Below are 71,417 nucleotides of genomic sequence, written 5' to 3'. Positions count from 1 at the left end.
AGTTTTCCAGGCGATTCGGGCTCCTTCTCAGCCATCCTGCTGACCTATAAAATACAACAAGAGAAAAATCGCTTGATATACAATCTAAATGGCACACTGAGCAAACTGTTGGGAAATGGTAGTTTTCGGATTTCTCCCTCTTTCCAGCGAACAGGCGGTCCATACGTGCAATGACGCAGTTTGGAAAACCACTTCAAAAACTAAACGTTGAATATTAGCTGGTCGACAGAAAGATCAGATGAGTTGCTCCTGGTGTATCCTAACTGCGGGTTTCCACGCAGCTTTAAAATATATCTACAATATTAACATCTACTGTTTGAGCGGACTAGCAGCACTCCACCCCCACCGCACGGCGAGCAGGCAGCCGCTCCGGGGCTCCGCTTCCCAGGGAAACACAGCCAAGAGATGGGGCGGCCAGCTGCTCTGCCCCGGCCATGAAAAACACCCAGATCCCGCGATGGAAACGCGTACGGTCAAATTTTGATAACCTATTCCATCTTTTCCGATTAACCCAGCTGCTTTTTTAAATTTTTTTTATTCCTAACCCGTAAACCAGAAATGTAGGCTATGGGCCGAGTCGCCCCTGTAAACCAATACACCATAAATACTGGAGGCGCATCAAATATAAATTTCAAAGGGGTTAAAAATAAATAAGGTCGCAAAAGCCTGCATCATTCATCAGCGGGGTTAGCGGTGTTTTGTTGCCCACAGATGCGAATTTAGCCCGGGCTACTTCGCAATTGGACATGGGTGCTGCCCAAGGAAAGAAATCAAAACCCAACCCGTAAACACTTCAGGCCACTGTTTAAAAACTAAAACCCTAATTTGATACACACATTATCGTCGGTTTACCACCCGGACCCAAGTTTTGAGCTGGTATTAAAATATATCACTGTGTTTTACACCATAAAATCGACGGATATTCAGTTTTAATCAGTCTCGACTCAAGCAAAGCGTTTTTAATCTGTTAAAGGTCGATTTTAATCATTCTGGAAAAACAGATTATGAAACACAATCTGCTCGGATGTATGTGTGCGTGATATTCAAACACATAAAAATAGAATAAAAGTTACTTTAAGGGGAACAACAACAAGCAACAGCGACTTTATCCGCAGGCAACAAGGAGACGCGTTGATGTCTTGTGGAACACAAACATTTTATTTACACACTAACCCAAAAATAAACAGCCTTTAAACGACTGTAAGCTGTGTGAATTTAAGTTTAAAAACAGGACGAAAGTCGAGTTAACCTTCAAAAAGGGCTGCAAGCAAACACATTACGGCAATGACTCGTGATATCCAGGCGGGCGGGATCTGAAGAATGGCTCGTTCAGAAATCACAATAAACCTTTTTTTCCCCCCTCCCGGTTCAGAAAAAATCCACCAGCAGACCCAAATGTAGCCTCTAAGCCCCCAGAAACCCGCCGGGGAGGTTGGTTATATTGTATCCTTTTTGTCCGCTGTGATCCATGCGGGCACGGCAGCGGAGAAGCGCTGCATTTCAGCCACGTTTCAAACTTTTCACGGTTCCATTAACGACACACAAAACTTTCTCGGCGGAAACGTCTCCAAAAGTGGCCTTTTCACACCGACAGCAAGCAACTAAAAAATCCAAAATGTCGCACGCAGTAACCTCCGCGCCCTTTTCACACACATTTACAGAACATATTTATCTTTTTAAAAACACCGAGAACTGACACTTAAGCTGGAGAGAGAAGAAACAACTAAAACAAGAAAAAAAAAAAAACATGCCGACCGCTTACTTGAATGTGGAAAATATGAAGTGGGGGGGGGAAGGAGCTAAAAATGCAAACGTTTCTCAAAATCCGTCCAGGTTGCTGGGAGAACTGGAGTAGTCCATTACAGGCTCGTCCGAAGGTAAACTGGGGGATAACTGGGGGGAGAGAGAGACAGCCCCTGACGCGTCCGTAAACTCCTCAGCAATGAAACACAGCATTGTTTTGCAAGCCCCGCCCATCTCTCTCGCTACCACCCAACCCCAGCCACCCTTTACGTTTCACACAGCCACTCCAACCTGATTGGCTGCGCGACGTGTCAATCAAAGTCCCAGTGTATAAAAAAAAAAAAAAAACACTGGCCGCTCGCCAGCACTATAAAACCAATTATGGAGCAAGGAGGTTGAGCCGTTTCAAGGTCCCCTCTCCCTTCAAGACAGAGTGATCAAAACAAGCAGTGGGTTTCTGTTTTTAGTAGGGACGGTGGTGGTGGGGGCCAGTTTCAAGGCGACCTCCCCCCAACCAGCCCACCACCACCACCCATTTCCACGCTGGTTATAATAGACGCTCAAAGATTGGGAAGCTGAAAGTGGAGGGGCGTTGTTTAAGATATTGCACTCGTTTTTTTATTTATTTTATTTATTTAGTTACCTTTTTCTCACTAGGAAGCGGCAGATTATTACTTAACTCGGTAAATTACCTTTCTATTACACCCAAATACCTCTGCCAAAGGGAAAGAAATGTGCCTGAATGCAAACTGAAAATCAAAACATGAGATGGCAATCAATTAATTCTAATTGAATTATTCAATTTCATTTGAGCGACCATAATTTGGGCGTTGCTTTCCCCATGGACAAACCAAACCATAATAGGCTCATCATTCTTGATATATGGTTACAGGAAAATGAAAAATGAGCCAAAAAATATAGATTGGCATGAAGTTTAGGTCTGACAACCGACCGAGGTGTCCATGCACTCACCACAGTCTCCAGTGCAGGCTGAGAAGAAGGCTACACAATAATAATATTTTTTTTTATAAAATAAAGTTTGTTAGCACTTCATGTGCATCATGTGTACAAAGTGAAGATATATATAGCGAGAGAGAGAGAGAGAGAGAGAGAGATAATATAGTCTATAGTTATGTATGTAAAAGTATTTTGTTAATGCCACACCGTTAAATGTAATTGTATGTATATATATTATTGTTAGGCCCTCCGATCTGGGGCAGCAATATATGGCGGCTGTGCAGGCAGGTTGGTCAGTGGCATCCTGGACCTTTATCATATCAGCCAGGGAAAGCGAGACTTATCATTGTTGTCGCCTTCATAACAGTTTAGATTGCCCACACCAGTCCTCACCGAGGAATAATGGCCGGCTTTCAGTATGCAAATGCACCAAAACAAGGACTGTATAGGTGAAGCAACGCTGGATGTCTCCCTGTGTTTAATCTGCGTCGAGTCTTAGCGCGGACACACACACACACACACACACACACATTTGCATTAGAAGAGGAGAAAAAGTGGCGTGCTCGTTTAGTGCCATTATGCTAAAATTTAGAAAGTGGGGGTGGTCGACCTTTACCCCTCTCACATGACCTCGTGCACAGTACTGTCTGACTCTCGCGGATTTTTATGATCCGTACATTTCCTTTGAGGTAACCCGCTCCGCGTTACATAGTTGCAAAAAATGTTGATTAAAAAAATCTGAGGCGGTTTCAAGCTGCCCCATGTCACCCCCTCTCCCACTTCTCCGGTCCCTCCTCCTCGCGGTGCGCCGGTTTCAAGGCGACCCTCCGGTAGGGGAAAGTAAAGCGCTACAGCGGAGACAAACCCGCTGCAGGAGAGGAGACAGTCGGTCCGTCCTCCGCTGCAGCTCCGGACGCATGCTGCGGAGACATGGGTCCGCTTGTGTGGCTGTCCGGTGAGGCCACGGTACCCTCGGTTTGTCACACCTCGGTGTTTTTTTTTAACCCATTGTATTTATTTCGTATTTTTTACGACGACCTCAGCACCGCCGAGCGGAGCAAAAACGAAGAGGCCGCTCCGCGACAGCCCTCACCCCGCTGACCTGTCTGTTCGCAGCGCCTGTCATCCCGGACGGGACCCGGGGAGGGAATTACCAGGCGGAGATCAGAGTGATGTCCCGTCCCGGGCCCGTCCGAGGGGACCAAGCCGGCCTTTGTTCTCCAAATCGCTCCGACTGGGAATTCAGACAATGCCTTTAGATTAGGCCCCCATTGTTGCCGTCTTTTCACCCTGCGTGCAGGAGGCAGGTTTCATCTTCTCGTTGTTGTTTTTCTTGTCAAATGCCGCGGCGTTCGCGGGGGGTTATCGCCCCTTTTGAGGTGGGTTTGTCCGCTGTATGGGCAGTGGAGCGTCGTGGTGGCATTCATAAATTTTTATGACACAGATTATTTTGACAGATATTGTGATTCACGATTATATGGGAATGATCATTTTTGCATCACTAATTGGATTTTCACCCCCCCAAGAAATCTATTAAAATCATGATCATGTGACATTTTTTTTCTTTACCAAACAAACACGTTTTCTTAAATCCGGAGATACAGTACTTCATTATAATCCTGTTTTGTCACATATTTTATATTGATTATTGCACTTGGCCATATTGAGATTTCGATAATAACGATAAATTATTAAACAATATATAGGACTATGTCCCATCCACAAATGCAGAATTTTACGCACGGGTTAAATTCAACTGTAACTTCATTCACTAGTTCACCACAGACTAAAGTCATTTACTGTGTGACCATCCTAAATTATTATAACCTGAGTTAGTGTTTATTAATATATATTATATATCTGTGCATTTTTGTGCAACTAAATCCATCCAACCAAAATAACCCAATGAAGACACATCCAGAATCCTTTATTAAGGATACTTACACACTAAACCCGGAGAACAACCACCAGCCAACACTCAGAACATTATGTGGTTTATGTTCAAGCTCTCACCTTCATCATTTGATGGTAATAACACAGACTATTATTTCTAGGTTAGGCTTATCCCCGTGATGCCTTACTGCAGGAGCAGATGGGACCATTTGGTAGATTATGTTTTTTTAATAGCCTATATACACCAACTGGGTTCTTTGAGGATGGTCCAACTTAAAAGCTCCGAGCCCGTCCTCTATGTGGGGCTGCAGTGGAAAAGTACTGAAAACCATGATTTATAGCCTAAAGCGCTGCTGAGTCAATATAATACCACAGCACAATTTTTCATTCCGCTAACATCGTTTTTTATTCTGCGGAACAAAGATTACAGAAGGAGAACATCTGTTACCCCCCACTCTTAGACTAGTTGTGTTTTTCTTTCTTCCCCTCGTTGTTTGCCTCTTATCGTTTGCCTTGGACACCATATCTCACATCAACCTTTAGCCGCTCGATTTTCCAAATATCACTGTTGGGGGGGGGGTAATTTTGTCCTATCAGTTGAAGGATCAGGTAAATGATTTGATTTGGCGCCCAGACTATCTGATCCCCCCCACCCCGGCGGTGTGGCTGCATTAACCCACAGGGGACGGAGCACAGAGGCAGCATTGATTAATTCAGCTGGGGGTTCACTCCTCTCTGGAAAAAAAAATACATAAATAAATAAACACAGAAAGATGTCCTCCTGTATAAGCACCCACCCTTTCAACAACATCACTCCACTTTACTGGGGGGTGCTAATAAAACCCGAATAATGTAATGAAATGAATGAAAAACATATTTATAATATTGCATGAATGGAACAGTCCGGATATTTAATGCGGCCCCTCCCGATCCCAGTCCGCTCCCTCACTCTCACAGAGTGCCTGCGTGGCCAAAGGGCTAAATCATTCATCATACCTTGTCTCACGCTCTGCACGGCTACTGTATCCTTACTGCTGCTACTGCACTGCAGCAAGACACTTCCTCAACGTGACTGCGAGGAAGGCTAATTGCACTGTCATGTTTCCCGGTGGAATGAAACAAACATGCATACACAGACAAACACACACAATAAACAGTGTGTGACTGACATCACCACACACAACCACCCCCTCCACTTGAAGCGCGCACACACATATAGCACATACAGCTCTCATGGGGAACCTGCCAATCAGCACAGTGCCTTGCAGGGTTTTATGGTGGACGAGGAGAGGAGGAGGAGGAGGAGGGTGAAGAGCTTTCTGCTCGAGGACAAACAGTCGGCCTCGTGCACCCTGACGGTCATAAATATTCCTATATAGTTTTCATGATTTTGTAATTGGATGTTGCTGTTCACTTTTCAGCATCACTGCTTAGTTTCAATAAAACGAGCTGCATTGGGATGATTGCATGCTGAAGTGCAAATATAGTTACGTGCATGCAAATACGCAGTTGCCGTATACTACATATATAATTCAGCAGGACTGAGCCACCGATTCACATGTGCTATATTCATGGAAACTGGTGTGTGTGTGTGTGTGTGTGTGTGTGTGTGTGTGTGTCCGTGTCAAACAAATCATTAAAACACAGCCTGCAGTTTGAATTTGATTTAAATCAAGTAAACACACTTATTTCTGGAAATCGCTACCAAGAGAAGGACACGCATGGAAGTCAAAGCAAAGTGATTCCCATCTGCCACTGCTTCAAAACAAGATGGGGGATGTGTGTGTGTGTGTGGTGGGAAGGGAGGGGGGGTGTCAAACGTGCATGCAGGGTGCTCGAGCAAGCCCTGCAATGCACACGGTGTGTATTTTTGGTGCCTGTTCCAGAGTCATGTGGTAAGAGCTCTGTGAAGTCGTTGAGGGTTTTTTTTCTTGAGAAAAGCCACCAAACCTCGCCACAACCGTAAAGAAACATCGATGCAACAGAAACGTCTCCTGCTGCGTAAATGTATAGTGGTGATGTGTCAGAGCCACTGAAACCTCAAGAAAAATTAAAAAGAAATAGAACATGCCTGCGGGGGGTCTCTGCGCCTCTTTACACCCCCTGACACTGCCTTTCTCTCAGCAACCTCTTATTCCAATTCAGAGATGTGGAAGGTGGATACATTTGATTGAGATATGTAAAAACAACAAAACAAAGAGGAAAACAACGCGGTGCCCAGAATAAAAATGAGACAAATGGCCAGTTTCTGAAGCCTGCTGTCAGTCAGAAACAACACTTTACATCTGCTGTCAGTCAATCAAATACAATAACATTCTCAGGGATATGTGTGCACAGGGGGCGCATTACCTTCAGCGAACATATCACCCTGGGTAGAATGCAAATCACTCTGAGGCATACAAAAAAGAGGAGCTACTGTATTTGAATATGTTCAATTATTCTCTGCTGGCCTCCTTCTGTCAGCAGTGGTAGTCTTCTACTTGCCTTTCACCCAGTTTACATGCCAAACAGACTCCTGTGGCGCAGCGGCCCCACCTGTTGGAGGAAGAGGGGGACTGCGCGCAGGGCGGCGCAGTGACCTGGCCAATGGAGCTGCTGTAAAGCCGCACAGCTGTGGTAAATGGAGGAACACAGTAAGCCTCATTTTCTGACAAATTGGTCCCCCACTGTGTCGTCTCTGTAGTGCCTCATTCATAAACTCCTGCAGTGCTCACACCTGCACAGGCAACACACACCCGCACGCTGCACAAAAAACCTTGATAAGTACAGAAAAATGGCTACTCTCTCTCTCTCTCTCTCTCTCTCTCTCTCTCTCTCTCTCTCTCTCTCACACACACACACACACACACACACACACACACACACACACATACAGTACACTACACACACACAAGCATGCCAAGCACTTCTTCCCTGCCAGTGAGTGTTTTGCTGGCGTAGCAATAAAAGGATATCAGAGGGAAGCAGTCTCAGCAGAATCACAGGCAGGGGGGCCGCAGTGAGATGGAATAAATTTCCAATACCAAACACACTTGATCTTCAGTGTGTATGTGCATGCAGCAGTGCAGGCAACAGCCTGACTTAATGCATACATATATAAATTCATATCAATGCAAACCATGTGCACAGGCTTCCATGTTCTCTCAAACAGCCCTCCCAGGCTCGTCATATATCATCAGGTGCCTCCAAGCCCAGAATACTGCATGAAACTGGGACAGCCTGAGTAAGAAGAAGAAGAAGAAGAAGAAGAAGAAGATATACTTTATTATTCCCCCAGGGGAAGTTGTTCTTTTCACTCTTTTTATACACACACACACACACACACAGGCTGAAATGCACACTTCATGCACTTGTGGACATGCAAACGGAGAAAGATGGTGGAGTGATGGGTCTGCAACGTTACCAGCGCCCCATGAGCAGGCTTGGGGTTAGGTTGCCTTGCTCAAGGGCACCTCGGCAGTGCACAAGAGGTGAAACTGGCACCTCTTTCAGCTCCATATTTTGTGGTCTGTGGGACCCTCCGGTTCCCAAGCCAAGTCCCTACACACTGAGCTACTGCCGCCCCAAATAATGGATGCAGCATGGCTTGTGCTGGATCTGTGGTGTCATACACAGAAACAGGATATGATACATAGAACATGAGGGTGGGGCAGCACCATCCACCGTCTATCTTTTCCACCTTCATCTGTAAAATGCAAAATGTGGAGATCGGTTTGTAGATGTGGGCAGGAAATGTGCCTGTATCAACAGAAGATCTTTTCCTCTCACGTTCTAGGAAAGCTGGTATAAGACATATACCAGCTCAGTTATTTTGATGGTACGCTCTGTCTTTTATCCACTGTCTATTTACTGCTGAACTGAACTCAAAATCCTGTCTGGGAAGCTCCCATATCCATATTCACTGTCCATTACAACAGCCCATTAAATCAAAATCTAATCAAAACTAACTTTATTGTCAAAAATGGACATGTACACACATTACACACAACCCAGCATAAAAAGCTTGGATCCAGCTCTTTGCATAAGCTTTAATATGAGTGAAAGGGTTGATATGCAGACAAAGTGATGGCATTAGGAACTTACAGCACAGTCACACCCTACTTTTGGATCAAAATAAAACTGGACCTCCACTGCCATCTGCTGTCTAAACTGTGTTACCGCTGGAAATTCACAATCAATTGTTTTTGGGGGAGAATAATAATGCAACTGGAGAGCCATGGCTGTTGAACTGTGAATGTGCAAAAATAAATTCTAATTTGCAAACAAAGAAAGATATTTCCCTCATAACACAGTTATAGCTACAGTTACTCATCCTTATCATTAGAGCATGTCTAGCTGTTAAGCAATCTGTGATCTCATGATGAGGCCACAAAGAGAGCATGATCACAAATGATGTCATGATGAGATGCCTGAGGATGGACAAAAAAGTGTTTGTGTGACAATAAGTAACTGATTTGAGCTCTTTCCTCATCATGTGTAACTGATTGACCTCACTAGGATCAGGCCTCTGAGCCTGCCCTGACCTTTTGGTTTATAATTTTACACCCAGTCAGCTGAGCCAGGTAGCACTGCAGCACATGGGGTCAGCATAAACCCTGAAGCACAACACAGCAGATACAGATAAATGAACACACAAAGGAGTCCTGTTATAGCAGTAGACAGGCAACAGAACTCTTTTAAAGCATTTATTTCTGCTGCCTGATGCAATATATAGGCACATCTGTATACTAATTAATTAAAATTACCATATACGATATTGATAAAACCCACTACTTTTATATTTCTTATACAAATAATAAGATTGAAGCTTTATTCAGTCTCTGTAGCACTGCTAGCGATGAGGAGAGTGTGTATGGATGACAAGGTTGCTCTAATGGGATTCATCCAACTGCTTTAAAAGGCCACATAACACACACACCCTGTTTAATAACATTATCAAATACTAATCATGGTGTGAATGAGGCGTCATCTCATCAAACAGGGATAGGTTGCTGAAGAGAAACTGATCCTGGCCAGCTCCAGTATCATATGATTCAAACACAATCTATGTTTTTGTATTTCTGAAAGGCCTGCAGCATTTTCTCTGGGTTCATACTGCTATATGAAAATACAGCTGGCTCTGTGTTACACTGATCAGAGTTCAGTGTAACACAGAGCCTGGTGAACTTCTGTTAATAAATACAGTATGTTTGGGGACATCCCAGGATTGCAAACATGTCTTAAAGTAATGACTTGTCCTATCAACTGAACAGTTTCCTAATAAAAATCCAGCATTCCTTAACTGTAACAGGACTTCTGAAGCCCTGAACAGGTGAGACAGGTGCTGCAGGTATAAACAAGGTCAACGGTATGGTAATTTGATGTTTGTGAAATACACCCAAAACACCCTTTGCCTGAATTGGTGTCTACATGTAGAAATGCACATAGGATCACTCATTTCATGTGTTCTTATTGTAATGTCTGCTATGGTGCAACAGTGAGACAATTTAAGTAACCCTAACTGTTTTTGTGGTTTCTTTATACAAATCATGATAGTATATCTCAGATATTGATGTTTACATTGTGTCTAAAAGTATGAGTTTAGCACTCTGCAGCCACTAGTGGAGCTCAGTTTACATCTAATATGGACTAAAATCTCACCATTGAAGCATTTAAGTTTAAAAGTTACAATATTTACTGGAAAGATTGAAATTTTTAGATTATAAATGCTCAAAGAATTGAGACCTCAGTTGTAGATGGCTTAATTTAGAGTGCTACCATTAGCAAAAATGTAGCTTTAATGCGTAAATGAGCGTCAAATGCTTTTAAATCTTTACTCTTGACAGCTAGACATTTCCTTCTGCACTAGTCATGTTACTGAAAACCTCTTTCCCTACATGAAAATATATTCTAAGCATTTTAGTACTGAAGAGCTTAATTATAATTCATCTTTTACATAACAAATTCACCTTAAACTCATCTTATAAAGAGGACAAGAGTCAAACATCATGTCGGAACACATGTGCACTTTATTGGGATTTTTAGTCAGTGTACAGGTTGGCCCCACCGGTCTGGCACCCCATGTTACCCCTTCACGTCGAGACCCCTTGCCCCACCACCCCAGGAATGAAACCTCCAACAGGGGGAAGAAGAGGTCACGATTGGGTTTTGCATAACAAAAACAAAAAAATTAACAGGACCAAGATATTTTTAAGGCTGAAAGTACAAAAAACCCAGACATAATTTACATACAAGCGATACTACAACCATGTTTAAGTATGCGCCAACCACTGGGCAGCCTTCACAGAGGCGAATACGTGTCTGAACAATGCAGTTAACATTTGGAATCATGTGTCTGAACAATGCAGTTAACAAACATTTGGAATGACTCAAAGAAAACAAAATGTACATTTTTTAAGTCCCCAGATGCAACTGCAGAACCCTGGGGTGCTTTTTTAATAACCTAGCCAAAAACATTACTGTCTCCTTCATCGTTCCAGTTTTTTAAAATCCTGAGTCAAGCGCCAAAAATAACTGAAGCCATGCCAATGAGTTGGTCATCTAGGCTCTGCGCCTGAGTGTGTATGAGAAATGTGTGGTGTGGTCGTTTTGCACAGAGCTGAAGTTGTTGGGCGTTTGGTTGGGGAGGGGGAGGAGGAACAGTCTGTTTAGAAGCATTTGCGGTGGACGATGGAGGGGCCGGACTCATCATACTCCTGCTTGCTGATCCACATCTGCTGGAAGGTGGACAGAGAGGCCAGGATGGAGCCTCCGATCCAGACAGAGTATTTACGCTCAGGTGGGGCAATGATCTGCAAGGAGACAAGACAAACCATCCGCATTAGGATACCAAAGCATTTTGTTCCAATACACAGTCAACTAAACATGACAAAATGCCACTCTACTGGCTCTCTAGCACATCAGCTCACCTTGATCTTCATGGTGGATGGGGCCAGGGCTGTGATCTCCTTCTGCATCCTGTCGGCGATGCCGGGGTACATGGTGGTACCTCCAGACAGCACAGTGTTGGCATACAGGTCCTTACGGATGTCAACGTCGCACTTCATGATGCTGTTGTAGGTGGTCTCGTGGATTCCGCAGGACTCCATACCTGAGAGCAAATAGAAAACACTTGTTAGGAAATTGAAGTCCAAGGTAACCCAAGGTTTGTTATGTTTTAGCATATATCACGCAAGTTGCGCTTAAGTTGGGAAACATACCGAGGAAGGAAGGCTGGAAGAGGGCCTCTGGGCAACGGAACCTCTCATTGCCGATGGTGATGACCTGTCCGTCAGGCAGCTCGTAGCTCTTCTCCAGGGAGGAGGAGGAGGCAGCAGTGCCCATCTCCTGCTCGAAGTCCAGGGCGACATAGCACAGCTTCTCCTTGATGTCACGCACGATTTCCCTCTCGGCTGTGGTGGTGAAGGAGTAGCCACGCTCTGTCAGGATCTTCATGAGGTAGTCTGTGAGGTCGCGGCCAGCCAAGTCCAGACGCAGGATGGCGTGGGGCAGGGCGTAGCCTTCATAGATGGGCACTGTGTGGGTCACACCATCACCGGAGTCCATGACAATACCAGTGGTACGACCAGAGGCATACAGGGACAGCACGGCCTGGATGGCAACGTACATGGCGGGGGTGTTGAAGGTCTCGAACATGATCTGCAAGGAGAGGAGAAAACATTTTAGTTTATTGCAGCAAAGTGTGTTTAACTATTGTGGCCACTGCACTCGCTACATGCATTAGAGTGAGGCTATGATTGAAGTTAGTAGAACACAGGTGCAGAAAGTCAACATCCCTTCACACTTGTGCATGTCAGATGTCTATTAGGTGCTGATCTACTGACTCAGCTAAAGAGACACAAGTGCAGATAAGGCACACAGTCAAGAGAGACCTGTTGATGATAGATCATCTTATAGGAGAGAAGTCCTGGAGGAGAGGGGGAGGAATGAGCAAGTGAGAATGGAATGGAGAAGGAGACTAAGGAGGAAATAAGACACGTAGTTTTGAACAATCAATACTTAATAGTGTATGGCTAAACTGCATATGCTAAACTCTGCATGTGCAAAAGTAGGGTGTGTACCTGGGTCATCTTCTCCCTGTTGGCTTTGGGGTTCAGGGGGGCCTCTGTGAGCAGGACTGGGTGCTCCTCAGGGGCAACTCTCAGCTCGTTGTAGAAGGTGTGATGCCAGATCTTCTCCATGTCATCCCAGTTGGTCACAATACCGTGCTCGATGGGGTACTTCAGGGTCAGGATACCTCTCTTGCTCTGGGCTTCATCACCAACGTAGCTGTCCTTCTGGCCCATACCCACCATCACACCCTGAACAAGAGACAAGACTGTTTTAATAATAGATTCTACACAAGTTAGACACAAACTTCCACTTTAATTTCAGTGGCTGTATAAAAGTTTAGTTAACATTAAATTTAAGTTGACTGCATAGCATTTGTAGCATAGCAAACTAGCCACTTCCAACTAGCATTAAAATAAAATTCAGAAGGAATTACAACACTTACAATTCATTTAAAAATCATATAATCAGCAAGTGTTTATTGAAAGGTGGGCATGTTTTCATCCTGTTGGAGAGAGACACTCACCTGATGCCTGGGGCGACCGACGATGGAGGGGAAGACAGCACGAGGGGCGTCGTCTCCGGCGAATCCGGCTTTGCACATACCGGATCCGTTGTCAACAACCAGTGCGGCGATTTCATCTTCCATGGCTGAACTGTGAAGACAAAAAAACCCCACAACGTTTAATACTTGAGCCTCACACCGAGCTCTCCGAACAACGCCCACTCTGCACTTTGAGCTCTCACTTCCTGTTAACCAACTAACGGCAGTTGAGGAGCTCGACCGCGAGGTGGCGCTCGCGCACCACATTCCGACCAGCGCCAGACAAAAGGAAGTGGCGCTGCGTTCTGTTATTACCATATAAGGACATGGTTCGGTTTTCAGCAGCTTTGCGGCTACCGGCGCCATGGCGCGCGGCCAGAGCGGCAGAGCACGTCAAGAAAAAAAAAAACTCCGAACATTCGACATTCTCTGAACCGGCGCCGCGCGACCACTCCCTCCGGTTCACGACCGTTAACTTCCTCCGCCGTTGGCTCAGAATCTTACCGGTTTTAACACCGAGCAGAACGCGTCAACAGCACTGCGTCATAATCGACTTCAACCGTTTCATTCATTGGCCGTTGCCCCACCAACGGCTACAAGTATCACTGAATTACACGTTACTAACAAACTCTTCTCATCCGCCTTTAAACATTGTAATTTAAATTTTAAAAGAGGGACATAGTTGCATAATGAGCTCATGTTGACTCATGAATGGTCACAAGTCCTTGACTGATGCTCCATTTCCTGAAAGCCACGCCTTTTCTAAGAGTAGATGATTTGTCATTCGCCATTTCCTCATTTCCTCGTGTGCGAGCAGTTGAGACATTACTTCACAGCGAGACGTTATTATTATTATTATTATTATTATTATTATTATTATTATTATTATTATTATTATTATATTAGGTAATTAATGCTTTCTGCAAAGGCCTCATATTCTTTGGCCCTTTCCTGTTTAGAGAAAAAAAAATCTAATAAATCTAAATGTATTCCTTTGATAAAGAGAGATTTAAAACACGCCCAGGAAGTGTACACAAGTGTCCATGAACAAAAGGGGAAATAAATAATTAAATCTTGATTAAAACTGCAACTGTTGCAAGTTTGAAGGGCGGTGTTAGCATAATGTTGCTAGGCTAATATGCTAAAGTAGGTCACACCCCGCCGCATCGGGCGCACAAAGGGAGCAGCCGGGATCCAGACGACCTCAACTCAGGAAAAAAAGAGAAGCCCCTTTCAAACTACCCTACTAGGAAAAAAGATACAAGCCAACCCCGGAAATCTGCAAATATTAAACTACAGTGACAACCCCAGTTTAAAAGGGGACCATTAACTTAGAAGGGATCATTAACTGTAAGCCGGCTCCATCCAAAAGCACCTGTGAGCCGCCAGTGTAACAGTCTCTAACCACCACTACTGCATACTGTAACAATCAGCACAATACAAAGGCTGCTTTACATCAATCAATAAGTCATTAAGTTAAATTAGTAGTACAGGGATGTATGTCAGGACAAAGAACCTCGTGGTCTCTGCCATCTTTTTGCATTCAGAAATCACAAATGTCATCCACAATTGCATTTAAAAAAAACAAATCAAACTCAAGTGTTTACAGGTTAAATATTACTCTAAAATTAGAAACTTGCAAATGTTTTCCGTCTCCTTACCTTTGGGTGGGGGGGCTTTTCGCTTTAAGGGAACCGGTTTCAGGCAAATGATATCCCGCACAAGCTGCGTGTGACGGCGCTCAGAGTGAATCCGTTAGCTGTGGGCGCATGCCTTTTATACTGCGTCAGCTGCCCGGCTCTAGCCATAAAAGGTAAACTTTCGGAATGGCGCCCTCTGATTGGTCCAGCGTCATGCACTGGGGCACGTCGCGTGCACACTGTGGTGCACTGGGCGCTCGCGATTTGAGAGAGCGAGAGAGAGGGAGGGAGAGAGAAAGAGAGAGAGAGGCAGGCGATAATAGCAAAGGATTGGAGAAAATAAAAGGGAAGGGATTGATGTTGTGAGGCCTAGTAAGCTTAATCTCTTGATATACTGTTTTATATTCCAGTTAAATGATGTATAAACTTTAATAAGTGTGAAAATGTCTTCCTTTGCACCTGCTCCGAGCAGTTAGGATCACTTATATTATAACTGAGAGAGCTTTCCACCCAGGACTCCTCCCTGTGAAGGCTGCTAAGGCCCAAAGACTGTTTTCCAAAGGCTGTCCTCGCTCCCAGTTGTTCTCTTTTTTGATTAACTTGTTTTATATTTCAGACTTTAGAGACATCAGAGGTAATGCTGTTGTTGTTGTCCACTTTTTAAAAGCCTGGCTGTAAGCTCAGTGGGGCTCTGAGCCACTGCATCACCAGGTCAAACACATGACATACATAACACACACAGGGTGGTGGAGCTGCCCTGCCACAGGCTGGGGAATAACCACCAGGGGCAGATAGGGAAATATCCATGGAGAGGCAAGATGGTGGACTTTAAGGGGTGGCAGAAATATATACATGCTGATTTAATTGCAATCACATATGAATATTAGACCACTTGTGTAGGCCACCTCTTCCCTGTACTACTTGCTGATCATGATCATTTATTGATCAAGTATTTGTGCTCTATGGCTACATGTTCTAGGTCTAAATATCCCGTCACTGGCTGCTTGCTATCTCTCTCTCTCTGCCTGAGATACAATAGTTTGACAGGGGTGTGTCATTTCAGGAGAGGATGGATTTGTTAGCATTTTCAGATTTGAATTCAGCTTGCAGTGTGCCAGCTGTAGTGAATAAAGAAAAGAGTACACCCTTCAGACAACATAGCCATACCTTGTGGAAATTACAAAACAAATCACCAAAATGCACAGTGAGTGAAAGTATTAGCCCCGAGGTTTTCAGTTGCTGTTTCAGCCACCGTTTCAATCATATAGGAAACACCAACAGGCTATTGTACATGTCATTTTCACCCACTATGAAGCAGGAAGTGCCAAGACTCATACTCTCTGTCAGATAGATCAACCAAACCTCTTTGGTTTACCTTTTTATTTTACTGCTTTTTATTCTCCTTTATCAAATAAAACAGGCCCACATACCACTCATATTTCCACTTCCTTGTCCGCTGCATTGCTGTAATGATGGACTTTTAAACATTTTAGGGGCTTTCACCCTCTGCCTCATTCATATCCTGACTAATGAGGCCCATGTGACGCCATCTCAGGCTTAAAGTTTAAGGATAGCCATGGGTCTGCAGTGGAGTAACATTTACAATCCTGATACACTCCCATATTAAAGCTCCATACACCAACTTTTATTCATAGTTTGCTCCTACAGCATGAGTGCATACGTTAGTAGAGTGGCTGGGTGGCCTCAGTTCCATTTAAAGCTGTAACTGTGACCACTGACACATACAGCAGCTTCTTCTCTTCCTCCTTTACCACTTCCCCCTTCGTCTCAGTTGCATCAACTCCTGTTAGCCTGTTTTTGTCTTACTTCTCTTACTTACCTTTCATTCATGCTGTTGACTTTAAATGGACATCGTAGTCATCCTCACGTGGTTCATATGACCCCTTTAAATTTGGTACAACTCAGTGTCCATGCAGTGTGACACAAGCACACTTTTAATACGCAGAAAGATGGCCATGGCTTGTGTAAGTTCAGTCTAACCCTGCAGATCCTGAAGGGTTATTCAGCACATTTAATTCTGTGGTGATAAACATTTAACACAAAGGGAAGAGCTATCCATGTTGAGTCAGAGTTTTAACTCTTGTGAAAGACTCTTTGTGTAGTCTTACGCTGTTACAAGATTTTACAGGTGGAAGTAAGAGTGTGTAAGGGGATCAAAGGTCTACTTGGTCCACTTATTGATTTACAGGCCTTAAACCTCAAATCTCAGATCTTTTTTTCCCTGTCTGACCTATGTCAGCCTCGAACTCACCTGTTCAATTATTGTCATGATAACATTTCTGTGGTGAAGGGATGTAAAAAAAAAAAAAGGTGGGCCGAGGTGACGAGGATTGTTTCTTCATGTTGACGCTGTAAACAGGGATTGGCCGCAGAGTATTTAATCTGGCCAAAAGGGAGTGCCTTTCAAGTTCACAGTGTCGCTATATGTCTTCACATACAGTACATGAGCATGTGGGTCGATATGAACCAGCCTACTTTTATTCCTGTGAAAAACATTTAATGGCATGACATATTTACTCCTTTATTTATTTTTGAATAGAGTGAAACTTGACTTAAAGTGTATCTTTTTATCACTGTGTTAAATCAGTTGCCAGTCAACTTAGGTAAGCAGGACTTTGAATCTGCATTTACTTATGTGTGTGTGTGCATTGCTTACTGGTGGTAAGTGAGAGGTGTCTGGTTAAGTGGTGTGTTGTCAACACTCTTCAGTGGGAATCTCTACTATCCAAGTGCTTGGAATACTGTCCCAGGGAGACTCCTCTCATGTGTCATAACAGTGTGTGTGTGTGTGTGTGTGTTTACACCTCAGCTGCCAGTAAAATGCATGCTCTCTGAACCTGGACCTTGCTGCCAAGTTGCTTAGTGCAATAAAGCCACCTAATGAAATTTTCTAAGGATTTTTCATCCAGACAGTAGTTTATACACAGACACTTGAGGTGTTTTGAGGTGTTGTGTATAATGACTATTACTATGAGTTGTGGTAATCTAAATAGAACACTTGTCAAACTAAGTGACACTTTAACGGGAGCAACAAGTGGAAGCTCGGGGTTTAAACCTGTCATTAAGAGTCAGAGAGAGTGAGAGAACTCCTGAAAATCACTGTAATTTAGTTGTAAATGTCCTGTGCCCTTTGGCAAAAACACTTTGTATGTTCCTACATAAAGGATATTCAGCAGCTTGACCAAGCGGCCGCTAGTGGACGTGCTCAACGTGGGGCCAGCGGCGGTTGGCACAAAGGTTTTCAGCCAGGTTATTTGTTTAGTTGTCATCTTTTCAATGCTTGTTGTGACCTCTCGCTCATCTTTTTTGCTGTTTTTCTGGGATCAACCTGGAGCATCATAACTCATACATGTCAGTGTTTGGTAGTACTGACGTAGATTGAACACAGTTGCAATCAACGGTGCTCTGATGGGGAAAATCACCTGAATTTGGCTTTCAGGCCTCACATCCTTGTCTTTGTGAACCGCCCAGTGACCTTTGCATTTGAAGGCCACACTTCACAAACAGCTTTTGTCTGTAAAGCGCTGTTTGTGGGCTACTTTTCCAACAACAAAACCACAAGTTTTTCCAGGATGTAATAGTTTTTTTATTTTATTTAAATCATTCATCTTATTTTTTACCCAGGAAGTATGTTCTGTCTCCACCTATACCACTCTCAAGTCTGTAAATTTGTTGCTGTAGCCAGCAGCTGCTTTTAGCTTAGCTTAGCTTAGCACAAAGACTAGCCTGGCTCTGTGAGAAGGTAACAAACGTTGCCAACCAGCAGCCCTAAAGGTCACAGATTATATGTTATATCTTGTTTGAAAACAAAGTGTAAAAATGACAGTTTGCCATCATACCTAGTGAGCTGTAGAGGTGCTGTTTGGCCGATTAAGTTACTTTCAGACAGAGCCAAGCTAGCTGTTTCCCCCGGTTTCCAGTCTTTATGCTAAGCTAAGCTAACCAGCTGCTAGCTGTAGCTTCATATTTGGCCGTGTTTATATGTGTGTGTGTGTGTGCGTGTGTGTGATACACAGGTCAAAGAACTGACAACAGCTAATCATAACCAAAAGCTATCTTTGATGACAGTGTGAGTATGTGTATGAGTAATTCAGAGCGTAGTGGGAAGTTTTACATGGATATATGATCTGACCGCCTGCATACATATGTGTCGGACAGTGTGTGTTTTCTGAGAATCAAACAGACTGTTTACTGATTGAACTATATTAAACAAATTCCCATTTTAGACAGACACAGTCTAATTAAGTATTCATACATGTGTGTCCTTGAACTTGCATATGTGCCTGTGAATGTGCCAGTGAATTGAAGCTGTTTTGACACCATCCTGTGACGTCATGCTCAGGGTTTTCTTGTCAAATAAGGTAACCAGCCATCCAGCCAGCACTACCACAGAACAAACGTCTGTTCTGCAGCGTTGCCACTCCCTGTTACCAAACCCATCCCACCAGTGCTTCCTGTTCCTGTAATGAGTAAAAAGATGCCGCAAGTTTCTCTTTGCTCTCAACCTAAGAAGGCCATCATTGACTAATTCACTCCCACTACCTCCTTTCTCATCTCTCTACATTTATGTTGTCTCCCTGTCTTCCTCTCTCTGTTGCTCTTATCATAAGGAGAATTTGATATTTTGTACCCATGGCACCGGATAGTTGAGGCTATAAACAAGGGAATTCTGGTGTGTATGTGGGTGTGTGTTTGAGGGGGAGGGGAGAGGAACCATGAAAGGCCTTTTGCTAATGGGTAAAGCCGGCCATAGGGGGTGGACATGAATACTATATCTATTATCCACACACACACACACACACACACACACACACACACACAGAGAGAGAGAGAGACAGAGCTAAACATCTGCTGCTGAGTCTAACTGCAACTAGACTGCAAGGCTGCAACTCAATACAAAAAACATTAGTTGCAATTAGCCTTGAGTGAGTTTGAAAGCTAAGGCCTGGAAATGTGGACATCAAAAGAGTAGTGGATAACAACGATGATGAAAACCATCAAATGGGATCTGGGTTGAGTAAAGATGTAGAAGAGGAAGATGATGGGAAATATATTAGTGTCATGTTGGAAATGCATCTCGTGTGTGACCCACAGGAGTTTCATTAATTGCTTCACTTCATGGTTGGACACGTCTAGTATGTACAAATGTCCCAGTAAAGCTGAATGCAGCAATGTTGGAAATATCTCCTATAGACTAACAGCTAGGGCATTTGAAGGAATAGTTTGACATTTTGGAAAATACACTAATTACATTTCTTGGGGAGAGTTAGAAGAGAAGATTGATACCACTCTCATATCTGTTCTTTAAATATAGGGCTACAGCCATCAGCTGGTTTTAGCTTAGCATCTTTTATTACAGATGTCTAAAAGTGAAAACAGCCAAACTTTGCGATCATTGCCAGTGTTGCAATGCAAAGAAGATAGAAACTATGTTATAGTCATTATGTTTATGAAACTTTCTATTAATATGTTTGCAGACAAATTCTGTGTTGAAGCACACATAGTAAACATTGAGGTCAGTGTGTTGCTCAAGGACACTTCAGCTGGGTGGATGCTGACCGATGCAAGGCTAGTTGTTTCCCCCTGTAAGTTTTGTATATCAGCAGCACACTTTTCCTCTCCTCCCCCTTTATTTCTTTCTCCTTTCTTCATTCATCCATTACCCCATCTTGCTAAGCAGGCATTTCCATCCACTCCTGTTTCCTCACGCCCTCTCTTTCTTACTTGTCTTTGCAGCCTGTTAAAAAAGGACTGGCTGACCAATTGTTTGCCATCTGTGACTGGTCATAGTTTCAGAGAGGGAAGCCCTATTCACCGCTCTCCCCTCACCCCCTTCCTGCCTCCCTCCCTTCTTCCTCTCTGCAACCCCCCGTGATACAGCCAATAGATTGGTCGTCTGCAGCGTCATTGATCCATGGGTCGCCGTGGTGACAGTCTGACTCCAAGGCACGGGCCAGTTACCAGCTGTGTGTGTGTGTGTTGTGCCTGCCAGCTGGCCTGTTCGTGCTCCGATTGGATTAGCTTCCCATTTACGGCCCAAATGGATCCTTTACTCCAACCCCCACTTCTTACACACTCACACACACACACACACACACTTTATTGGCCACACCCCGTCATGGCATCCTGATCAGTATCTTATGTCATTCAACAAACTTTACGCAATATCAAACTGGAATTCTCTTAACTTGTACAAGTTATTCATGCTTCTTATTGTGTGTGTGTTTTGTCCCCAGACAAGTAGTTTACAGACCACACATTGTTGCAAGGATGCAAACACATTTAAGTTGAGTTACAGGCTTGGCACTTCCTCTTTTAAATCTGTGTCGCAGCTCGTGTTGGTCTCACTCCAGCTACTGGCATGGAGCTCTAAAACAAATGTGATTTGTTAGTGCTGGCAACACTCTAATGCAAAACCGCTAATAATTGATCAAAGTCTAAAGCTGCATTGGTGAATCTCCCTGCTCTTGAAAGTCATGTGATTAATACAGATAAATCTTATCAAGAGCTTGAAGTGTATTACCCAGTTTTCAGACTTCTCCATAATGGCCGAACTAATGTAAAAACCACATGCAGTGCTAGAGGCTTAATGTTGTTTTTTTCTGTTCCTCATGAACACACACCAGGCCCCTCTGTCCTGTCCTCTCTTCTTCTTCTCTTCCTCTTCCTGTGCACCTACCTCACTTCCGCTCTGAGTTCTGTCCTCTTATTGGCCCAGAGTAGCGGCTGAGGTGCCTTTTAAGGCTGTGAGGTTTTATTCAGGTGTTGTGCAAACCAGTGAATGAGTTTGCATCCCCTTAACCGATAAAAGTCAGAACTGAACCCAAAGCAGCATGTATGGACATCCTCATGTGTTTACTGCAGAGGCAGAAATGCATACATGATCACACACATACACACACACACACACACACACACACACACACACACACACAGATATGAAACAAGGTCTGCACCAGGAATACTTTACAAAATACTTTTTGCATGGACTTTGTGCAAAATGGGAGTAATGTATATATAAAAGAAATGTTCATCTCTGCTACTCAAGCTAAGAAGAGTGACAGACTTATCTATCTCTGTATCTAATTCTGCCACTGACGCACACACATACACACTCCTTATTCACCCCCTGCATGGTGGTGAACCCAGGGAAGCTTATCTATCCTCTGCCATCTGTCTCTGTCTGGTGGGAGGGTTCCTCTTCTCAGATTGGCTCACTTCCCAAGTTGCCAGCCTCCTGATTGGTTTGTTTGGGGAATTTTGAGCCACTGGACAGGCTCGGGCCCTGCTTTTACTTCCTGATCTTCCTTCCTACCATCGCTGCCCCCTCAGCTGTAGCTTGAACGCAGTGAGCGAGGTCAGCCACCTACACACACGCCCATGCTCTTTGGTCTGTTGTCCTTGGCAGTCAGCTCAGTTTGGACCTTCCTTACATAACATTACAGCCTGTCGTGCCTCCCCGCTTTCTCTCTTCATATCGCTGTATCATTCTCTGTCATTCTCGTCCTGTTTCTGTCCTCATCAACTGTTGATTAAATTATATTACAGGAATTATAGCAGTGTGCCAATTCATACCTCTGTCCACATCCTCCTTTCTGCTCTAGAAATGTATCTCCTCTCCTCTCCTCTCCTCTCCTCTCCTCTCCTCCCTCTCCCCCTGCATAGTAACCAAGAGCCCACCCTCTCTCCGTTTGCCACCGAAAAACAACTCCAATGCGGTGCTGCAGCATGCACCCAGTGCCCCTGAAACGCTGAGTAAAGTTTGCATGCGTTGCTTTGCTTTGTTGTATTGTAGCACCTCTATTTTGTTTAAAGCCAGCAGGCAGGTTTGTGTGTATGTGTGTAAGTGTGTATATGTGTGTGTGCGCGTGCTAGTGGGCTATATTGTTTTGTATGGTGCGATGCAGTTCATTTCTGTTTGCAGTTCCCACCCTTCTCGTCTCTCACACTCGCAGTTTGAATGGGCTGCCTGCTCTGCGCTGATTGGCTGCCGGCGGCTGCCATATAAGGGCATAGGCCAGCAGCAAAGGCAGGAAGTGGGGTAAAGAGGAAGTTGAGAGCCGGCTCTCTGAGACCGGCAGCAGAGAATGTGCAGCCTATAGAGAATTCATAAGAATTGCCACACCTTTCCTTCGATCTTTCTCCATCTTTTCTTTTCAGTTTGCAACTTGCCATCTCTTCATTTCTGACATAATGCTCTCCTCTCTCTCCTTTCTGTCTATACAATTCTCATTCATCATGCTCTCTTTTCATCTCCTCTCCTCCTCTGTTTTCCTCCACTGTTCTCACCTCCTGATTAAGCAGCCATCCTGACTAGCACATTCAAAAATGTGCGTTGAGCCAGTCATTCATTTGTACTGTCTGCTGTACTTATAAGTGTGCGTGGAGTGTGTGACAGGAAGCCTTGTAATCACTCATGGCAGCAGTCTTTCAGCTTAGTGCGGCACACTAGCTTTACTTTACAGCCGAGGGTCGGTCAAAGTCCACTCAGAGCTATGCCGCAGCAGTACATGGTGTTGTTGTGCAGCAGATTGTTATATGAGAACAGTATGATGTAATGTGTCAGAGTGAGACATGGAGGGAGAGAGCAGGGTTTTACCAACCTTCAGCAAGTTAATGATAAAAAATGTACATGTGCTGGGCATTTTATGAGCTGATTCCATTGTTTTTAAACACAATATATGTAAACTTGACTCCTTTTAGGCAAATAAATAAAGGTTTCAGCTCCCCCGCCCTGAAATTTTAGCCCTGGCAGTATCGAGAGGGGGGAGAGGTACCACCGGTCATTCATGTTGAAATTAGTCAGCTGAGGTGTTTCAGGGAGTGTCCTAATCAGGTGATAAGCAGGTCTCCTGGACGCCTCCCTGTAGAGGTGTTCCAGGTACATTCAGCTGTGAGGAGGCCCTGGGGAATACCAGAAAGCACTGGAGAAATTACATACCGCCACACCTTGGGATCCATGGCTATAGGGAGAAGGACCCACCTGCTGCCACCACCAGGATAAGTGGTGGAGGATGGGTCCAGTATGAAAAAGACTATGAAACAGCATTTAGACTGTCATTGCTGAAAGTTGGAGGAGAATATTGAGACCACACGTGTGTTTACGACAGATACAAAGCTAGAGCCAGCAAACAGTTAGCTCAGCACAAATACTGTAAATGGGGACACCTGGCAACCTCATGGTGACGACAAGATTCCTTTACACAGACTGGTGGATGCATTTTGTTACCACTGCACAGGGCCAGGTTAGGTGTTCCCCCACTGCTTCCAGTCTTTATGGTAAGCTAAGCTAACTGGCTGCTAGCTATAGCTTCATGCTTACTGTACAGACATGAGAGTGGTGTCAATCATCTAACTCTCAGCAAGAAGGACAACAAGCAGAAGCACTGCCCAAATATCAAACTATTCCTTAAATGGGTATGCGATGACCTCCATATTTTAATAGAATCTACAGCCTTGTTATCAGCAAACATATCCATAGCTTTAGGATATTTTGACATAGGGAGAGCACTGTGAACACTGTGAAACCTGATTATGATGATAAACTTGCAACTGTGCAAACAACTTTATAGGATGAGACGTGTGAGAAATATGTCTTGGTGTTGTCAGACGATGAGGCCATCAGCAGTTAGTCCGAAACTCGCAGGCAGTCAGAGTCTGGTTGTACCTGTGAGTTAGAGGAGGATGACAGTGCTGTGAGTCTGATTTCACAACTCCTTCACCCTCTTTGTCTTTCTCTGTGGGTTTGTTTGTGTTTGAGTTGACAGGAGTGTGTGAAGTGTTATGGAGTATAGTTATGTGCATTCTTTGTGTGTTTGTGTGTGTGTGTGTGTGTGTATTTGTTGACCTGGGTGTGTATGAGTGAGGCCACGCCCCCCTGTTAACGCTGACCTCCATAAAAGGAGATCTTTAAGTTTGTCACATGACAACAATCTGAGGAATGCAAGACCGGTCACATGGGATGCCGGAAATCAGCTTCACCCCCTAAGGACTGTGAAAATATGTTTGTGTCTAAGTGTGTGTTCCTATTTGCAAGCACCTACAGTACTTATATGTATAGATCAATGTGTCAGCAATAAACTGTGTATCTCTGTCTTTTTGTAGTGTGCATGTGCCCTCCTATGACTCTGTATGTGTGTGTGTGTGATTGCAGGGGAATTCACAACTCAAGAGATTTCACTTCTCTTTCAGTTATGTTTCAGTAACTGGAAACTGCAGAGGAGGACGTTCCAATTTCCTTCTCAGACAGAAGAAGAACAAGTTTTTGTGTTTGTGTGTGTGATGGTGGATTGTGTACTTCGTGTGTGGTATTTAAGACAGTGAGAGTTAGTCACTAAAGTTCAAATTCGAGTGAGTTCAAACTTACAATTTTACATCAGGATAAACTGTGATGTGTCTTAAAAACAAACCCCTATGTTCTACTGTCTAATAACCCAGTGTAGGAGGATGCATGAAACAATGCTATATATCTTTTGTGTAATGTGTAATAAAAGTAGAAATGAAATGAAAATCAGCACCCAAACCACTTCCTAAAGCTGTATCCACTGTGTGGGCTACAGTTGGTGCTGCTCTGTGCTGCCTCCTACAGCTGCCGACCGTCTACTGAAACCACAAGGTTGTCACTTTTTTTTTTTTTACCACACATAACGAGGGACTTCCTCTTTATTCACTATAGTGCACCATATAAGGTTAACAGTTGGCAGGTATAGACACAGACACCACCACTACACAAGCTCAGACAGTGGCTTGATGGGGTAGAGGAAGCCATATCTGGGCAAACTGAGGCTGTTTGTGCCATCTTTCCTTTTATCTGTTGCACTCAGTCAGCGTGCATGTTAGTCATGAGGACGGATGACAGCCTGGTGAGGCCTGTTTAGCTGTCATCAGCATATCATTTCTGTTTTTTCAAAACTGGACCAACAGCATAAGAGAGTTCCTGTTTTAGTCATTTAAATATTCCTAAATTGAGAATTTTCATATCAGTGCATAAATGTTGAGCTCTGTTCACTGTCATCTACCTGTTTTTGTCACAGCATTAACCCTCAATAGTATATTTCCTTTGTTTCCACACCCTATCATTTCAACTTATGTGCCATGGTTATCTTGATGCCAGAAGGTTTGTTTTTTTAACACTTAAACATTGATTTTGACTTCATGGTAAGTAAATAATCAGTTATTACAATTCATCCTGAAGGGAACATGAATGTTTGAACTAAATGTTGCACCAGTTCATCCACGAGATATTTCACTGGAGGAATGAAATCTTTGTCCTGCTGGTGGTGCTAAAAGAAAAGTCTGGGGATCACCAAAGTCATTACGATTCATCCTCTGGGGACCCTGAATGTCTGTACATAATGCAATAATGTAATAGTTGTTTAGATGTTTCAGTCTGGACCAAGCCGCTAGCAAATAAATGTTAAAATAGTGAGTTCAATATAAAATGAAAGGTGAGACATAGAGTAGATATGAAACCAACATTGTTCTTCTGCTGAACTTTGTCCCTGTAGCGTCTGAGGAATGTGCTGCTCGGCACTGTACCACAGGAAATTAACAAACAAATTCTAATTTAGGTATATTTCATCCCTTGGCAGTTAGTTTCTCTGTGCATGACCTCCACTGACTCAGTACATTCCCACCACCTTACCTCCACCCCTAGGCTTTTATGAGAAAGGGAGAGCAGGGGAAAAAGAGACACATACTGCAGGGAGGAGAGGTGAGAGTATAAATACAGAAAAATGAGGTGAGAAAGAGAAGAACTTGGCAGACTTAGAAGAGTACTGACAGGGGTACAGGCTGGATTCATTCATGATCCTTCTCTGACTCAGGCTTTGCTCTTTCCCACTCCTCCTCCCACCAACAATCCTCACTCCCTCCCCTGGCCTCACCCCTCCTTCCTCCACCAGCCCGACACACAGAGGAAACAGGAGGTGATGTAATGGCCGACGGTCCTTCTCCAGAATACAGGCCAGGCTGGATTCCTCCTCTTTTCTCCCTCTTTACTCGTTTTCTATCAGCTGCACTCCCTCCGTTCATTCATTTACCCTCTCCCTGTCATCTCCTAGACTTCGGTATGTTTCTCTGGCATGGCAATTAACTCCGCCATCTGTGTGTGTGTAGGTTAACAAGCCTGTTTGGCAGTGTGTCTAAATAACACACCCCTTCCTCCTTCCCACCCTCCCTCCTCTCCGCACCTTCTCCTCTCCCTCTACATTGTTACAATGACCACAAGATTTGCACAAAGCCTTGGCCTAGTTGCATTCCCGTTTCCCTCTTCACTGTGTGTGCATATTCACTTCCTGTGAATGGGTTAAAGTGGAAACACTTGTTTTAAAGAACTGGCTCATCGTGTGTTTCAATGGAGGAGGGTAGGGGTGTGTGTGTATGCATGCATGTACAAGTCCATCTCTGTGTGTGTGTTTGTGTGTTACAGCTAATGATGTGGGATTCCCTAAGCAGTGGGATAGAGTCAAACCCCAAAATGTAGGTCAAGAGGCACCGCGTTCTCCTTACGCTGTTGCATAACCATGCACGCACACGTATGGTCACAAGTGTGTAGCTATCCTGCACTACTAAGATACACAACACTAGGCTGCGAGTGTGCCAATGTGCAGGGAAGACATCCAGAGTAAGCAACTGTAAAAGCTCTTTATGAAACCCTCAGTTGCAGCTATTCCCTCTGGTGCCACAACTCTACACGTAGATATGAAAATGTAAAGTGTGTGTCTGAGTGTGTGTCCGTGTGTAGTAGAATTGAGAGATTAGGCTTTTGCAGGTAGATAACTTGCTGCCCAGTCAGTCGGTTGGTTGAGAGCTGCAGGTAATCACCTGGACTAGATTGCCTTTTATGGAGTCTCTGATCAAAGACCTGTTGTAAATCCCTCCTTTACTCATTGCAGATAGCTTCTTTTCTCTCTCTCTCTCTCCAGTCGCCATGCTTTTATTTCTCTCCCTCCCTTTCTTCTTATTCTACCTTTCCCTTGTCTAGTTTTCCCTCTTTACCGCTGCAAAGTCTTTCTGATTCAGTTGTCACCCCCTCTATCCACACTGCTGTTTTACACTGTCCTCTTTGTTCCAGAAGGCTTATAGGACAAAGAGGAAGAGGAGAAAGAGAGAGAGAGAGAGAGAGAGAGAGAGAGAGAGAGAGAGAGAGAGAGAGAGAGAAGGGGGGATTAAGAGAAGGGGAGCTACACCTTTTCTTGGCTCATCTGATTGTAAGATGATAACCTGGAACGTACTAGCAAGCTGTTACATAAGAGATAGGAGACAACCTGAGAGACTTTATGTGTGTGTGTGTGTGTGCAGAAGGTGTATGGCATAGTGAATGGCAGTCCCATTTCTGCATTGTTTTCCTCCTGTTTCTTTGGTAACGCACGGATAACTGGGTTAGTCGCAATGCCATTTTTTCCTGTGAAAGGAATTTGCTTGTATCTGTGGTCTGTGTGTGTGTGTAAAGGAACCACATTGTTGCTGAAAGCAAATGGGACATGTTGAGTGTGTATGTGTGTGTGTGTGTGTGTGTGTGTGCAGGTCCTGGCTTTAATTCTTCTTCCTTACACTGACCTAATTTCACAATATATGGCCCTATGTAACCTCATGAATTGTTTGTTATAGCTGACATACATTAGACCACTAAATGTCCTGCTCAGTCATGCAAAGTGAAAAATCCTGTAAACTCAACCCTGTCATTTTAGAAGACAAACAGGGAGGAGTTTAATGGGGAGTTATGTAATTTGCATGAATTATTAAAAAGAAAACTTTTACAGAGAAAATACCCTGTACACTATCCCCCTAGATTTTCATTTTGACTGTATCTGATTCTTCTGCATGAGGAACTGCTGTTAATAAAGGATGACAACCTTCACTGTGAAGGTTATTTACGGTGAAAAGTACAGTGCCAGCTCAATATACAGACAATATGTTAGTCTGCAATGCACTTAGTCTGATGACTCATCAAACAGAGGAAAGTTTTTATTTCTTTGTCGACCTGATGGGAAATCTGATGAGTCTTCTTTCATTCTCACTCAACAAAGAAAGCGTGTGCATACACCAATCAAGGCTGAACACTGAAAACACTCTGAAATACTTGTTTTAATAGTAAAAACAGACTAATACAGGTCTGCATATTAATGCCCACAGTGAGAGAAAATAATGTCTAAGTAATGTGCAAGTTTTAATTCATTCAAGCAAGAAATAGGGAACATTTTCAAACATGTTCTATTTCTTGATGTACAGAAATCTTTAAACTATCCCTGAATCCCTCCTTCCTTTGCCCACTGCCTTCCATGCAATGTGAGACAAAAAAAAAACATGTTTTGAGACATCTTGCTAACTTACAAAGTAGACAAACAGGACTAAAAACATGTTTTTGTTTATCACAAATCAAAGCACAAAATGTAGTAGACATATTTTAGTTTTTTCGTTGCATTACATTAAATTTAAGGATAAAAGGGGAAATTTAGCTGCTGTAACAATGAAATAAACAGTTCGAACACATATTGTAAAGACTGTATTGGACAGCAATATAGATTACTATCATGGATTAAGTTGCAATTGCATTTTCTTACAGTGGCACCAATTTGAGTTGTATAATAAGCTAGTTTTATTCAAGGTGTGTAGTTCTGTAAATATATCACATACAGAACGAGCAGAGTTGAGATTAATTCACCCTCAGTCCTCAGTCCACATGCAGTTCTGCCATTCAGCAGGAAGGGGCAGAACTGAGAGCATGTCTGCTTTCAAATGTGGAAAACTTTTAACTTAACTTTTGTTCCATGTTTGGTCAGCTTTTCTATCTGGTTCATTTTGAGTTGTAGCAGGACATGAAAGCTGCTAATAAAAAGCTATAAATACAATATTTAATACAATACAATACATTTAAGCATGTACCTACCAGTACATAGAGAATCAGTAATGTGTCGCATCGTGCACCAAACTCTTAGGAAACAATAAAGTTGCATTACACTCTATTATGCGGTCAACCTACTGTATGTGTCTGTATACAGGGCTAACACCAGTGAACCCCCTGGTTTGGCCCACAAGGGCAGCCGGCCAGTGTGTGTGTGTGTTTAAGATGGCCATCTGCACCAGATGTTAATGATCCCCCTGTGTGTGTGTGTGTGTGTGTGTGTGTGTGTGAGTGTGTGTCAGCAGATGGTGTGTGTGTCGGTCACACACATGCTGTCTTCCATTATCAGTTCTCAATCATCAATTATTTACACCAGGAGATTGAAACCAATGACGATGAAAAAAAAAGTTACTGTAAAATCAGTCAAATCGATTACATTTCGAAATAAAAGCTTCAAAATTACAAAAATGTTTTGAACTGATCAAACATGGACACCCTGAGTCCATGTCCGTTTGTGGTTGTTTAACAGTAAGTGTGTGTTTTTATATCTGTGTGCACTATGTTCATGTATGTGTGTAAAATGAAAAAGAACCAGAGCAGCTAAATTTTCAGGGGGTCTGTGTAATAAGAGGCCAGCAGGGAACAGCTGGTGTTTGTGCTTCAGGACGTGTGTGTGTGTGTGTGTGTGTGTGTGTGTGTGTGTGTGTGTGTGTGTGTGTGTGTGTGTCCAAAGAGGCTCTGTAAGGGGGCCTCATACCCTTTGTTGCAAGGGGGCATATCATTAGCATCTAAAACTCCTTATTGCCCATGAAGAGAAAGAAAGAGAGATGAAAAGCTGAGGAGAGAGGAAGGGAGCGAGTGAGACACAGAGAAGAAGAAAGAGGGATAGAGAGAGAGAGAGAGAGAGAGAGAGAGAGAGAGAGAGAGAGAGAGAGAGAGGTAGAGGTAGAGGTAGAGTGAGGGAGAGGAAGAAGGGGACCCAGGGGATACAACAGGAAAGTGGTGGCAATGACCAGCAACACCTGCCAGTTCCACTAAATGTGTGGAACTGGCGTGTGTGTGTGTGTGTGTGTGTGTGTGTGTGTGTGTGTGTGTGTGTGTGTGTGTGTGTGTGTCCATCCGTTGTGGATACACATGTGTTGCTCCCAGTGTAGCTGTGTGGGACAGTGGTCTGACTGGTGCAGTGCGCTGCTGCAGCCAGTGGGTGGAGCAACAGAGCTCTTTTAGACACACTCATGAGTGAGGAGACAGAGAAGGACTGTACATGCAGGAAACAGACCTGTAAGTAATTCATTATATCTGTATTATACTAGATAAAACAAAACTTTATTGATCTCCAGAGGGAAGACAGACACAGCAACAGATAAAGAACCTTTAAAATTATTACAATTAAAAAAGAGATCAAAGAAATGAGAGATATGACATCCAGTAGTGCCTCTCTGGCAGCCATGATGTGTGAACTATATATAATTAGAGGTATATACTGCAGGTGTATATACCTTATAATAATGAGTTATAAGTGCATAGTGTATATATTATATGTGCAAGATACACATACACTATACTGTAACAATATGACTATATGTAATATAAAAGAAAGAGAAGACCCTCCATCCATCTATCATCTAAAACTGCTTATCCTTTGGAGGGTTGGTTGGAGGGGGGCTGGCAGTCACCGCTGACAGTGGGACAGGTCAACAATACCATAATACAGCATACAATGTAATATAGAAATACAATAACAACAAAATGGTAGTAATAGTATAATTGTATAGTGGAAAAAATCATATATTTCACTGGGAAATGTTGTTGTATGTTGTTATATTGTTGTTCATGTGCTTGCATGTATCTATTATAACTAAATGTACAGAGTTTGTACAGACACTGAACAGGTTTTATAAGTTGTTCCAGACACTTTAAAGACCTAACATATCAAAAACGTTGATATTATGAATAAAAAATGATCACTTATGTCCCCCTGGTCTCTTTCTCTACTGTCTCTAACAAAGCAAAATGCCCCCCCAAAGAAGCTAATCAGTATTTTTTAATAACAATGGATCAAATTACTATGTGTATATGAAAGTATTGTGTGTGATAACAGAGAATTTAATTGTTTTGTTTCACTCTCACCGCTTTCATCAACGTCCCATCAGGCAGCTGCAGCTTTCTCAGCAAAGACGTCCTGATAAACTCACTGCACGCTCGCTGCTCAGCACCAAACAGCAGACAGGCAACGTTAGCAACTGGGAATCCAGAGTGGAACATTTAACAGGTAAAGAGTCAGATATTTCCCTCAGGAGTTGGTGGAGACCAAGACAAAGCTGAAAGAGACTGAATATTGGACTTGCGTTCATCAGGTGGCGAGAAACACTTAACACGTTAGCCATATCAACTTTATAAGCTGGTAATATGTTTACACATGTTATTTTTTTTTTTTTTTATCTACACAGGGCGCGGGTTGCCTTCTGTGGACGCCGCTATGTTGAACCGTTTCTATGGTATCCCAGAATGCACAAACCAAACACTGGCTCTAGATTGGCTTGCTTGGAAAGGGAGGGTGAAACGAGTGATATGCAGTCTGCAACTACACAGATGCCATTAAATCCTACACACTGGTCCTGTCATTTATTTATCTGCGAATAAGTTAAACAAATCTAATAGTGACCCCATGTCTTACAGATCATCACATGATACAGTCAAAAGGAAAAATCTCCATTTCTTTTTTCAAAGATGGATAGAAGTTTATGTAATACCCTGCAGTTGTTTACTGCCTCAGAGATCAAAGAAGCTGCACAAGGTGTTAAGAAAAATAAGGAAAGAGGGAAGGAAGGAGGGCGAATTCAGTCTATTGACCACAGTAACAGTGTTCATTCATGAGGACAGGATGTGATGTCACAGGCCCTCGCTGAGAGGCAGGAAGAGGTATTTTTAGTGGCATCCTGATCAAGTTTCCCTGCAGTCAGTACTGCAGGCGCCAATCAGGCCCTACAATCAATTCAAACACACACACACACACACACACACACACACACACACACACACACACACACACACACACACACACTCATGACCTTGAGAGGAAAATCAGCGTCTTGTTTCACCTCAAATCAGCATGTCTGCTGTGGGGGGATGGGGGAGTTGAAAATGAGATGATGTGACAGTGGCACGCATAGCTGACCATCATGCTATCACACACGCAGACACAAGCAAACATATACACATACATGATACTAACGTCCACACACACTCAGACACAAACACACACCCTGCAGTGTCCCGCTCATGCCTCACTGCTCTGTTTCTCTTGACTGACCTATATCTTTTTTGTCGGCTACAGGCATCATAGCCACACACACACACACACACACACACACACACACACACACACACACACACACACACAAACAAACACACACACACACACACACACACACACACACACACACACACACACACACACACACACACACACACACACACACACACACACACACACAGCTACACACACACACACACACACACACACACACACACACACACACACACACACACACACACACACAGCTACACACACACACACACACAGACACACAGACACACAGACACACACACACAGACACACAGACACACAGACACACACACACACACAAACACACACACACACACACACACAGCTACATACACACACACACACAGCTACACACTTCATAATGTGTTAAACAGAGGGAAAGCTATGAAGTTGCTCTGCTGATCTTGGCTCAACTGCCTTGCGGTCGCCATGACAACAGAGGGTGGAGGAGCTGGAGGCACCCCCAAAGCACACACACACATTGGCACACACACACATGCTGACCTTTAACCTGACCGCTGTGAGGAGAATGGAGGCTAAAGCAAAGAGGGGAGTGTGTGGTGTTCCCCAGTGGCTCCAGCTTCCAGCTCTTTGTTGGTGGAGAGGAGGCCCTTGGTAGGGCTGCAGCTGTGCTGACACACACTCACAAGCAAACACACACACACACACACACACACACACACACACACACACACACACACACACACACACACACATTCCTTAGTGATTGCAAGAGACACCATCACACACAGCTCACTCAGTCATTCATACAGCCATTTTACACATTCAGCATTGTTTCATTACACATTTTGAAAAAGTTCTTTCCTATAAAAGTTGTTCTAGCATTGGATCACTAAGAACACAATTACATTTATGTAACATTTTCTATATGGCTCATGTGTTCATAAAAAAATAGAAATAATAATGTCAATATTGAATATGGCACTGTTCATTCAAATGAATGATGAATGTAACTCAAAAAGTTTCACAATAAGGAGAAACATTTGAAAAACTAGAGACAATAAATTGGTACAAAGTAACATTAGTAATATTAGTAAAATAAAATGCTAAAGCAATACAGAGAACAGGTAACATTTCAAATTAAAAGCTAACTGAAATGTCATATGCTGTTCTTAAACAATAGTCTACAGCCACGCAACAGCTCTGTGAGTCTGGGCTTCAGCCAACAAAACATGCTAGCATGCATGCTGATGTTTTGATAATGTTTACTATGTTCAACATCTTAGATTAGTGTGTTAAGCTGAGGCTTTGAAATCGCTGTAGTTTGAAAGTATTGAAAGAACGCTGTTGTTTCAGTCAGAGTAACACGCTTTGATGTGATTTGATTTTCTTGGGTCATTCTTTGTGCCCACCGTACTTCTGCCTTGTCTTGGTTATCATTACTTATTAAATTAATGACTGCTAGTATAAGTAGATAAGTAAGTAGTTTGAGATTTAACAGGTGACTCTCTCACCCTAGAGCTGATTTTGATAGACCAAACTGATCATGTTTGGCAGGTCTCTGAGAGGCCCAGATCAAGACTGTCAAGACTGACAGCTTTAAAAAATACTCCTGCTGTTGTTTTCTTTCTTCTTGTTTCTGAGGAAACATGATCCCAACAAGGAGGAGAGGGAGTCTTAGGACATGTGCCATCAAGAAAATTATCAATACAATCAATAGAAAGACCAGCTGTAATCACGGATAAGTGCTAAAAGTGTCAGGTCATCACATCCCCACAAGCTGGGATGGGACAGGAAGGTATAATTAGAATTTCATGCTTTTGTGGAAACAGTGAGGGATTTGTGCCCTCCACCAAAGTGGGACAGACTGTGACAGGATGTCTTCACATCCCTCAGAGACGGTTTTCTGATTCCATACAGAACCTCCTCCACTGAAACACACTGATCCCAACTCCTGCATCCATTCAGTTGGTCAGTGGTCACAGTAAAATGTAGGTTAATGCAGGAGAGGTGACACACATCTTCATCCCACATGTTTTTTAAAATCAATCTGCAGCGTATCACCATCCTGAACCAGCCAAAGCTGCTATGGGCTCACTCCAACATGTCAGCTTAAATCTGATACAATCCAATCCATCCATTCGTCATACAGTTCTACAGTTTTAGCTTGTGGTTGAAATGACTGACAGTGTGAATATAGGTCAGAGGAGAGGCAGCTCCCCATCTCTCTCCACCTCATATTCACATCAATCACTCTTCCTCTCTTATTCTGTTCATATCCTCCCTTCCTTATCTGTTTCCACTTCACCGTCTTTCTCTTTTTCAAATGCTCCTTTCTACTCTAACTTCAATCAAGTTTCTAAATAATGACTAAAAGCTGCAACAATGCCTCCCCAGCTGCAGCCATACACAGAGAGGGAGGACATTTTAGCAATTAAATCTCTAGACTTTCCATTTTATTAAAAAAACTTCCGGCCTGTTGATTGGCCCGCTTTTTCCAGACACATCTGGAATGATGTTTTTCTGATTGGTGGACAGAGGAGGAAAAGACGCTCTTATTGGCTCCAGCCCAGAGGTGTGTGTTAGACAAAGGTGCTGATTGGTCAGTTTTGCGTCTTCTGACGCAGTGCTGCAGTGCTGCGCCGTCTGCAGGTGCTGTGAGTGCAGCAAGTGTGTCAGTGTGTCAGTGTGTGTGTGTGTGTGTGTGTGCTCGCTGCAGCAGACTGCCTGCCTCTCATCAACCAGCAGATTTGAGGCTGGTCTCCATAGCGACCGTCCTCAAAGCTCGGCTTGTGAACAAAGATAGATTCCCTCTCTCCCTCCCCTCTTCCCTCTGACCAGCAGTGTGCGACTCCTGTGGCGAGGTCTCTCCAGAGGCTTATGTTTCAGTGTGCTCGTACACATGCCTGTTTGGATGAGGTGTGGTTTAATCATAAATCACTGCTAATCTCATCTCATATTGCAATCTCTTTAAGAGGTGCATAGTCAGAGAATGAGAGACTGTGTGTGTGTGCATGACAGTGCGTCTCCCCCGAAACACAAATTAATTAACAACAATGGAGGCACCCATCTGGAGGGAAAGATAGACGAAGGATGAGGACAAATGCGCTTACACACACACGCACACACACACACACACACGCACACACACACACACACACACACTCACTCACACAGCTACACACACACACACACACACTCACTCACTCACACACACACACACACACACACACACACACACACACACACACACACACACACACACACTCACTCACTCACTCTAGTGGTTGCTGTGGCTTGTGTTTTGACTGGCAGCTGTATGTTAAATTAAAAATCACTTTACTGTTGATTTGAATGGTTCAGTTCAAACATTTCCAGTTATTTGTAGATTTTTTAAGGTTTATTGAGACAGTTGGCGTAATGTAATTCATAGTAACTGTACACACGTATATTTGTTCTCTGTTGTGTAATTAAGTTGAGGAACTACATAGTATGGGGCACCTTGCCTGTAACGTTACAGACGGTTAACATTGGTGGAGTGAAATGATGTAAGGTAGTGAGGTGATGTATCACTTTTGTTGTCAGTGTTCAGTTGTCCTACAGTCGGAGTGGACATTAAAGTGGACCGAGTGACACAGATGAAGCTCCCTGTGTTCTTGCTTTACCCAAGAACCAAATGAAGTTTAAATTCATTAACTATCAACTTTATAGTTAACTCTAAAAGTAACCAGCATTACATCAGGTTCAGCTCAGTAAAAAACTGAGAATTGCTGCCACAATAGTTATTGATTCATTCCAATCAGACAAACAAGGGCCTCATGGACCAGCCTTGGCAGATGCATGAGTATCTCATCATGTGGCTTTCGTGGTTTTACAGTAGGCATTTAACTGGGCAGTGACCTACCGTACATTAGAGGTGTTTGTTCATGTAAGAACAAATCTTTATCAATGAATCTTCAAACTGAAGTAACTACACTGAATCAGCTGTCTCTGATTCACTGCTGAAAGCCGCTGATTCAGTCACTGACAATGGAGAGTGTCGTGAGTTCAGTCTGAAGATTCAGTGCAAAGGATTTGTTCATACATTGACTGAACACCTCTGGCTCCGCTGCCTTTAAGCTGTTCATGATTTCTGCTCAGATTCATATGACTAATTAACTGAAATATTGATAAGATGATCGGGAGACCAATTGTAGTGAAGGTGGATACATAAAAATTGTAAACTAACAGTGGGAATTCCCCTTCTTGACCTATAAGTTAGTTATACAGTCAGCTGTTTTCCACATGAAGGTATCAGTTTCTCTTCCTGTTGATAAAAATATAACTCTCTCACAGACTGAACACCTCTTTGTTTAGAGATACAGGAAAATATCTTCCAAAATATATGTGTATGACGAAGTTGGAAACAAACTCACAGTTCATTGTATTGAGGATTTTGGTAAAGCCAGCACCATAACTACAGAGGACCATCTGTGACTGTTGACTGTCTGTTAATCCAACAACAAACCTGAATCAATTATTCATTTGAATCCTCTCAGTTAATTCTTGCTGCAGTTGGCGCAGGATGATGTGAGGGATTTGCACTTTGCAGAGAAAGCGTATTGACGCTGCTGTGCCAGAGTCGGTCAATCAATCCAAAAAAGGTTGACTCCTTCCATTTTAGGACCAGTATGAAGTCATTCTGCATAGGTCTGCTGCAGAGACCTCATCACTGTCTTTATAGACAACTGAGAACTTACCTTTAAAGGAATATATGCGTGTTCGCCATTTTTGCCAAGACCTAAATGAGAAGATTGTTACCACTCTTTAAACTTGACTGTTGAGGAGTTCTGCTTTGGCCTACCTCCTGCAACACAATTCCTGTTATAACATTGTTATTTACCTTTTATATCCTCATCATTCGCCTCTATTCTCTTTATGATATGCCATTAAAGTTACTGCATCCATTTCCCAAACAGTTAGTCATTTTATGAGCAGTACATTTCTCAAAATAAACAAAATTAATTAATAAACATGGATGTTTTCAAGTTATAAGCATTTGATTATTCTTTATTATTGCTACCATCAAATGTTCCTCATACAGTACATGTCTTCCTCTTCTATGTGCAGCTCTGGAAAATTCAGCTTAAACCACAGGTTGAAAGTTGTGAACATTTGTGGGAAATAAATAAAAAAAACTGGGTACTTGAGTGTTTTATTTAGTTGTATTTATTTATTTTAAATCAAGAAGCTTACAACATTATGTCACCTAAGTTTGGATTTATCTGACTGGACCTGAAGGCAACATTACACTACTGCAAAACATGTGCTTCCAAATATTCTGTAATCAAATTCACAGATGCAGTTGTTGTTTGTGTGGATTGAAAGTGTTGAACGTTTGATTTTAAAAAAAAATCTCTTTAAATATCTCTCTAAATAAAAATAAGGTGACCACAGCTGGCAGATCTATGGAGGAAGAATTTGTTGTTCAGTGTTTGAGTGCTTAAACTTAATGCTGTTGTTCTTGATGCTCAGAAATCTTCACACGCGCTATACTCTTTTTACAATTCAGTTTTCTAACTCAGGCTATTAGAAATACATATTGCACAACAAAGACAAGCAAAAATACATCAGAAAAGGTCTGGTGATTTTATTATCGTGTGATTTTGGAGCTGAAATTACATCAAAATTAGATTTGTTTGAAGATGTTCTGTCAGGAGGTTGGATTTATCCAGACTGCAGGAGAGAGAGGGAGACAGGGAGAGATTACCCTTGATTAGATTACAAGTCTGGGTCAGATTACTTTCCGTGTGCAAGCCCACCAGCACGCAGGGAGGGGAATGAGAGGATTCTGATGTGTACTGGTTGTGACAGTCGTAATTTATGATTATTATTTATTCATTAAAATTACTTCTGCTTCATTTTCCTGAACTGAAACGCGTCTGGTGCAGTATGCAACTTATATAAGTGTGACGTGGAAACATAAAGCCACCAGTGTACATACACAGTGAAGTAGGAGACATCTTGTGTCCAGTAGGAAAACTTTAGAAATGAACAACATTTGCATATTCATAGATTCTGTAACGTTTAATGAGGTAGAAGTCTTTTAAAGGACTTTAATGTGGAAATCATACTTTATTTTTGCAGAAAAAACATATTAGACACTATTGTTCCAAACAGACTATATATGTATATATGTCTTTATACATGTCTGGAAGGGGAAGCAACAATATAGGTTATTACAAAGAAAACTGCTCTGACATGATGCTAGTTTGTATTCTGATAAAAAAAAAAACATTCAAATGCAGAATAATAGTACAATGATACTTTTCCCTGTCAGAAAAAAAATTGCTTTTCACTTAGGGTTGAGCCAGAGAGCTCGTCAGGATTCAGTGTTTGGCTCAAGGACACTTCAACAGGTCTAACGTCTGCTGAACGTGAGTCCTGTGGCTGCAGTCCATGCAGTCTGTAGCTCAGTACACCAACAAGTGCAAATTAAGTTCTGATCCTAGATCTCCTAATCTCAGAGACTTCCTTTGCATAGCCATGAATAATGTGTGGGTTGTAAAGGAGGTGGAGGACTAAATTACATTACTCTCACTCTCATCACTCACTTTGTCTTCACAGCAGAGCAGCATCCTTGTTGGAAAGAGCACCAGCACTCATTCACAGGGAGAGAAATGAGGTATGAACGACTTCTGCTTTGACCTTTCTGTGTGTGTTTTGATCCATTAGAGACGTACAGTAAGTGTGCAGCTGCTGATACGGCCCCAACACTTTGTATCCTTGTAGATATATATATGTGTGTGTTTAAGTACAGGCTTATGCACATTGCACTGAGAAGATGCCAGAGTGATCTGTTTGGCCTCTTTGTTTATGGAGCCGGGCCTTTCCTGCCCTCTGATGTGCGTGCTCGGGCCATGAATGGAGCTTTGTGTGCGGACGACACGCACAACCCATCCTCATGATTTGAATGCTGAGTCCATCTGATCAGTGTGTCCAAGAGAGAGAGAGAGAGAGAGAGAGAGAGAGAGAGAGAGAGAGGGGAGAGAAAGAGTATTGTGATCAGTTGCTGGTAAACAGATTCCATTGTAAGTCGATGTGGTTAAAGGGGATGGTTGTGGAAGTTAATGCAGCCTCCTCTTCTGTCTGCTCACCGCACTTCTTCTGAGGTTAGAGACCTTTCTTTAGAGTCTGCATGAACACAACATCAGCAGGGGGGCAGAGAAATAAAACTTCAGTTCAGCTCCCAGATTTCTGTCCATCTCAGGGGGCGTGGCCTGCCGTGCAACGTCACTGATGCTTATATAGGCTGCAGCTGTGGCGGCGGGCTCGCGCTGCTGAGACAGGCAGAGCACAGAGGACCGGTGGCGCGCGCTCACAGACTCCCATTCAGCCACACACACACACACACACACACACACACTCCCCAAACAAAGAGAAGCACGCGAGGCAGCACAGAGCATCCCACCCTTTCAGCCGCGAGCTCACTTGCAGAACCGCCCCCCCCCCATCCCTCTCTCTCACACACAGAACCGGTCCGGTCCGAGGCTCGAGCGCACAGAACCGACAATGACAACTAACGGCGCGTCTAACGGAACCAGCGACATGCTGCAGATCCAGTTCGGTCTGATCAACTGCGGGAACAAATACCTAACGGCGGAGACCTTCGGCTTCAAGATCAACGCCTCCGCCACGAGCATGAAGAAGAAGCAGATCTGGACTCTGGAGCAGAGCGGGGACGACTCCACCGGGAATGTGTTCTGCCTCAAGTCACATCTGGGCCGGTACATCGCCGCCGACAAGGACGGGAACGTTACCGGAGACAGTGAGACCCAGGGCCCGGAGTGCCGGTTCATCATCACCGCCCATGATGACGGCCGCTGGTCCCTGCAGTCGGAGCCGCACGGCCGCTACCTGGGCGGCACCGAGGACCGGATCATCTGCTTCGCCCAGACCGCCTCGGTGGCGGAGAAATGGAGCGTGCACATCGCCATGCACCCGCAGGTGAACATCTTCAGCATGACGCGCAAGCGGTACGCGCACCTGAGCGCCAAAGTGGATGAGATTGCCATCGACCGGGACGTCCCGTGGGGGGTGGACTCCATGATCACGCTGGTGTTCCGCGAGCAGCGCTACCACCTGCAGACCTCCGACAACCGGTTCCTGAGGAACGACGGCGCGCTGGTCGCCACCACAGACAAGAGCACGGGCTACACGCTGGAGTTCCGCTCCGGTAAGGTGGCGTTCAGGGACTGTAGCGGCAAGTACCTCGCGCCCTCTGGGCCCTCCGGTACCATGAAGTCCGGCAAGAGCGCGCGCGTGGGCAAGGACGAGCTGTTCGTGTTGGAGCAGAGCCACCCGCAGGTCGTCCTCACCGCTGCCAACGAGAGGAACGTCTCCACCCGGCAAGGTGGGTGTGATGGTCCGGTGTGTGTGTGTGTGTGTGAGAGTATGTGTGCGCTGCGGGCACGGTGGTCCTCTGAGTGACAGCCTGTGTGTGTGCGTGTGTGTGTGTGTGTGTGTGTGTGTTGGTATCTCATCCTCTGGCAGAGGAAGGGTTAAAGTGATGGAATGTCAGACTGCATCCCCCCTGCAGCCTACACACACACACACACACACACACACACACACACACACACACACACACACACACACACACACACACTATATATATATATATAGGCCATGTAAATGGCCTATGTATACTTCACATGTTAAACAATCGGTTGTCTGGGCAGAGTCTTGATATGAAAATGTCCATCACAGACTGAAGCTTAACCCATCAAAACCTTTCCAAAGCTCACACTAATTTAAACAGGATGGAAAATAAGACCTGATGAAGTCTGTTAGCTGTGAATGTTTTCAGTTGAGTTTACAGACATGGGGTGAAAGTGTGCAACAAAGAAGGCCACAGACAGAGCACACATAATTATTAATTGTGCCAACATTCAAATGTTAAACAGCCCTAAACTGGCAGGAGGCTCAACTGGCACAAAGCAGAGCTGCTTAGAGGATAAAAAAGATGTGCCTATAATGTCTTCAACTAAAATTACTATGAAAAAAATGGTTGAATCCAGATGTTTTATGAGACAGATACTTGGCACCTGATTCATTGTGTTAAAGGTTATTATCCTGTAACCTTTTTGTATATTGAAGCATTTCACGTCCGCTGTTTCTGTTTCTGAATTGTTTAGAAAACATTAGTCATCAGCATTAATGAGCTATTGAACACAACCTCTATTATCATCATCATCATCATCATCATCATCATCATCATCAGCCCTGATGTCATGGCAACCCAACAGCAGTGGTGTGTTTTCTTCCTGCAGCTGTATAATTAACAACCTTGATAGAGAAGCTGACATTAGAGCCTTTTGAAAGAAGTCAGATTCATGCTTGTGCAGTCGGATATTAACTGCTCTGTGTATCAGTAATGATCAGGTAGATATTTATTGGGTCCAGGTGGACTCGCTCCTGACCTCCATTACTGTTTTTCTTCCTTTTTCACATTGTGTGTGTGTGTGTGTGTGTGTGTGTGTGTGTGTGTGTGTGTGTGTGTGTGTGTGTGTGGGAGTGTGAGAGAGAGCTGTCCATGTGTGTTTGGTTTTCAGATGTGAGAGTGGGCAGAGATACAAGCTTGTCCCTCCACCTTCTTCCTTCCTTTTTTCCCCTCCTTACTTTTTCCATCTCTTTCCTCGCTATCACCTCCTTTCACCTCTCCGCTCCCTGTCCCTCCCGTCCTACTCCTTTTTGCATCTCTTTCATCATTTCTTTACGCCTTCTTATCCCCCATCCTTGCTTCACTTCTCCCCCGCCCCCCGCCCCGTGCCTCCTCCTCACCCCCGCCCCCACTCCTCCAGCCTACAGGCCTGGCTGCTGTGTGTCTGAGGTCATTATCACTGACATCCCTCATGTTGTTGAGGGGTCTTAATACAAAGAAACCGCATTGAATTTAATCAGAAGGTCTTAAATTTAAGTTGCGTGTGTGTGTGAGTGAGAGTAAATCATGCTTTTAAAATGTCTTTGAGTCAGCACAAAAATCTTGAGTGTGATTTGGCTCCAGCGCCTGAGAAAGCAGAGAGACCGTGGCAGTGACTGTCTGTTGTAATGAATGATAGGAATATACTAATTGATGCTCTTTAAATCTATATTTGGTGTCTGGTTAGAGGAGCTCACTAGTGAGAATACCGTGCGGTTCTGTGGTTTTGCTTCTTCTTTTCAGAAAGTATGATGTGTCTCTCCTTTTGTTTTCCTCTCCTGACCCGCTTTGTTCCGTCTCCCTGCTTTGTTTACTTGTCACAGGGATGTCTATCTACTTTTTCCTCTCCATCACTTCTTCACTTTTTGAGTGGAGCTCAGTCTCGGACACAAAATGGAGGCTGGTTTTGAAGGTGGAGGATGAATAAAGAGAGCATTTGTAATGGAGCTGTTGGAACTGGATAATGACGTCCTCTGTGATGAGAGCACGAACCGCGCTTTAATAATCCCCAAGTCATTGCTGTCTGTGTGACATTTTGCTGAATCAGATTGTCTTTTTATTGTGGAGGATCCAGCTCAGTGACATCCTGCTCTTACTCCACAAACACACAATGAATACATGTATTCAGGACTTGTTTCTGTATAAGCAAGTAAAAAGTCCTATTAGGATGTGTCTTAGCATCTTGAATGGGAAACTTGCTGCTTTAGATCTTTTATTTTACTTTTAGTTTCTGGTAAGAGTAAATAAGACATTTGGGCTGGACTCGGATTAGAACTGCTAACTTTACTGAACAATAGAAATCATCAGTTATAGCTCTAGATACATTATTGATGCTGATGAAGCATATAATATCAGAAAACATTGAAAAATGCCCATCACAATTTCCCAGAGCCATTGCTTTTTTTGCCCGAACTGCCCAAAACCACAAACATATTCAGCTGACTATCACAGACTAAAAATACTTAAATATTCTCATTTAAGTAACTGAAACCAATTAATTTCTGGCATTTTTTCTTGTTGTTCCAGCTCTAAAGAACGTTGGTCTTCAGTCGCTGCTTGTGGTCAAAACTTTCATAGGGTACCTTTTGAATAAAACTTCCTTGTGAATGTCATTATACTAATTCAGTGTTTCCACTATCGGTTGACTCGCTGACTTATTTTGTTTCCCGATGTGTTCCACACAGTGACCTTTACCGATTTGGAAAAAGACTGCACTGGTGTCCCATCAGTGCTCGATGTTGTTGGATACTTTGACCTGAGATATCAGAATAGGTATTGAGTGAGAAAAAAAGTTTTATCGGTGCATCCCTAATCAGAGGTCAGTCACTAATATGATGCCTTGCTCAAGGACTCTCATGTCCCCCCTGCAGCTCAAATCTGTCCATAACGAGCAGGAGGTCTGAATCTTTTAGAGGAAGACCTCATTCAACCCTCCAACAACTGGATCATTGTGATGTGGATTAAATGTCGAGTTGAATTAAACCGGTGCCAGATGTTTTTTTTTTTTTTTAAACCGACAGCTGCTATTTGCCTGGCAAACCTGAGCCAAGATGGCAGCTGAAGTCTGCTGGCTTTCATTAGCAGCCGAAGGTCTGAGCGAGCTCAAGTGGGTCAGTCAAAGAGCTGCTTTACCCAATCAAAACTGTTTATTTTATGATTCGCACTTAACTTTTATAGGTCAGTGTTGAGATCAAATCCAGTTTACATGTCCTGTCATTAGATGGAGCCAGGATTTACCTCATGTAAAAGTCTCAGTTTAGAGTCTAACTGACCTATATTACATTAAGTATTAAAAATATTCAAACAGCAACTTTAATATTTTAAGATCTTTTGACATTACTACCAGCAACTCCTCACTATTTTATTTATTTGTTCTTCTACCCACATCTATAATCATTGCTTCTTTACTTTCTCATTCAATAATAGCTTGAAAAGAGGATTTTAATTAGCCAACATGTTCACCTGTGTAATATTGTGACGTGGGATTCTTGAATTTCAACCATAACCCTTATATAAATCCATTAAATTCAGCATGAAGTCTTGTCCTATAGGGTCCTTTTGCTTCTGCTGCCCTCTAATTGGTGCCTTGCACCATTCATAATTGCCATTAATGTGACCCTTGCTTGTTTCCGGACCTTAACATCCACTCCCCTCATCCCTGCAAACAGAGATGATCGCAAATTCCCTGAGACTGTTTAACGACCCCTCATATGGACTGAGACACAGTTATCAGTCAGTTAGCCTGGAGCTCAATGGCCTTTTAAGTGGCCTGTTCTGCCCATAAGCTGTGGTGTATATGTGAGGGAATACTGAGCGCTGGTTTGTCAGCTAAATGGATGAGAGTCCATCATATCCTGTTGGCTACTGGTGTGACCACTGAGTGCTGACGAGTGTCTGTAACTGATGGTCCTCTCTGAGAAGCAAGTGTGAGGTGAGCAGAGTGTGATCCCTATTGGGGCCAAGGCGGTCTTTGTGTCAATTATTTAACTTCCGATGATATGGCAATAAGGTAGTGCACCTTGAATGTTTTCTGGCTGTGACTAAGCCTGCTGTCTATTAACTTGCTGGATTTATAAGACTTGGTATGAATGCAACTCCTATAAAACATGACTAAAGCCACATGAAAAGATTTAAAATGCCAAGCAACAGAGACGCATTTAAAGAGCATTGACCTTTCTTTCCCAGAGTTAGATGAGAGGACTCTCATGTCTGTCTGCTACAGATATCAGCCAGCAGCCAGTTAGCTTAGCCTCTGTAGTAAAAAATGTTGTGTAACAAAGTAAATCTGTAGTTTGCGAGGAACTATTTCTTGGTCAGGAATAGTGACTTCCTCATGTCATTCAGAAAGTTACTGCACCCGGTCAAGAAATAGTCCAGCACAACCAATCAGAATTGACCTTTTTCCACTTCTCCGATTGGTTGATTTTGTGGCATGAGAGTTGAGAGAGGAAGAGGGATGAGTGAGAGGGGTTATTATTCCACATTAGTATGGATAATAGCAATGTACAAATACATTTATTGAGCACAGAACAGATTTTTGTAGATTTTTCTCAAAGTCTCCCACTGATAGCTCAGGAATGAGGCACAAATATAACGTTGTATTACTTTCGCAGACTCCAGTGGAAGCTCTCAAGTGTTGAAAAGCAGTCATCACGTCAGACCAGAGTTATAATCAGACTTCATCATCATCATATTGTCTCGTGTGTGGTTAAAGAAGGAGACAGAAACTGTGGCTCCATGTTGTGTCTGGCCATGATTCAGGCCCTGACACCCTCTCTGTATCCTTCACCCCCCCCCCCGCTGGCAGGAAATGAGACATGAGACACACAACTCTGACCTTGGCTGGTGTGTGTTAATCCCTGCAGGGTAAAGGGTGATGATTTGCTCCTTTTTACAGCACATTAACACACACACACACACACACACACACACCAAACACAGGAAAAAAAGAAGGAATGCAATCAATTTATACATCCTTGGTAATCTTCATTGGCTGCAACCTTTAATGTGTTTATAGACCCTGTGTGTGTGTGTGTGTGTGTGTGTGTGTGTGTGCGCACTGGGAGTGTGTGTGTGTGTGTGTGTGTGTGTGTGTGTGTGCGCGCACTGGGAGTGTGCCAAGGGAGCACAAGAGAACCTCTGCTCCTTAATGTCGTCTACTTTATTATAGGTTAGGCTTCAGCTAGTCTCCAGTGTGTCATCCTGCTCTCCTCTGGGTGTGTCTCCTCACTAATGCCCTCTAACTCACAGTCCAGCTGTACTTCAGTCAAATCTTTTGTGACACACTGAACACAGAATGGGGTTTAAATCAATTTACCCCCAAAAAAGTAGGACATCCCCGGGCACAATACTGTATCTCGCATGTCTGACCTCATTTTTTTTTCGTTGCATTTATTAGAGGAAGTGGGAGTCTATACTGTTTGTCTCTATACTGTATGAGCAGCAGTGTTACAGTCAGCACAGTATTCAGTGTGTAGGCTGGCCGGCCCATTTGCTGGCCCTGTGTGTGTGTGTGTGTGTGTGTGTGTGTGTGTGTGTGTGTGTGTGTGTGTGTGTGTGTGTGTGTGTGTGTGTGTGTGTGTGTGTGTGTGTGTGTGTGTGTGTGTGTGTGTGTGTGTGTGTGTGTGTGTGTGTGTGTGTCTCAGAACAAAGGCCGATGATCTGGCTCCCTGTTTGTGCCCCAGCTGGTCGCCTCCTCGGTCAGGCCTGATGAACAATAGGAGACACACAAACACACACACACAATTGCACTTGATACAATCGCGTGCGTTCACAGCAGGCCTCTGGTGCTGGCTCACAGTAACCGTGGCCAACAATCTGTGCCTGCCGCCATCAGGCTGAATGCGGTGGGTGGGGTGGACAGAAAGATAGGGGGGTTGTTTTCAAGTGTGTGTGTTGTGCTCTGCGTTAGGTGTGGTTTGGGTGGATTCTGAATGTGTGGTCACTTCTTTTGGTGTGGTCTGCCAAAGAGGGACACTGAGTGATATGTGTTTAAGTGCAGACCCTCTTTCCTCCTCCTCCTCCATTAACCCTGTGAGCTTCACAAAGTAAAGTTTAGACGTATCTGGGCATATAAAACTAGGGCTGCACAATATGGTAGAAACATCATATTTGATTATTTGAACAGATATTTAGATATTTATATGACAATTAGTGTGGGAATGAGCATTTTTGCATCACAAATTTAATTTTCACTAGAAAATCTGTTAGAATCTTGTGTGAAATGTGAAATGTTTGGAGGTCTGTACCAAACAAATGTTTTCTTAAATCCGGAGAACAAAATTTGTAAACCAGGGCATCTCTGCAACACTACGGTTCTTCATTATGCTGTTCTGTCACTCGTTTTACCTTCATCAAAACATCGCAGCTCTTGTAATTTGCATATTGCTTCTGCGATTTGCATATTGCACTTGGCCATATTGCGATTTCAGTAATTACAATAATTAATTGTGCGCCCTATATAAAACACACACACACACACACACACACACACACACACACACACACACACACACACACACACACACACACACAAAGCCTGACAAGCAGCCCTAGCCTCCCTCTCTGGGTCAGGGTGAGTGTTTTGTCTCTGTCAGTCTTGTATTTTCATGCTGTTTGTGTACCCGCCAGTATTTTTCTTTCCTTGTGATAACTTGTGACCAGTTTCAAGGTGTGTGTGTGTGTGTGAGTGTGTGAGTGTGTGTGAAGATGAGACCGTGTCCTCAGACTGTAGAGAAGGGACAAACACTTCCTGGTATCCACTGTGTGCCCAATACAATAAACAGTGTCAAAGATATCATCCTATTTCCTTCAAAACATTGTAAATTATGTGGAAGAGAGTAAAAAACTGTTTGACAGCACCCAAAAGACTCACCCACAGAAATTCAAATCAAAGGAATTTTGTTGAATAATCTATTCAAACCAGCTCAGTAACCGTGTTATGCAGTTTATATTCCAGTATGCACTGTGTTAAGTTTCCTGGTTTATTTTCATATAGTGAAATTCTTATTTTTCCATTTGTCTCATGTGAGTCAAACATTCAGGATGACAATTTGAATAGTGTTTTTCACCCTAGAAATAATAAATGTATTTTGACCCTGAGACAAATAGACTTCTACATTGAATCCTGTACAACTTACAGTATTGTAGGGCGAGTTAGTCGCTCTGTCGGGAGACAGTGTCTCTAAATTTTAATCAAAAAGTAAATAGATTGTGGTATTCGTTGTCTTGCAGAGAGTTGGACGAGATCAGTGATACCCCTCTAATACTGTATTGACAAAAATGTAGCTACTGTCAGCGGCTGCTTTGCTTAGCTTAGCATAAAGACTGAAAATATGCAAACATCTAGCCTGGTCCAGGTAACAAAATCTGCCTACCATGTCATAACCCAACGAAAAAATTATCAACTGTAGTTCTTTACATTTTGGCGTGTGTGAATTTTAAATCAGTAAAACAAATTTAGTGGCTTTTGTTCAGCCCTGGTGGTGGTTTCCTCTAAAGGAGATTATAGTTAATGTCCTATTTTATTATTTATAAAATCTATTATTTGTCCTCAGTGTTTTGTAATTAGCTAATTAATGACATAGGTGAGTCAGTAATCCCACTGTAAGTTCCTGGTGGGTAAAGTGTCCAGCTGATGTTCTACTCTCCCTCCTGCCACAGTAATAAATTGTCTCTCCTGCGCTACTGTACTGAGCGTCTGTGTCGGCCGAGCAGGAAGCAGCGAGGATTAGAGCAGAGTTCAGTAATGTGACTGATGATCCTGGAGGCGAGTAGAGTCTGACCCTCTTTTCTCCTCATTTTTCCTCCTCTACTCCTCCTCTAATGTTCTCCTTCAAACGCTCCTTGTCCTTTGCAGCTAAACTTGCATTTCATCTTCTGTGACCCCCCCCCTCCACACCATGTGGTTCCCATTATGGCCAGTTATATTTTCCTTCTCAGTTATGCGTGCGTGCGTGCATGCGTGTGTGCATCCCCCATTTTTCTGCAGAAACTCAATCTGTCCGCAGAGGCCAGAGTTCCTGAGCTTTTTTCGAGACACAAAATTTGAGAAGTAACTCTTTTACTTATAACACCTTTTATGTAACACCTTACGTAATACTTTTCAGTGACGAGGATCTTGATTACTTTTATGTACAGAGTACATCTTTGGCTTCAGTTGGAGACAGTGCTTGTATTGAGATACGTGTTGTATGGAAAGGAAGACTGTTGTTGTGAAACTATTAGTAACTGTATGAAAATTAAGGGATAAGGTTGTTTGACTTTCTAAAAAAAGCAACGCCTTCCCCAAGTCCATCATTATTTTCTTTGGACGCTCCACTTGGCTTCAAAAAGTACTGCAACACCCCAATATATCGAAAATAACACAGAACAATATTGAATAGGTTTGACTTATTTCATGAGCAAAGAGGAACTCCACCTATTTTACACATTAAAGTCTGTTTACATGTCTTCGGGAGTACTACTGCACATGTGAATAAAGTTATATGAAGCCTTTTGTCACTCCAGAGAGAGCTGCACAAAATCTGAGTCAAAGACTATAAAAGTTTGAAAATAAACACAAAAAAAAAACTTAGTAGCCCTGCCAGAAATAAAAATCTAATAATTTTCATACAGTCCCTGAGCTGACAGTTGACACACATGATGATATCATTTTTTATTATCAACAGCAGCATTTTAAGACAGATTTGCTATTTTTATGTATTCAATGTGACTGCTGCAGCTGCTTCCGAGGCTGTAAGAGAACAAGAAACATGGAAAAAATGAGTAGAAGTGGGGGAGGGTGTCACACATGAGAAGGGAGACGGATGGGGAACACATGAGAGTGCTGGTTTGCTTTCTCAAACACATCTTTCTTTCTCCCTCTGTCTCGTTCCTTCTCTCGCTCTGCACACATTTACACAACAGTCCACCAGACAGTCCATCTCTCTGTCTCTCCAGCCCTCAAGCTATATGTTCATCCACGCCATGACCTCATCATATACAATAGCACGCATTGTGCTGCGTGAAGAGTGCACGAGGGAAGTGGCACAGTGGAGGGTTGTGTATGCCTTCATCCCATAGTTCACTCATGTTTGTTTTCTCTTTGTTGCTCTTAAGTGCCTCAGTGGGGCTGATGTGATTTTAATGAAGTCTGGTGTTCTGTAGATATACAGTAGGGTATAAACACAAGCACACGCACGCACGCACGCACGCACGCACACACACATATGCACACTAGCCTTTTGGACTATAGATTGAAATATCAACAATTATTGGATGGTTTGTCCAATTGACTTTGATGATGCAATGATTTTGCCTTGCAAAAACTCATGACGTTCCCATCAGCCTCAGCTGTACTTAATGCTCAGTGCTAATTAATACATGTTATCAGGCTAATTAAACTAAGATATTTAACATAATTAACATTGTACCTGCTAAACATCAGCATATAGGCATAAATACTGTCATTGTCAGAGTCTTGTTGCTAAATAAAATGTTATTACTAATGCTGCAGATTAATTTTCAACTGATTGATTAACTGTTTGAGCTCTGACTGTTGCAGTGTACATTCACGGTAGATCAGTGAAGTGAAGTTTCTTGTGGCCTTGTTTCTTTTCTGTGTCTTGTGACCGTCCACCATGACGACTAATCCTTTGAACTCTATGGGGTCTGTCTGGACAGATGTGGGTGTGGGTGGGTGTGTGTGTGTGCAGCTGTGTGAAATCCTTTACTAATCCGAGCCGTCTGATGTTGCTCATTTAGTACGTCTGATCCCGACCAGAGGATGTGTGTGGGCGTGTGTCTTCATCTGGACTTTTTGTTGTTAACGGTCACCTTCTGCGGCTATTTGCAGCCCACACACGTACGTTGGACTCATGGCTGAACCGCTAGCCTGTATTTCATCTAACCCATTCTCCCAACCGTCTGACCCCGCTCAGGTATGGACCTGTCAGCCAATCAGGACGAGGAGGGCGACCAGGAAGTGTTCCAGGTGGAGATTTGTCGTGAAAACAGGAAGTGCGCGTTCCGGACCGCCGCTGGGAAATACTGGACCCTGACTGCTAACGGTGGCCTGCAGTGCACTGCCTCCACCAAGTAAGCATCACACACACATCACTGTGTCTCTTCTTCTCTGCTCAGACACACCACCACAACCACACCTGCTCCAATCTGTCCGCTCACTAACCTCTCAGAGCCAGCGAGTGTTTGTGTGATCGTGAAGAACCTGATACTGGTCCGTCACACTCTTAGTCTGTAGTCCTCTCTGGAAATTTGAGCAGTGGCATGACTTACCGTAAGGGTTTTTTGTGTGTTTAATGGTGTGTGTGTGTGTGTGTGTGTGTGTGTGTGTGTGTGTGTGTGTGTGTGTGTGTGTGTGTGTGTGTGCAGTGGGGGGTGGATGACGTGTGGGAGGTGAAGAGCGAGTGATCATGCCATGGCTGTGGCATGTTGCGGGAGATTAAGTGCATTTGTGTGTGACCTCAACCTGTAGAGAGTGATTTTCTTTAATGTGCAGCGCTTCTGTCCAGCCAGAGTGCTGGCTGTTAACCCCTGACCCTTGACCCTTGATCCTATGCTCCTGGATGATTCCCTGTGAGGCCCCAAACAGATGCAAGAGTAGAAGTATAGACTTGTGTGTTACAAAAATGACCTTTATTTTGAAAATCTCAGTTCTTAATGCAAAGATAAAGGCTTGCAGATGAACAGATCCAGTATCAGATTGGTCATAGACGTGTCCTGAGTTAACCTGGAGGCTGACCACCCCTCAGTTAAGATAACACAGAGCAGAGACAGTCACTCGACACACTGCAGAGCGCTCTACAGGAAGTACACCAAATTCCTTCATCACATTCTTGAGATTTGACACGGTTCACTCCTCGCTGATTAAACCACAGAAATGTTTTCTCTCACTAAGTCCTCTCGTGGTTTGAGGAAACATTTTGGAAAAATGTTTCAGAGCTCCTCTCTAATAAAAGCTAGGAGCAAGGCCCCAAAAATGTGACGAGGAAATAAAAACCCTCCTCTGTGCCAAGTGAAAGGATTAACGAGCTACTTGATTCAACTTAACCAAAGACTACAAGTGAAGCTTATCCCTCCACCCTGAGCCTACCTATCCAATTACCCAACAATTACTTAAGTTCTGGATAAAGCGGCTGGGTGTAGTTGTCGGAGCAACAGGAGAGCTGTGACTGTGTGTTTAAACTTGACACTGAAGAAAGCGCTACCGGATATCTAACTGCCATGTAAATTTAATTATCCTTCTTACCTCTCATGCCTCCACTTTCTCTGTGTCTCTCTTCCTTAGGTCTGCTAATTGCTACTTTGACATTGAGTGGCGTGGGAAGAGGCTGACTCTCAGGGCTGCTAACGGGAAATATGTCGCCGCCAAGAAAAACGGCCAACTAGCAGCCACCATCGACTCTGCCGGTCGGTGAGATTTGTTGATTCAGCCGTTCAGACAATGACACGTTAGCTAACTGATTTACTTTTCAGCAGTGATGGGTGTGGGGGCGGGGGATTTCAACACAGGAATTAATTCATGGCTGGACGTCCCAGTTGTTTCTGGGCTTCAAAAGGCTTCAGCACTTCTGAGCAGAGCTGTTCTGTTTTGTAACAGTCAAATGTAACTGTTTACTCTTTGGGGAATTCAGCTTTGTTGCAATCTTTCCGTTTGTTGTTTTGCCATGTTTCTTGCTGTGTTTCTTCTGAAGTTAATCAAGTTGATTGGAAACATCATGAGAAAAGTCCTGAGTTTGCAGAGTCAATGAGGAGCCTGCACTATGACGGCAAAACAGTGGGGGAAAGTAACAATTACTCAAGTGCTATATTTAAAGATCCCCTCCGGACATGTATTAAGTCAAATACAAATAGTCTGCTTAGAACAATAATGTGGGCTAAGCTAACCTGCTGCTGCCTGAAGCATAACATTTATTGGACAGATACCAGCTCACCCAGTTTATTATAGCACACAGATGCTACAAATAGCTAATGTGAAGACTTTACGCAGAGTTCGGCCATTACAGCAACTGCTTTTATTGCTGCAAGACACAGGCATCATGTTAGCAAGCAGATCAGAAGACGCTCCAATTATAAAGCGAGTTTTGTGTGTTGACATTAGCGGATCAAAGCGCTCACTTTGTGCTGCAGTTTCAGATGAGGGAGCTGTTGGCTACCACAGTGCTCTTATTTTTAGGGCATCGTTGAAGCCAAGTTTCTTTGCATACATTTTTAATGAGATGTATGAAAACTCAGCACTCTCAGCTTAATGAAAGAGCTGTAATATAACGCACAAGTTGCAGATTTGGGCCTTTTTAGATATTAGTCTTGCGTAATTTGAATGTCTTTACAGTAGTACACTCCGATCTTCCAGTGATCATGTCACATCCTTTCTCTGTCTCCAGGTGAGTCGGAGGAGTTCCTCATGAAGCTGATTAACCGCCCGATCATCGTGCTGCGTGGAGAGCATGGCTTCATCGGCTGCAGGAAGGTGACAGGGACGCTGGACTCAAACCGCTCCACCTATGACTACTTCACTCTGGAGTTCAGAGATGGAGCCTACAGCCTGCAAGGTCAGTTCAGGTGTTCAGCCGATACACGGTCTGTCTTGCTGAAGGACATGTCTGGGGGTTTAAACTTAGACACGTGCAGCAGCACCACGCAGAAAGGTGTTGCTTGTCGGAGCATGTGGAGGGAGCTCCTGCAGCCGTACAAGGGATTAAATCATTTATTCTTTAAGGGATTCTCATTATGGAATTACTCACTCATTAGGCGTTGGTGCCAAAAAGAAGGATTTGATTCGGATAATTTCCCAGCCTTCATGTTACGTAATTCAAACAAAGCTAAATTTTAAGCTGAACCTTTTGTTCCCCCATTCATGTTTTCACACCCTTCCCCCACCCTTCTGCCACATGACACCTCCATCTACATACTTGCGTTTACCATCTTTTCTCTCCCTCGGATCCATCTCCTCTCCTCCTGCAGACTCGACGGGTAAATACTGGATGGTGGGTAACGAGCAGTCGGTGGTGAGCAGCAGCGACACACCCGTCGACTTCCTCTTCGAGTTCTGCGACTACAACAAGCTGGCCATCCGCCACGCCGCAGACAGCAAGTACCTCCGCGGCGACCACGCTGGCGTGCTGAAGGCCAACGCCGACGACCTGGAGACCGCCACACTGTGGGAGTACTGAGGGGGAAGCATGGATGCCGTCTCCCACTGCTGCGATGCTGATGAATGAAGTGTGGCGACGCAGCACGGCAGCACTACCTGTCCATACATCTACCTATCTCCCCCCCCACTCACCTTCCTTCCATTCCTTATATTATATCCTGTACTTATGACTTTATATGTTGATAAACTGCACAGAGAGAACAGGAAGGATAGAAGAAGAAGGAAGGAAGACACTCCTTTCTCTCCTGCCTCCCTTTCCTTCCCTTCATCCTTCCTTCCTCCCTTTTTCCCAGCTCTGCTCTGCAGCGCCGACCTTTATCTGTTGCCATAGTTACCGTGGGGCTGTGCACTTTTTCTGCTCCCATCTGGTTCGCTGCTCGACCTGTCACTCAACTCCCCCCTCGCCTTACGATTGGGCCGTCCCTCTCCCAGAGCAGAGCAGAGCCACGTTTAAAGAGCCCCCCCCGTCCCCCCGTCCCCGTCCCCTCCTCTCTGAGTTAACCCCCTCGTCTTTCTACTTGTCTCTATTGTCTGTGTGAGCAGCACATGGTGGCAGTATTTATGGTGTCTGACCTGGTCTGCTAGGTCTGTTTCTACCTGATTTAATCTCCCATTGCAGATCCACCACTGGATAAAATCGACTTCAGCTGCTTCCTGTTAGCTGGATGTCAAAGATGGTGAAAGTGGGTCTGTTTTTGTGCGGCTGGGTCACGTAGAAACACATTTCCTGCTTCTGTCCGACCAGGTCTAGTTTGTTTTCATGAGCAGGCCTGTTGTCTCTGTGTGATGACTATGTGATATAACTGGAGTGGATCTGATAAAGATATTGAAGGTGGTGTAACTGACGGGTTTAAGCCTCCCCCCTCCCCTACTCTTCATCTCAACTGTATAATATTCAAATGTAAACCAGTTTCCTGTGTTGTTCTCACTGGTTGGCTGGGAATTTCCTGGACCAAACAGGATGTGGGAAGTTAAAACACTTGTCAACCCCCTTTACCTCCCCCCTCCTCCGCAAGCTGAACCTATTGTCCCGAGAACAGTATAAAGAAAATAAAATTAAAAATGGTGAGGACACATGTGTTTACTGCACTCACCTGTCTTACTGGAAGAAAAAGCACTCGCTAACACACAGTTGGATTCATTTCTTTTTCTATGTCCAAGGCACAGACATTATCATGGGTAGGCGTACAGTAGGTAGCCATAGCAACTGGAGCGAAATGATTTATAGACCCTTTTTTGAAAGCTGCTTTTTGAATCCCTCAACCAAACTTACACCTCAGCCTTTATCTAGACCAAACCTTTGATACTGGATTAACAAACCGTCATCTCACAACTAACGAAAACTGGAACCTGGTGCTACTAACTCACAACATGTCACAAGAAATGTTACAGTCCTGTCGAGCATCTCACATACATACCGTCTGGACCAACACCTGCACTTGAGAGCCTTGCCAGATAATAGAAAGGGCTGCAAGAGTGCCCTTAAAAACCTAAACCTGCTTCTTATTTGGATTTAATTTCTGTCTGAACTTTGAGGAGTATCACGACAGCCTTTTTTTATAATGAGAAATGACCAAATTGTATTTGTTTTAGTTGGATTTTTTTTTTGTCCCTGACTCGTCAGTGAAAGTGGGGAAGAGAGAGAACAAAAAAAGAAAAAGAAGCCTTTGAATTTGTCGTCTATTTAAATGAAATGTCTGTAATGCAGTCATGTAGCACATTGCACCCATAGGTCCTGCCCTCTTTGATTCTCTACCCTTCGGCGGCCTGCTTTCTCCATAACTCATTAAGCCGCGATGGTTTCTATCTACTGGTTTTTACAGTACAGCAAAGATTATTTTGGCACTAGGCCCTGAATTATCGGGCTCTTCCACTCATCATCCCAATCATCAAGTATTCCTCTGATGTGAAAATCTGTATGGAAAATCCAATCATTGCAGCCCCATGAAATGATACATGATTGTAGCCAGCTCCTCACCAAGTCCGTCCAACTTTCTCTCTGAAGTTTTGACCGTTTTTTGCATGAAGGGTTGAGAATCTCAAGTGAATAAAAGGAGCGGTTATCCTCGGAGAAACAGCTTCTCCGAGGCAACTGAGACCGTGGCTTAGACAAACGGATGTGGAAGGGTAAACATGTGGTAATGACTGTGCCTTACTCTTGAGTTTTTGGGCAGTAGGAAAATAAAAAGATTAAGAAAAAATAATTAAAGTCCACATCTTTGCTTTGTATAACTGGAACTTCTTTTTGTATTATTATTTTGTATAATTTTTTGATATTGTGGATTAATCTCTCTCTCGTGCCATTGGTTCACCTGAAATCCAACGACCAATAAAACTGGGATTTGGAATGCTACACGTCTCCTTTTTATTCTTTCTTTTTGTCTAGCGTGCTGAATGAAGGATGTTCTCACTGTTCCCCTTATTAAACCTCTATTGTCCTATTTTTATATTTAGTTAAAATAGTCACATTGTCCAACTGCTGAATTTGTCTCTAGCAGATTTCATCAGTCGTAGCTAATTGGCTAACTAAGCAAACATTGGTGCTATAAGTTGAAAACTTTCCAGCTGACTTTAATGTTTCTAAGTATGTTCTTATATGAAAATATACACTTTGTGTCTTTATATCTTACTAAAAGACAGGCAGCAAGAAAGATTGATGTTTTAATTAACGTTAGAGCAGACAACCACACTGTTCAATTCATTTTCTAACTCTTTTGCTCTTGAATTTTTGATTGTGCAATCACTGATCTGGGGATGAGTGTAGCAAACTCAACTGGAAAATTATATTTTAGGCGTCATTGTGCACATTTTTCTTGATTTTGGTATGAACAGGAAACCAATGAAATCTTGAAATGAATGTCAAATAAAGCAGAGTTTAAACAAAGGCTCAGTGAGATATAAGAGGTTATGGATCACAGGTTAGATTCTATGTTTGTTTTTGCATTATGATTTAAAATCTGCAACCTTCTGGAAATCACAGCGTTTTCTTGCCCTGCTTCTTTCTCATATAATCGTAATGCTTCATACTCAGTCAGTTTCTGACTGCAGCGGCACCATGTGCTACCCCACTTACACACACATATATGGAAACACACACACTTTTTTTTCCTGTCTCTTGAATAGAGCCTTTGTGTTGAAACATTTATTCTAGTGCAGAGAAAGGGCAACCCCCTCTAAAGATTCACACACGCATACACATGAACACCATTCAGGGTGGTAATGTAATGATGGAGCCTCTAGAGCAGGTTTCTAATCCCCCCCTCCTCACCCCCACCCGCCAGGCTTGCAGATCCCAGAGGAACACCCAACATGGCAAAACAAACACACACCACCCCTCCATCTAATCTCCTCCCCTCTGCTGCCTCATGTCCCCCTCCAACCTAATCTTCCTCCCCGTCTCTCTCTCTCTCTGCCTGCTTTACCCATCTCTTCCAATTAATTCCTCCGTCCCTCATCCTTTTTCTCCCTCTGCTTTTTTTCCTCCCATTTTTCAATTCTGCTGAAAAGATGAGTCACTCAAAATATGACCCAGATCACAAAAATGGGTGCAGTGGTTTGTGGGTAAAGTGTCAGGCTGCAGGCAGAGCCGACTGGTCTCTCTCTCTCTCTCTCTCTCTCTCTCTCTCTCTCTCTCTCTCCCTCTCTCGCTCCCTCTCAGAACAAATGAACAAGTGAAAAGCAGAAAGGGAGAGAGGGATGGATGGGGGGAGGGTTAAGGGAAGGGGAGAGGAGTGGCTGTGTGCGAAATGGCCGCTGTCTCCACCCACATCTGAGTCCCCCTACACCTCAACAGATCCCCTTGTTACCATGGGAACACCAGCTGCATGGAAGCTGAGGGGTCTGAATCAAACAGCCAAGTGAGTGTGCAGCGTCGTCAGGGCCAGATATGTCAAAAACCTTCATTACATCTAAAATGCAGGCTGATGGAGGCCTTGTAAGGCTTGTGTGGTTTTGAGGGGGTGGAGGGTGAGGCAAGGAGCGGGGCACAGAGCTTAGGGGGGTTAGGATGAGGAGCTCTGGGGAGCAGCAGCAGGAGGAGGAGGAAGTGGGCGTCTTGCCTTTGATCATAAAAAAACCCCATCATCATTGAGGAAACAGCACGAGGCCAAGCTCTGCTGAAATACCCCAAATCTTTCTTCCTCCTCTGTTCCTCCCGTGGACTCGACTGCAGAGGATGTGTGTTTGTACTGTCCCTTCCATCTTCCATCTGACCGCCTTTCTGCCAGCTCTCCTCGCTCTAATCAAATCTACGTCCACCCATAATTTTTCAATCTCTCACGTGGCAGTGAGTCAGTGGGTCAGTGGGTCAGTCAGTAATCTCTTTAGGGGACGTGAACGAGCAACATGGGTCTGTACAGGATGAAAAGCAGGTTGACTCACTATGACAGATCAGCCATTAGAGACAGAGAGGGCACTTTTGGCATACTTTCACATCACCAAAGTACGATGGATGGATCTGTTGTGTCAGAGCAAACCCAGTGTGGACATGTCTTCACCTTAAAATTATTACAGTTGTTAGGATTCATCCTCTGGGGACAGTGAGTTGTCAGGACAATCCATCCATCCAATAGTTGCTGATATTTTATTCAAGACAAAACTGACTAACATTGCCGTCCACTGAGCCACACAACTCATCATCAGGATATCTGAAAATAGGTTATAATAATGGATTTTGGTAACATTTGGGTGCCAGACCAGCCTCAGGAAACTGATAAGGATTTTGGTGGTGATCCAGATGTTAGATTTCCACCACGAGATGCGATTATTGCTTTTCAGTCAGAAAAGTGAAGCGATGGGTGATAAAGACTGAATAATAAAACCTTGGTGGGGTGTGTGCAGAGACAGGAAATCCTTTTAACGTGGCTGGAATGATGCCTTTAGGTGCAACAGAAAGTGTGAGGATTGTTCAGCATATGTTGTTTTTTTTGTGTTCAACCAGTTCCACAGAGATAAAAAGTAGTAGTACATTTAGTTGAGAGGTAAAGTACAGACCATTGTAAGAAACATACAAATTACAAACAAGTTAAAAAATAAAATAGAAAAATTTCCATGTAGAGCATATTGTGAAGGCCAAATGACTAACAATGTAAGAGTATATTATTGTTTAACCACAGTATTCAGCAGGTATGAATCATCCTACAATGACTGTATGAGCAGCTGCACAGAGGAAACAGCTGTAAAAGCACACACTCATTAAAAATATACACTCTCATTAAATATACACACAAACAATAACAGACACAAACAACGCCAGCGGAGGTTGAGCAGCAGAAACTGTCTGGGGAGCAAATGCTGCCAGACAGCAACGGTCCTTGTGGACAGGGCACCAGAGGGCTTTTATATATATATATATATATATATATATATATATATATGTATATACACACACACACACACACACACACACACAATGTTGTCGGTCGCCAAAAATATGTGTGTAGTAGTCGTACAGTCACACCAGCTCTCACAGAAACATGAATTCAGAATAACAGGAAGCTGCAGCAGAGGTGGTATTTGACTCTCTCAGGTGTCTCAGGAGATATGCAGGTCATGTCTAGTTCATATTTTCAGGACTTCAAATCTGTTTCATAAAGCCCATTCAGAGCATCAGGTTCCCATCAGCTATTCACTGAAAGGTCTGAGCATTTGTTTTCAGTGGTCTGAATAGAGAACGGTGGCGCTGTTATTTTACTGACTGATTTACACTATTTATATATCAAGGCAGATAAGGTAAGACCAGTACAGCACATTTCACACACAATAAAGGTGCTTTACTTATTGCATGAAAGACATATGAATAACAGAGATAAAATGAAAGACCAACAGTAGAGAAACAACATATAAATTAGGTGTGGGCGTTATGATAGTTAACATTTATAATGGATCTAATCTCTTGCCATATATCGTTACACAGACTGACTCTATGTCAAACAGCACGCTAACATGCGGTTACAATACTAACATGTCAATGTTTACCATGTTCACCATCTTAGTTTAGCGTGTTAGCATGCTAACACAAACACAAAGTATAGCTGAGCCTGATCACCAAAATCAGTATGAATTCAACCTCTGTGCACCATCTGAACCAAATACCAATCCAACCAATAGTTGTTGACATAGTAAGTGCTGCAGGAACGAGTCCTAAAACCTGGAACTGGAGCATTTGAGCTCTTCCGGTTCCTTTGCCTCGAAGTCAATGGCTTTTTGGTTAAACACCTGAAATAAGGTCTGTGGTTTTCACACTTTATTCTACGACATAAAATATGTCAGTAAATACCCCCTGAATTTTGAAGAATTTAGACCTTTATTTTGTGTCTATAAAAAGGCGGTTTCTAACAAGTGATTAAGTGACCTTCAGCACGCCAAACCCGGAGACTATCTGCTCACTAGTCCGCCTTTAAAGCCTAGTTGTTGTGCTCTTGCAAACTATTCTAACTCAAACATTTCAACTTGTAGATTTTAATGACAAGATTGAATTAAAAGTTGGGTTTGGTGGTGGTGATGTTGAAGCCATGTGACTGTGTTGTAGTTTGCTTATAGCTAAACGTTACCTTTTCACTTCTGTCAATCGCATTTACATTTCAAAAATCATAAAAGTGTTGTCTGTCTGAAGATTATCTTGCTGAACACACGTTTTCTGCAATAATCTAAAATCCAATGGATCCCATTAACATTTTCTCAAATGAACCAGGGCATTGCTAACTTCCAGGCTGGACTAAAAAGACGTCGTCCCTTCAGCGCTGTATCTCTGAACAATCTCGCTCTATCGAACTGCATTTTCATGTCAGAGTGAGCGTTGAGCGAGAGAGTGTGTTTGAGTGACAGCACTGCATTGCCAGAAGTCTCCTTCATTGAGTATTATCACGTCACTTAAGCCAGTCCTTTGTTCTTTGAATTTAATGAGTCATTAACGGATAATACTCTGTAATGCTCTCCGACTGTAATCCATGACCCACACGCTCGTCTGGCGGGCCCCGGGGTGCCTTCAAGGACGGGAAAAGAATAAAACACAGCAGAATACGTTGTATTCAGAAAGAAGGGGCGATTGTTTTCAGGGATCCAGGCTCATCATAGTCTCTGTCCTCAGAGCAGCAGTGACAGTCACGGTGAAGGGTCACAGGTTGAGGTCAGGGCTTATGGAGGGTGATTACACTCAGCTGAGCAGCCATCATGTTTACAGCGGTCATGGGAGTCACACACGCAAATAAACTCCAGTGTGACCCTGTTATTACACATTAGGATCACTTTATTCAACATGAGGAGAACTACTGTAAAAACAGCAGACAGTAAAGTCAACAGCAATTCAATTCAATTTTATTTGTACAGCGCCAATTCACAACAGAAGTTATCTCAGGACACTTTTCAAATGGAGCTGGTCTAGACTGAACTCCTTACTGCAGTCTGCAGTGGTCAAGTCTGATGTCACAGTGATGTCATGTAAGGTCAGGATATCTCAGCCTTTGTTCAGTGTTTTCTTTTAGCCATTAGCTCCATATTGTCAGTCCTTCACTTTGGTCCAGGCTGATACATTTCAACAACCGCTTGATGGATTCCCATGACATTTGATACACACATTCACACACATCCCCCCTCAGGATGAATCATAGGAACTTCGGTGATCCACTGACTAATACTTCACCAAATACCTGCACCATCAGCCTCAGATGCAGTTTGTGTTTCATCATGTTAGCGTTGTCCTCATGAGCACATTAGCATGATGTTAGCATTTGGTGCTACAGCCTCACATAGACTCTATTTAATCTGTTCCTCGTCAGTCCCCAAACTTTAGGAACGTGAGACAGTAAATCTCTGGAGAACTACTTCAGGCGTAACGCTGGTGTTTGTTTTTTGACTTTGCGGCAGTTGTCTAGGTTGCCTTCTCCTATAAAACACTGACTTCTGGTGTTATTGAAAGAAACAATTGCCACTTTTCTATCAACTTTCAGTCATGAAGCTTCAGTCAAGCTACATTATTGCAGTGAACACTGTGCCAAGATTTGTTATAATATACAAATATTAAATTACACAGTCTGTATTTTGTTTCTGCTGTCTCAAAATGCCAAACGCACACAGTAATAAGCTGCTGATACTCTTATTCATATTCTTATAGACTACACGTCCTTGTGTGTCTTTGTTAAAGACAGCATACATTACTCCATTCGTAATGGCTTGGCTGGTGTTAGAAGATGCTGAATTTGATTAAAGTCTAATTCTGGCCCTCATACAAACAGTCTGTCTCATACCACCCATGACTAAAACCATTAGGACCCCAGGGCTAAAACGGGAGTTCGCTGTGCTACTTTTGTAGTCTGCATGCAGAAACAAGAGGCTGTGAGTGTGTGAGTGTGTGCGTGTAGCAAAGTGATTTGTCATACTCACAGCACACTTGGCTGAACAAAGAAGTCCCCTCTCTCAGTAACATCACAAAGCCCGGCTGTCGCTACGCCATGATTGGTGGAAAGCGCCTGCTCTGTCATGTGATTGGTGCGTAGCCCAGGGGCTCAGTTATCATGAGTCAGCCCCTTTTTTTTTTCCTTCTGCATGAAACGATGGAGGAGGGGAAGAGATTGACAAAGTGGGAGAGAGAGACAGACGGTGCAGAAAGGTAGTGAGAAGAGATTTCTTTAGGGGGAAATTTGACCTTTCTATTAAAACAAAAAGTCTTTAAAAGAGGGAAAAGTCTAAATGAAGCAGAAATGTGAACAGAAAACTTTATTAGAAAACTGTGTGGCCTCACACAATACACAAAAGATACAGAAGGGAATGCTAACTTTTTTTTTTTCAATTATGTACTCAAAAATATCTGTATAAACTGGAAATAAATTGTCTCAAGATTCTAAACTGTTCATCAGTTCAACCCCAATATTCAAACAGGAAAACATGAAAAAAAAGGAACATGTAACATGGAGATCTGCTTCATTGTTGAAGTCCAAAGTTCAGCGGGAGAAGGCAAAGTGTCCGGATGCGTCTTTCTACAGATGTACTAATCATTTCAGTGTGTTTAATTATCTGAGAATGAAACCTGCACGAGACACATGAGTTATGAAAACGGATGAAGGGAACACATAGAAAAATGTGATGCACTCTGAAAGAGATGAAAAATAAAATCAGATCTCAAAAACAGCACTGAAATGAAAAGTATGACTGTAGTGAGTGAGTGTGTGTGTGTGTGTGTGTGTGTGTGTGTGTGTGTGTGTGTGTGTCTGTGTGTGTGTGTGGTGTGTGTGTGTGTGTGTGTGTGTGTGTGTGTGTCCGAGGATGAGCTGATTGCACCAGGACTGACACACTCGTCACAGTGTGTGTGTGTTAGAAACGTCTGTAGTAGCGGTGCGGGGGTCCGTAGTGCATGGGCAGGTCCATAACGTCCATGTTGTGGTGGAGAGGGTTGACGGGAGGGTTGTGGTGATGAGGGTGGTTGTTGTTGTTGTTGTTATTGTTCAAGGGGGGCAGGTGTTGTAAAGGGGGTACGTAGGGGGCCGGGGGCAGCCGGGGAATGATCATCTGGTACATCCTGCCCTGGGGTGGAGCCGGTGGGTAGCGGGCGCGAGGAGGCACGAAGAGGGGAGCTTGTACCGCCTGTGGGTGAGGAGGGACCGGGGGGTTCGGGTTTGGTGGGTTTTCGAGGGGGGGACCCACACGTGGCCGCTTGGTGTCTGTGATGGGCTCAGGAGGAGGGCCGACCCTCTTCCCTGAATTATCTGAGAGAAAAAAAAGGGAAGTTATCGATGAAGCAGCAGCTTTATCTGATCTTCCAGTGTGATTTAATAGCATTTTGACGTGTTGTTAGACTTCCCAAGAAGTTTCAATCTAACCCGTGTACACCCCCGTCTGCTTTACAGACTTTACACAAACACATTCAGACAAACCAAACACAGGAAACACCCCTACAACTGCTGCCGGTTAATGCTGTAAACAGCCAACTTGTCTGAATAAATAATGGTCAGAAAGACAAAGAGGAAGCAGCAGAGAGGAAGAACAATGTTGCTGCAGTGCAACGTTTCCCTGCTGAAGGACATAATTCACATTCTACATCGGTCTAAATAAAACTGAGGATTTACAGGAAAGAAACACTGAGCAATAATTAATAGTTGAACAGTTGTGCTGTGGAAACTGAACAAAATGGCTCACCTGCAGATTTCTTATTCAGCTCTGCCTCTCCTTCCTTCTGGATCTCCTGAATGATTCGCTCGTCGTCTTGCTGCAGAAACACACACACAGAAGTTGTTAGTATTTTCAATAAGATGAAGACAACGACTGTTTAACTGTTTTATCAAAGTAAAATCAGCTCGAGGTGGCAGATATTTAACTTGCAATCCAACACAACACAACAGCAATACTATCTTTAACAATATTATTACCAATAATGCTACTATGAGACAGTTTCAGACAGATAACTGCTCATTTCTGCAGTTGTAGCTTGTGGTGTTGACAGAGTAAAGCGTTGCTGAGACAATCTGCAGTGGACATCTAGCTTCAGACACTTGTAGGAGAACACATAAGGCAGCCTGAGCTGACCAGTCACAGTGTATAGCTTATGGTGGTAACATACATATGGTCTTTAGATATGGTTTGACCTTGTAATGCACAACAATAATTCAAGCTTTAGCCAACACACTGCTGGTTTAGCTGCAGGTTTATTGAATCTGGAGAAAAGGCTCTCTAGAGAGGTCAGAGCTACTGTGGTGGGTGGGACTGTCGTGTTAAAGAACATGATAAAATGTCCCCTTTCACAAACCCTGCAATGGCCCTCTGGTTACCAGTGTTTATCCATTTCTTGGCAATGCCTTCCAGACTAGCTCTTGGCCAGCTCTGGTGCCTCTCTAGAGCTGCTGGAGGAGCTCCAGCTCATTAACTGCTCAGGGACTAATTGTTGCTTCTGGTTGCCAGTGATGCTGTGGCCAGGTCACTGTGGGCTAGCATGGAGTCAGATGGTCAGGGTCAAAGTGCAAGGGGGAGATAGTGACAGGCAAGAATCTGCAAAGTTAGTTAACTTCAAAAACAATAAGCTCATAGGCAAAGAACCCGTCTGAAAAAATACCGTGGGGTCTGTCCAGAGGGAGCATTTGCGGCAGTGGCGGCAGGGAGCGCCAGGAGAGCGGGCGTGCTGGCAGAAGTGGTTGTAGCCTGTGATGGGCTCTCTGCAGAGGTAGCACATGAAGCTGCCGCAGCGGCATGACATCCGGTTGCAGCCCTCCGACTTGACCAGGCCCGTCCCACACTTTACACACTTCCTCACCCGAGCTGCTGTCATACGCTCCTCACTGCAGCACAGGAAACAGGGACAGACATCAGTGAAGACAGGGAGAGACAAAAGCTTTGGTTCAGCACAAGGATGGTTTGGCCATGGGGGTTATGCAGCATGTCAGAAGGTTTGTCGGTGTATCTGTTACATGAAGCTATGTGTTTTTTACAATGCAGTATGATGATGGATCATTGATTTTATCTTCTGTTGAACTGCAGGACGGAGTCCAAGACAAATTTCCCTACGGGGACATTAAAGTATATCTTATCTTATGTTTAAACAAGGGAAATGCTAACCCTGCAACCGACTGACAACAGGAAAATACATGATAAAGGGCACCATATAATGTTATATCAGGATCACGATTTATCTGATCATGGAGAAAACACAGAGATCTTTAAAAACAAGTACAAACAGATAATAAAATATATTAAAAGATAATTCTCAATATCACAGCTCCACTCTGAAAATAGTTTGCAGATGAGCGTAGAGGTAACAAAGTCCACTGAGGCCCCAGAAGCCCAAAATCAGGACAGGGATAATGTTGCTGTTGTGATTCTTTTAGTTGTCCTGTTAAAATCATCAGGTGAGTGCTGCTCAGACCTGCTCCACTGATCTTTCTACCAGGCCACTTCCTGTCTCTTTCAGCACAAGGAAGCAAGAAGATCTGTGAACGGCTCAAAACAGGAAGTACCGCCTGTGGGTCGGCGGGGCGACGGGAAGCAGCCGGCCTCTCCACTTCCTTGAGTGTTGTCCGGGAAACTGAGCTGTTTACCCAGCATCCCCTCTGAATGAAGAGCAGGAGGGACAGTGGGAAAACAGAGATGCCCTCACAGAGACTAAATGTTCATGGGTAGAAAACGTAGAGTACTGTTTGAGTTTTACTATGTTTGAAAGAATTCCTTCTCCTGTCAACTATTAATACATAGTTGACAGGAGACTTCTGGGAACCTGCTCGTGGAACTGGTTGTAGTGTGGTTTTGATGTGAACTGTCTTAAATCAGAAAATAACCCAACAGTAGAAGATGCTAAAAAACAAAATCAATATGGTAACAAAATTCACAGGTAAGAGAGGGACTGATTGGAGAAAGGAAATGGCGTCTTATTCTGAAAGGCCTGGTGTGAGTTTCAAAAGGTGGGAAAAAGTGGTGTCATTTAAAATAAATAGATCTTAGCAACACAATTTTTAATATTTAGCATATGTGTAATGTTTATTAAGACTCCTGGACCAAAACCACAATGCTTCATATAATCCTATCATCTCATCACATCATCACGAGGAGGTAAAAGTCTGTATATGTCCCCTGCAGATGATTAACAAAGATGCCTAAGTGGTGGTGTGTTGATAAAGGAGTCTGGTAGAGTCCTGCTTTCTTCTGTGAAACCACTTACAAGAGCACCCTCATGCGGATCTCGTCCCTCTCCAGGACCTGCTCACACGTCTTCCCAACGTGCTGCTTCCACTGGACGTGGCACTTTCTACAGCTCTCCTGAAGAAAAAAGAAAAGAAGGGAATGAGACGAAAGGTCACGAGAGATTGAACAGCATGACAAAGCAAAAAAGGTGAACTGTTGCATTATAATCTCATTGAAAGTTTATTCCCTTCTAAGTTTCTTAATGTGTCATCAGGTACTAAGAGATCATCCCACATTTCCACACCACATCCATCACTGCTCCTCCTCTACCATTATTCCAGTTCCTGCTGAATAAGAGGAATCCTGCAGGCAGGATAGTCCTCTACAGTGTCTGCTCTATATGCTGCTGCTGCTGCTGCTGCTTCCACTGCAGGGACTTGGACTTGCACACACACAGCTAGGTGTGGCTCTCCCTTCAAATGTGAGTGTGTGTGTGTGTGACTGCAGCAAGAGTGTGATTTTGTTCGCCGACGACTGCTTGGTTGCCTAGAAACAGCAACTCCATCTTCCAACCTCGACATTCAGCTAAAGGACGTGTCGGGCAGACAGCATCAACACACACACACACACACACACACACACACACACACACACACACACACACACACACACACACACACACACACACACACACACACACACACTAGCTAGGGGTTGCCCCCTTTGCTAACCCTTAGCTAAGTGGTGTCACCATAAATATTTGAATCCGCTCATCTAATATTGAAGAGCGTGGCATTTGACAGCTGATGCAGCACAGTCTGACCCTCAACCTGGGAAGGAAACCCTGTATTTGTCACCGGCTAAATCCTGCGACCTCATACATACACACCCTTCAGTCACTGTGTGTGTGTGTGTGTGTGTGTGTGTGTGTGTGTGTGTGTGTGTGTGTGTAGTTTTGTTGTGCGTTTCAGCTACCACAGGCTTGTAGCTCTCACAGCATTCACTGAAACAGCTGTGTGTGTGCAAGGTCAGCCAGAGGGTGGGGAACTAGGCTAGAGACGCCAGAGTTGTCGTTGGCATTTGGAGCGGTTTGGATGGAAACACTGAAAACTCTCCAAAGTCAAATTGTGGAGCCGATTTAGTAGCTCCGAGCTAAGGAAGAGCCCTTTTCAAACACATAACAGATGAAAAGTAGACCAAATGTGTTCACATTTTTGTGGTGTTTCTGATTTATATGGGAGTGTCAAAGTGGAGAGATGCAAACAGTTGAGAAACATGGAAGTGTGTGACGAGTGGGGGGGGTTGGGCGTTATATGCAAGAGGTACAGAACTGGAATCGAGTGTCAAGAAAAAACCCAGATCACACAAAGACAGGGAGGCAGAGAGTGAGAAGGGGAGAAGGACAGGCAGAAGGCAGAGTGGTGAAAGCTCACCCCCTAGTGGTAACCTGAGACCAGGAAGTAGGACGGCATGAGGGCGAGCGGGTGAGTCTGTGTGTGTGTGTGTGTGTGTGTGTGTCTGGGACCTGTTTGAACACACCTGAGTTCTTATAGTGTGGCTAAAAATACAGCTGGTGACGTTGGAGTCAACCCTTGCACTGGGAGTGTCTTCCCCGCCCCATGGTGACTAATTTAAGTGAGTGTGGTTGTATTGTGACAAAGATACATATATACACACACACACACACACACACACACAACTTTATGATGTACAAACGGCAGCAATGTGAGCAACTTGAAGTAGCTGAACATGCACTATTTCAGTCTCTACATCCACTCGTTTACTCTTCCCATCCATCCATCCTTTCCCAACCGTCCTGTTCTAACTTGTCCTCCATCTCCATTCACTGCACTTCTTTCCCTCTGGTCCTACCCTCCCCTTCCTCCCCTACCATCCACATCCCCTCCCTGGCCAGCATCTCCTTCCTTAGTCTTCATTCATACCTTGCCTCTCCTCTTCTTTATCGCTCTCTTTTTCTATCTCTTCTCTCGTGGTGCAGGCTGCAGCAGCCCTTATAAGGCAGTGCAAGCAGCTTGCAGAGCTCCTGATTGGGGGGCCGCATCAAGCCTATGTGCGTTTGTGTGTGTGCACGAGTGTGTGTGTGTTTTTTTTGTGGGGAGGTGGCTTTTTACTGCAATCAAATCTGCAGAGCAAAAGGCAGGTAGGAAGAGTAGAGCTGCATGCCATCGCACGACAGTGTACAGCCGATGCTTCTACTGCAGAAGCAATGAGATGTGTGCAGCATGTGTGATAATGTTTGAGATGTCAACACAACACAACACAACACAACACAACACAACACAACACAACACAACACAACACAACACAAACACTCTAGTGCACAAATCCAGCTCTTGTCTGCACAGTGACAGCCTTCCAGTGGCCTACATTTCACATTCCCCCGCTTTTATGAAGTAATCATGAACAGGCCAGGAACAAGTCTGTCCAAATGTCCTCATAACCACATGTGGAATACATTAGTGTCCGCATACTGTGTGTGTGTGTGTGTGTGTGTAGGTCAGACAGAGCCAGGGGAGGGGAGCAGAAGAAAGGGAGGGGAATCTGGGTCAAACTTGATCTGAACCACATTTGAAATGGTGGAAGAAGTGTGTCCAACCAGTGAGAAACCAGTATGAGGGGAGTGGAAAGTGCAGGCAACCAATGAGGCGGTGGCGTGGGAGAAGGCGGGCGGGATTGTGGAAGTGTGTCAGTTACATAATGAAGCCCCTCCCTGCTCACAGACCGAGCAGGCTGTGCGGCCGACTGTACAACGACCGTCTGCAACCGTGCTAATGCTGATGGCTACCAGGGAGCAAGATAGCAAATGTATTTAAAAAAAACACAGCGAAGCTAGCCCGTGTAATAATTATATTTTTACTCATTCGTTTTCAAGGGGGTTTCCACCACAGAGAGGGGAAACAGAGACAACACACACCACAGCTGCGACACACACACACGCACATCCTGATTCATATACACATTTAAGAGGAAGCAAGTTGTTGTTAACTTTCTGCAGAATTTCACTTACTTAACAAAAAAAAAAGAGCATGAGCGTTGTTCCCTTCATAACTCAAACGTATCCATTTAAAAACCAGTGAGTAAAATACTGTAAACAGGTTGGTTTCTAGTAGTTGACCTAAATCATAAGTTGTCTGCAGAATACCATTCAGAAAAGGACCAGACCAAAAGATATCTGGAGCATGTCTAACTTTTTGGTGTCTTTGGGTGTGTGTATGAGCATGTAATGGGGTGCAGCTGTGCAGTCACAATGAAAGGGCAGCTACTGTGAACCTCTGGCTCCACCTACAGGTTAATGGACAGGATTGCAGGAGGAAGCAAGGACATCCATATCTGCACTTCTGCAGATATCTGCTCAGAGTTTTGTTTGATTACATTAAAGCCCTGTTGCTTTTCAGGAACTGACTGACAACTGCACCCGCTCACAATCTAGTTATTAAAGCCACTGCAAAGAATTTTTTTTTTTTAAATATAGGACTATGGTTTAGTTGGAGGAACTATGATGTTAAATGATCCTTTATAATCTGACCAGAGACGAAAGGTTCTGTGTGCTATGGAAGGATTCTGTATCATAAAATACTAACAAGGTATTTGAGCCTTTTTCAGTTGGGGCAGAAGTAGGTGCTGCCCCTCATCCTAATATCGATACTAGTGGCACCCAGTACTTCCTTATTTTGTGAATGAAGCAGTGCTCAAGTTGTACTTTCCAAGGGGTCTGTGTTTGACCAGTAATTGAGGGTCAGCCCTGCAAACACTGCCCTTGTAGTTCCTTCACTATCAGAGAGAACTGCCCCGCCTTTAAACGTGGACTTTTTTGACACTTGGAACTATCGTACAGGAACAAAATCTAATTCCCGGTTCCTCAGATCGACCACGTTTAGTTCCTCAAAAAGGTTCTTGGTCCTCTGGAAAAGTTCCTGTGGTGGAAACGCCCTATAATATAACAACTATGCAGTAATACACTACCCAGCCTGCTGAGTGTTTCTCAGTGTCTGTCCTGCTGTGAGTGCCATTTAAAGTCAGATGTATTACAGTCCCATTACTGAAAGTGGTGTTGGAGAGTATGAAATAGGGTTGTAATGTAACTAAGAACGTTTTTTTGTCCGACAATATATTTGATAAGCTGAAACTAGAAAAAATGTGTCATTTCTGCTTGATAATGATGATTAATTCCCTGTCAATCCAC

At 43.7% G+C, this 71,417-nt stretch overlaps 4 protein-coding genes and 2 long non-coding RNA genes across 9 annotated transcripts in view; 3 read left to right on the top strand and 3 right to left on the bottom strand.

Annotated features, from left to right (window-relative positions):
- Positions 1–1,947, bottom strand: part of tnrc18 (trinucleotide repeat containing 18) — a 47,376-nt gene extending 45,429 nt beyond the window's left edge. For 2 of the 4 annotated variants that reach the window (XM_051386805.1, XM_051386806.1), the window contains exons 1-2: positions 1,763–1,947; positions 1–44 (exon numbers count right to left, since the gene is read on the bottom strand). The exon at positions 1–44 is cut by the window's left edge and continues 300 nt beyond it. The gene's annotated coding sequence lies outside the window, so the exon portion shown is untranslated. The remainder of the gene's footprint in view (positions 45–1,762) is intronic. The other 2 variants (XM_051386803.1, XM_051386804.1) reach the window with 1 other exon arrangement.
- A 1,389-nt stretch (positions 1,948–3,336) lies between these two features.
- Positions 3,337–4,253, top strand: LOC127356351 (uncharacterized). The gene is made up of 2 exons (XR_007881974.1): positions 3,337–3,655; positions 3,744–4,253. It is a non-coding gene; the product is annotated as an uncharacterized LOC127356351 (long non-coding RNA).
- A 6,325-nt stretch (positions 4,254–10,578) lies between these two features.
- Positions 10,579–15,014, bottom strand: actb2 (actin, beta 2). The gene is made up of 6 exons (XM_051387355.1): positions 14,848–15,014; positions 13,169–13,298; positions 12,654–12,893; positions 11,793–12,231; positions 11,502–11,683; positions 10,579–11,384 (listed from the first exon to the last, which is right to left on the bottom strand). Exons 2-6 carry the CDS (start codon positions 13,289–13,291, stop codon positions 11,241–11,243), a joined length of 1,128 nt encoding a protein of 375 aa, XP_051243315.1. The 5' UTR covers positions 13,292–13,298; positions 14,848–15,014; the 3' UTR covers positions 10,579–11,240.
- Positions 15,015–30,940: 15,926 nt separating this feature from the next.
- Positions 30,941–39,666, top strand: LOC127356375 (uncharacterized). Its single transcript, XR_007881976.1, has 3 exons — positions 30,941–30,973; positions 31,846–31,964; positions 39,609–39,666. It is a non-coding gene; the product is annotated as an uncharacterized LOC127356375 (long non-coding RNA).
- Positions 39,667–40,301: 635 nt separating this feature from the next.
- fscn1a (fascin actin-bundling protein 1a) lies at positions 40,302–56,969 on the top strand. Its single transcript, XM_051388059.1, has 5 exons — positions 40,302–41,394; positions 51,384–51,540; positions 52,751–52,872; positions 53,847–54,014; positions 54,427–56,969. Exons 1-5 carry the CDS (start codon positions 40,554–40,556, stop codon positions 54,633–54,635), a joined length of 1,497 nt encoding a protein of 498 aa, XP_051244019.1. The 5' UTR covers positions 40,302–40,553; the 3' UTR covers positions 54,636–56,969.
- A 6,344-nt stretch (positions 56,970–63,313) lies between these two features.
- rnf216 (ring finger protein 216) overlaps positions 63,314–71,417 on the bottom strand; it is a 19,371-nt gene continuing 11,267 nt past the window's right edge. Inside the window, exons 14-17 of the mRNA XM_051388030.1 lie at positions 67,251–67,348; positions 65,655–65,877; positions 64,745–64,814; positions 63,314–64,314 (exon numbers count right to left, since the gene is read on the bottom strand). Coding sequence (XP_051243990.1) covers positions 63,923–64,314; positions 64,745–64,814; positions 65,655–65,877; positions 67,251–67,348 — 783 coding nt within the window. The 3' untranslated portion in view covers positions 63,314–63,922. The remainder of the gene's footprint in view (positions 64,315–64,744; positions 64,815–65,654; positions 65,878–67,250; positions 67,349–71,417) is intronic.

This window comes from Dicentrarchus labrax, unplaced genomic scaffold (assembly GCF_905237075.1).
Source record: "Dicentrarchus labrax unplaced genomic scaffold, dlabrax2021, whole genome shotgun sequence".
In the NCBI taxonomy this organism is placed as follows: domain Eukaryota; kingdom Metazoa; phylum Chordata; class Actinopteri; family Moronidae; genus Dicentrarchus; species Dicentrarchus labrax.
Note: the sequence above shows the minus strand (reverse complement) of the source record. Positions and strands in the feature narration are given on the sequence as shown.

Excerpts from the sequence above, each read along its gene's own strand:
- actb2 (XM_051387355.1), bottom strand. The coding sequence starts at position 13,291 with ATGGAAGATGAAATCGCCGCACTGGTTGTTGACAACGGATCCGGTATG. Across the intron at positions 12,232-12,653 it reads ACAGGGAGAAGATGACCCAG|ATCATGTTCGAGACCTTCAA; the intron begins GTACACACCCTA and ends CTCTCCTTGCAG. Across the intron at positions 11,684-11,792 it reads CTTCCAGCCTTCCTTCCTCG|GTATGGAGTCCTGCGGAATC; the intron begins GTATGTTTCCCA and ends ATTTGCTCTCAG.
- fscn1a (XM_051388059.1), top strand. The coding sequence starts at position 40,554 with ATGACAACTAACGGCGCGTCTAACGGAACCAGCGACATGCTGCAGATC. Across the intron at positions 41,395-51,383 it reads GAACGTCTCCACCCGGCAAG|GTATGGACCTGTCAGCCAAT; the intron begins GTGGGTGTGATG and ends GACCCCGCTCAG. Across the intron at positions 52,873-53,846 it reads AGCCACCATCGACTCTGCCG|GTGAGTCGGAGGAGTTCCTC; the intron begins GTCGGTGAGATT and ends CTCTGTCTCCAG.